Source organism: Mangifera indica, unplaced genomic scaffold (genome assembly GCF_011075055.1).
Source record: "Mangifera indica cultivar Alphonso unplaced genomic scaffold, CATAS_Mindica_2.1 Un_0003, whole genome shotgun sequence".
NCBI lineage: Eukaryota > Viridiplantae > Streptophyta > Magnoliopsida > Sapindales > Anacardiaceae > Mangifera > Mangifera indica.
Window position 1 is genome coordinate 566,430 of NW_025401095.1, and position 72,089 is coordinate 638,518.

Here is a 72,089-nt window from a genome sequence, read left to right on the forward strand (position 1 = left end):
CTTAATAAAAAAATTAAAGTATACATTTTAATAAATTCCAGAGCAAACGTTACAGAACACACAATAGTAACAACATCAATAAATTAACAAATAGATTATGATTTTATAAAAGCACAATAGTAATAAATTTTACAATAGAAAGAAATAACAACAATAAATGACAATATCAACAATGACAACAATAAATAACAACAATAGAGGACAAAATTTAAAAAGTTTGACTTGTAAAAATGTTCAATTATAGTGGTTTAAAGTTTTTTTTTGCAAGCGTATTGTGTCCATTTCTCTAAGCAAACTGCCTCAGAGTTCCATTATCTCATGAAAAATTTTCTACAAATAATGTATTTGAGATTGCGTCCACTACACAAATTAATATGGGATTATGTCCATGATATTTAATTGCAAAGAGATAAAAGTATTAATACTTCTATAAGGCTGTAAATACAAGTTTAAGTATACGAAACTCTCAATGAATAAAAGTGGAAGCTTAGTGAGAGTGATAGAGAAATCAGAATAATTTTTGTTTTTCTTTTCTGTTTTGTAGATTTTTCTAACCTTTTGCTCTCAATTCAAAACTAATTTATAAAACTAGTTGCATTCTATTGGATTGAGTTGCCATCGAGAATTGACTAAAAATTTCAGCAGAGAAAATAGACATTAACCAGAGTTGCAATAGTTTGCTCTAAATGCTTCAATGAAGAACTTTAAATATACTCAACACAAGCGACAGATTCGTGTCATGAGTGGCTTGCTTTATTTATATATTTAAAAAAAAATACATAAGCTTTAATGGGTATATCCCAGCTTAAGCACGGTTGAAGCACGAGTTTGATTTTAAGAAGCGCATAATCGAAGAGTTTTGAAAAACTGCATGATTGGAAATATTTTACATGTCACAATTTAATTGACTTTTGGGTCACGATTGGAAGGTTTTCAAAAACTACATGGAAGAGACAATTTTACACATGTCACACCTATTGGATTTTATGTCACGATTGAAATCATTTTCAGAGTGTCCCAACTGGGACATTTAATACAATTAGACACGTGGCAACAAGCTATAGATGGGTAGCTTCCTTAAACACATGGCAGCGAGGCATTACTTGGAGGCAACAAGTGGCAGCAATTTGTAAAAAGAGATGTCATGGCTAGGACAATTTTCAAGTTTTCCAATTAGGACATTTAATACATGTCGCTTAAAAATACTTAATGGTCATGGCTGAGACATATTTGTCATGGTTGGGAAATTAAATGAATGAGTTGAAAATATTTAATTTGGGTCATGGTTGTACATCTTTACTTAAGATGAATTTCATGGTTGTAACTTTGCTCTGTTCGAGTCAATTTATTTTCAAAATACTGAACGATTAACACACAGCTTGGTCACGGAAGAGATGAAACCAATATTTTTTTACTTCAGATTTATCTATAAATTTCACACTTTGTCCATCTTGTAATGCATTCATATATTCTTTGGACATGTTAGCAATTAAACTTACATTTTTATCATCAAAATATTAAGATTCAATATGTTTCATGGTGTTTACTTCTCTAATCAATCATCATTAGTATTGCGTGCATATTTTGATGCTGATTAGACAAGTGATCCTGTAGATAATTGTTCTGCAACTAGTTATTATTTCTTTCTAGGAGATTCATTTTATCTCTTAGCGTAGTAAGAAACAAACAGTAGTTTCTCGATTAGGTACAAAAGCAGAATATATAAACACTTGTAGACACTACTTTTGAACTTGTTTGGTTACGATGGTTATTACAGGACTTGAGGGTCTCTTAATCTAAAGTTGTAAACATCCATTGTGACAATTAAAGTGTCATTCAAATTACCCATAATAATGTTTTCCATAAACACACTAAGCACATTGAAATTAATTATCATTTTGTTCATCATCATCTTGTCAGCGGCACACTTCATCTCACTTTCTTACCTTCTATTGATCTTATAGTAGACGTCTTTACCAAGGTCTACTGTAATATCCCTCTCCAAATACATATCTTAACTCAGAATATAAATTTGAAGGGATATGCTAACTTAAATTTCCCTTAAAACAAACAACAAAATAATAAAAGCATGATATAACACTTAACTCATATAGTGTATAAAAAGGTGCAAACGCATTTGAATTAAACACCCATATTATAAATAATCCATAAAATCATCCACAAGTAACCAAGTGTCTGAAATCCAAATTACATAACCAACCGTGCATAAAATAATTTCAAATAATACATAAGTAAGGTTTACCAAAACACAATGACAAAATGCCTCTAGCCCTATACAACATCCCGAGCTTACCTATTGGCTCTCTTGTTACCCCATTGATCCACATATCTATCTGCAAAACTATAACAAGGAACACAATGAATGAAAATATTTAATAAATAGGTGATCTCTGGACATCTTGCACACAACATAAATTATAATCATAGGTGTTCCATTTCTAAATCATAATGTGATACTTCTTAGATGTTTTCTCAACATTCAAATGTCTATCCAAACTATTTCAATACCTAATGTTATATCTCCATTAGTAATGTCATCTCATATGACTAATATCAAATTATGTATATTGGTGTCTTGAACAGTTAATGAAAGTATACGATATCCTAGAATATAAAAATGTATCCAATACACTTGTTGGCTAGACTTTGGCTAAGGATACCTAAGGAGTAAGACCTCAAGCCTCTCCCATATTGCACAAGCATCCTAGATGTCAAGACATCCAATGTCAAGTGTGTGCATAAGAATCCTATATGCTAAGGTACTCTGTGCTAAGTGTATAGTAACTTACATAGGTATCAAAATCACACAAACTAACTGTAATGCTTTTACAATCACACTACATATAGCTCAGTGACTAAAACAAAGAGATACATCATTTTTAATATTTGACTCATATTTGTTTCAAGCATAACTTGTGTCATCGTCCATATGATTAGACACCCTCAAATCTCATTCTTTCTCGCCTTTATTAGGGCTTTTTCATTCTTATCCCCTTATTTAGCATACAACATATAGGTAAAATAGTTATTTTCCTTAACATATGAATAAACATCCATTGCCCTTCCTTCTCATTGAATTCACATTGCCTATGAACAGGTGTCACACCATTAGCTTGAACAGTTATTCACCTATACCCTAAACTAATGGTTGACTAATGGTGTTACTCCTTGAGCATGTTCTTTTGCCTTTATGTTACTTGTTTTTTCTGAATCACCATGAATAAACATTTTTCCTATACTGAACAATTGTTCATGGCCTCACTACCAATTAATGTTCCTAGGGTAAACGAAGTTAACTATCTTTAAATTAGGGGACAAACGGATGCCACTTTTACATAAAGATAACCATTCATCACTATCTACAAAAATTGGACCTATTGATTCTTACGTTTTCTGACCAAAATATGATGATCCATAAGGTTGTACACATACTATCACAATAATTATCAGTCGTAATTTTAAAACCACAAATCATGTATCACACAATTCATCCATTCATATAACATTAAGCTCATCAAATTTCTTGTAATCCAATCAACATAAATCAATCACAAAGTTTGCCTTCATGAGTATTTGCAAGTTATAACAATTGCACAACATGAATATACTCTCAATCCAAATGTTTCAAACTGTTAACATAGGTATAATTTCCAACAAAACCAACTAAACAATAAATATCATCGTACTTACCTCTTTTTTTATGATAGCTTAAAACCTTCATGTGGCTTGGCTTGAATCCAACATCGTGTTGCTCCAAAATGTCGCTCTCAAGTCACATTTTGTGCTAGAATTTGCAAAATATGTATATAAGCCAAACAACCACGACAAATCCTTTTATTTTTCTAGAATTAACATCATGAATGATCATTTACCTCTATGAATGGTCATTCCAGTCATTTTCCACTTAAATGCAAATCCCAAAATCACCACAAAATTGGTCCTTATTATCTAATTTCAAATTCAGAGAACTTATGAATAAGCACACATCCTACCATGAATGTTTTTTATCCTTCCACACTTTCCCATTTTCACGCAACCAATGCAAAATGATAAATTTTCCCTTTTAACACATGAACAGGTGTCTACCCCTATGACAAACGTCTATTCCATCCCTCAAACATTAAATACACAATTTAAACTCTTCCAAAGTCAAAAGCAAAACACAAAGACAAAAATACCATTAAGCGTATTTGTAGGTGTTACACCTATCCTCCTGGATGATTTCATAACTTGCATTATAAATGCAATCTAGTAAATTTTTTGCTTATTTGAGTTTGTGGGGGATGTTAAAATATATTTCAAATATATGATTTCCTATGTTTGAATATATTCTAAATATATGATTTTCTATATGGGAATATATGTTTTCCCGTTATACATTATTGTACATTTATTATGTTTATATATGTTTCCTTATATAGGATTTAAGACTTGTATAAATTTATATATTATTTAGACAATTGTATATACCGTAAATGCAAATTACTCATATCTTATTAGTTTTAATTTTAAAACACTGGTAAATATATAGCCTAATAAGTTAAGTTTTATAGCTATTACCGTAATCAATTTTGTTGAATGTAACATATATTTTATACTAAAAATATGGGTTATAACGATACAAGTATAAATTATTGAGTTTATTAAGTTTGTAATGGGAGAGCTCAATAAATTGTTATAAAATGAGGTTATATATGTCTCATTTCCCAATGAATGCACGATGAATCACCTCACTAAAAATATCATCATTTTGGGAGCACATGAGAAAGAAAGACTAGTTTTAGCAGTTTAACAATCGATTTGATTCAGATGGATTTGTTCATCAATTATATGATGCACAGAGTTTGTCCAATTCTCTTACCCTTTAATTTTTAGTATTTTATAATTTATATACAAATGAACTAATATTAGTTGTTGAATTCAGACTTGATCTATACATACATACATACATACATACATACATACATACATACATACATACATACATACATACATACATACATACATACATATATATATATATATATATATATATATATATATATATATATATATATATATATATATATATATATATATATATATATATATATATATATATATATATATATATATATATATATATTTATTTATTTGTAAGAATATGCATAATTTAAATCGATGAAACATTACCAAATATAATTTTGGATATTGAAAGTATAAATTTTTTATTTTACAAAATAATAATAATAATAATTTGTAATAAAAATACCCGAAGAATTTTCTACCCACTCTTTTTGAATTCATGAGCAAATTTTGACTCAAATTTTTATCCTTGGATTATCGCATGAAGCAATATATAATTAATCTGTGTGACGTGAAATTCATGCTAAGGATATAATCTGTGTAATCGATCACATTATATATATATATATATAATTTCATGTTAAATATATATACAAGTGAAGCAATGAAAAAGAAATTCATTTGAATTTGACAGTTGAAACTGAGAATCATGAGTGCCCAATTTTGGGCAATGCAAGACTGGTTGTGTTAGGAGCATAGAACAAACTAAATAAAATACTTTCTATATTAAGACTTTATATTGAAAATATTATTATTAGAGTAATAATATGTTTGTCTAATTTTTAATAACTAATTAAATACTTAAATGAAATGTCATCATATAATTGGATGATATTCAATCATACTATGATACATCATTTAAATGTTCAATTGTGTATAAATACACATAATTTTATTGTTATTATTATTAATGTTTTAAAAATCAGACTAGTGATCGAACCGATTGTCTCACTGATTCATGGTTTGACCAGTTCGACTAGTTTAACCAGGAAATCTATCGGTTTAATTTATTATCAAATTATAATGAATAAATTTTACTTAAAAATTTATAAAATAAAATATATTTACACCTATAGAGATTAGAACATATCTTTTTTAATGAGTAAAAAATATTCATTTGATTTCAATTAAAAAATTAAAATAAAAAAGTTTCAATCTCATGATACAGAAAAAAAACATAATTCTATAAATTATTGCTTATAGAACACATTTCAATGGATATGAGATTTTTTTTTCTTCTTTTTTATTTTATTTTTGAACTTATTTTTCCTTACAAACCTTTAAAAATTCATCCAATCTAATAAAAAAAATTAAATTACTCAAAAAAATTAAAATTTCAAAAAATACTTTAAATTTTGGTCAAACCCAATTTTAACCAATTCAATCCAATTTTGATTGAGTTTGATCGGTTCAATAAACAAACCATCTTTTTATATTAATTGGACCAGATTTAGAGTCGATTTTCAATTTAACCGATTGAACCAATTGATTCTATTTGGTTTTAAAATCATTGATTATTATCACCCATTTCATTGCCTTTCATAATTCATTCCAATGTCATGAATGTTGATCAGTCAATTATATATATTTTTTTTCTATAATTTGTCAAGCAGAAACCATGTTTCTCCATTAACATTGTTCAATTTGGTTAAAAGTATTAACAATTGGCTATTATATGGAGGAATCCACATATGGAAAATGAGATATAAATAAGGGACAAATTAAAAACTCAAAAGACATGTGGATGGGCATCCTTAATTAAAGTTGATAAGGATGGAGGCTTAAAGGAAGAGTTGAGAGAAATTTGGTGAAAATTTAGCTTCTGTATATTCAGTACTTTAGAAGTACTCAGAGACTTAACATTTTCCATTAATAACTAATGTAAAACTGAATGTCTTTGAGAAGAACAACTATGCAAGGAGAGGAGATGATATGCAAGGAGGACTTCATCATCTCACATCAACATCCCCAGTTAAGCTAAGTCTCGAGGAGAGACTTACGCCAGGAGGTATTCTTCTACATCTCATCACCATAAAAGGTGTATTATAAATATTAAAGAAAATAATTAATAAAAACTCAGATTTCTAAGCTGATACTATGATCATATCCTAACTTTATTCTATGATACATACATACATACATATATATATATATATATATATATATATATATATATATATATATATATATATATATATATATATATATATATATATATATATATATATTCTATGAAATATTTTAGGGACAATTTTTTGTATTGTATATTCATATGATTATATATTATTTATTTTTAATTTAAAATTATTTAATTATATAATGATATATTATTTAAATACTAAATTAGATACTCAAAATCAAGAGCACATACTTTAATTTTATGCATATCAACAAAAAGAGAAGGCGGAGGGAAATTGATTAAAGGGAGTAATGATAGAATGGTGAAAACATGAAAATGTGTAATGTGATTATATGAATTGTATTTATCATGTTGTGGGGATAGGTTCATGATCTACTTTTTTTTTTTTTTTTCCTTTTGGATAAACAACTGATTTGTCTGTTATCTTCATTCTAATATTGCACATGAGAAATAGAAATTACACATATGCATGCATGTTAAAACCAGATACATATGGTACCAATGGTTGAGATTCAAACTTGAGAGACTTTCCCATGGCTGAATTAACTTCATTTCATTTTGAACCTTTTGGAACGAGCCAAGAAGATATTCCGACTTAAATCATCTTTTAAAATGAAACGGTGCATTTTGTAAAGTTTAAAAATACATCATTTATTTTTCCCACTCATATCCATAGAAGCAAAGGGAATTGTATAGAGAGTAATGTTATATACACTCAGTTTTGACTATCTAATTGAATACTCGAATGATATGTTATCGTATAACTGAGTGATATTTTATTTTTAATTTAAAATCATGATAATCACATAATTAATGACATTATTTGAATACTCTATTGGATACTTAAAGACTTGATGCACATAATTTGATTGTTGTGTATAGGATGTTTGGTAGGTAATATCTTCCTACGGTGTTGAAAAATATAAAATTAAAAAACTTTGGTACCACTCGTAATAATAACAAGTATTACAAGAAACTAGAGTCATAATTGATAGCAAAGATATCAAGATCATTTCCCTCTCACAGGACCATAATATTCAGCTGGGATTCTTCCTCACTCTCTCATTCTATCTGCATATTTCATGTTTAGCTATACCTTTACACCTCTTATCATAACCAGAGAGAGATCAGGAAGATGTAAAATGGAAGCAAAGGGCACACAATTCTAGAGTGAGAAATGTAAATGGTGGGGTCTAAATTGCAAAAAAAATGAAAGTTTCTTTTTGTGCATGACAAAGCTGGGGTCATCGACCTTCTGATCTCCACCACCATCGCCACCAAAGAAAGTTAATTCATGCATATGGGTCCCTGAGATATTTCCTGGAAAGTGACTCCCACCTTCGCAAATTTTGCAAAATCACGCAATCTGATATGAGAACATGCGCCTCTGTGGACCCTGAATTTATATCATATAAACCTTAACTTTGTGTGCCAGACGGGAAAGGTTTTTTTTATTTTTCTTTCTCACAAAAGGAGAAAGAATTAAAGAGATTCATGATCGTTTATGTTTATATATATGTAGAAGGGGGAGACAAGAAAACACCAACTGAGTCTGCGTCACCATTGACTCCTCCCTAGAACTTCATCATAAGCCATTAATTATGTCCTCCCTTTCTTTTGCATAAAAGAATTAAAGAATAAAACGATTGGCTTTTATTTTCACATGGTTGACATTTCTCTTGTATATTTATTATAAAGTCTTTTATTTCCATCCCTTTATATCAAAAAGCTTTTACCTCTCTTGGATTCTTATGAATTACGATACAAAGTGGAAGTGGGAAAGTTACTTAAAAAGAATTGGTTGGTGGTGGTAGGCCTTTACCGCAAAACTTTGATTTTAGGGTTAGGGTTTGAATACTTTTATGTTAATGCATGAGGATTCAAATTTAATATAAGTTTACTTGTGGATTCAAACTAAGATGAGATCAAATATTCTCAGAGTCACATTCAGTTCGAATGAAAAATTTTTTAGTTTAAATTTAGTTCGAGTTCATCAAGTCAAGTATAATGGTGGCTTGAGTTCAACTCAAATAAAAAATAGTTTAACTGGAACCAACTCAAGTTTGATTAGATTCATGGCTCACATATGTATCAAATTTGTGACTTGGATTTATGACATATTGATTAAATGACTTTATGTTATCCAATTATAATGATGCAATTTTGCTAATGAGTTGCAAGATCGAATCACGAATCCAAACTACATATCCAAACCATAGATTCAAGCTATGTACTTGAATTGAATTCTTTCTAGTTTGAATTTGACTCAGTTTAATAAATGAGCCGATCTTTTTGGTTTGAACTTGGTTTGAATTCAAACTAAATATATCTAAGCTAAACCAAACCAAACCGAGTCAATTTTTAAGACCGAGTGAGTTAATTCGAATCTAACCCTAATATTATATATGTTATATTCCTTATCATAATGCACATATGTATGATTGATCGAATTCAGATATTGTAAATCTTAAAAATCAACTACATTGTTTTTTTAAAAGTATGTATTAAAAATAATACATAGAAATATATAATTAAAATAAAATAAAAATTCATTATTTAAAAGGAATAAACTTGACTAAATTAATGATATTTTTATGAGATGATAATCCTTCTTACTCCTGACAAAATCTAAATTAAATCATAAGTTTGCAAGAGATGAGACTCCATGATGACTCCACACAAATTATACTTGTATTCTAAGCATCCTAAATAAACTCTACAAATTGTAATTAGAGAGCTTTATTTTTTTTCAGTGGTTCTTTCCAGCTATATTTCAATTAAATATTTATATATTATTGAAAAATAATATTCGTGTTTATTTATTTCAATATAATTCCAGTTTATGTTTTTATTTAGGCAAAATGACTATTTCTCACTCAAGGTTTGTGAAACAACAAATTACCACCACATAAGTTCGAAACTTTTATTTAAATTCTTTATAAATTGATTAAAAGGAAAAAAATTTCAAACTAAATTATACTTTATCCTCAAAATTTAATTAAATATATATAATTGTTTACAATGAATGTCGCCAACTGACATCCAAAATCGCATCAATCGATGTGATTTAAACTTAAATTAAATTATATTGGTATAATTTCAATAAAAATAATTACATTAATTAGTGTGATTTTGATTAAAATCATATCAATCATTGTAATTTTTAATTAGAGAAAAAATAAATTATTTATTATTAGAGAGTAATTTGTTTGTTCAAGTCAAAATATAAGTGATATTAAACTTAAGATAATAATTAGATAAAATGACATAATTATTCTTTAAATGTTAAAACTAACTGTAGACTTTTATTAACAGGTGGGAAAATGGATTTTCCAACCTAAAGGGTGGGAATAACTATTTCATCAAACTTTGGGTGGGAATGAGATTTAGCCTTTTATTTACTTGTGTAAAATTAATTATTGCAAACACATAAAACCCTACATCCCCTAATCAAGAAATTAATTGCTTAATGATATTAAATGGCATGAAAACTTGTGAAAGGTGATGGCTAGAAAAAGAATTAGTGTATGAATCCATTCATTCCAATTAAAGTTGACTAATCTTAATCTCCCCAACTAATCACCTGCTTTATCATTAATCAATTAAAGTCAGCAAACCCCACTTACACTAATTAGTTTGTAATTAAATGTTGATTAATTCTCCTCATCTTCTTAATCTTCTCAAATTTATCTCTTGTCCCTTTCTTCTTCCTTTTAACTTTGTTATTATCATTGTCTTACATATAGGGCTAATTTGTTTTTAAGTATGTTTACCAATAAACTTTAGAGATCATAAAGCTTTAAAGATTTTTTCTTTTTCTCTTTTAATTCTCATGAAATTTGGGATTAGGGAGGCATCAATATTTGAACTAAAAAATCATGAAGATTAATTGAAAAAGTTATCATTCTTTAATTATAGCCTTAATTAGATTATAATCCTAATCATGTTTTCTTGGAGTTGTTGTAATGTTTGTTGTACAAATAGAATTGATGTTACTTGTATTGTGAGTGATCTAATCCTTTTACATCATTAATTCTCTTTACAACAAATTGTATGACAAACATCGTTTTAAAATTCAAATCAGATTGGTTGAAGATAAATTTGGTTCAAGTTATATTTAAGACTCATTTTACCCATCAGATCAAATTGTCTTAAAGTTAAATTAAGTAAATTGTGTTAGACTATGATTTAACTGATGGGTTAAATTAGTTTGATAATCATACTAATGTTGATAAATAACTAAAACCTGTTTTGAAATTAAATTAACTCAAATTGATCTGATTAATTTATCCAATCAGTTAACTCGTATGGAGGCCATTTGACTAGTTTAGAGATTTGATCTTGGTCTAAAAATATTAATACAAGATGAATCATTTTAATATTATAATATAATATCTAACAGCAGATAATTTGCATCACAAAATTTTGTGAAATACTTGGAGAAAGAAAAAAATAATAATAAAATGGACTGGGATAGGCCCAATATCCTCCAGTCGAAGCCATGGGCCCATATGAAAACCCGAATTATTTCGGGTCCGGGTTAACCCGCCCAACTTGAACACTAAAGCAAAAATTGCCACTTCCACTTTCTTTCTTCACGGACGTCGCAAACATGATGCCATCCGTATGCCCACACATGCATCACTACATCAATAACATGCAGCATACATGCACACATGTATGTTTACACATCATCCATGCATGTCATGTCCATATTGCCAAAAGAGGCCGTGGCAGAGAAATCGAGTCAAAACCCATCAGCATCAGTCAAAATAATAAAAGGAAAGAAAAAGGTACCCGGGTTGGCAGACGAAAATGCAGTCCCTCATTTATTCCTTTGTTTTGCTTCTTTCCCATTCTTTTTATTATTTTATTTTATCGTACCCAGATTTAAATCAAATTAAGATTAAATTTTTTTATGCAAAATTTAATTTGAATCAATATAATATAATTCAAAACAAAATAAAATTGTATTAGAATTGATATAAAAGTATCTCTAATTAATCCAAATATTTAGAGACATATTTGTTATATTAAAATTTGTTAGGAATAGATTAAAAAAATGTTGAAAGACAAACATTAACAGTAATTAAAATTTTTATATATTTTAAATAATTGTATCTTCACATAGGTATAATTATTTCGATTATTTTTTATTTTTATTTAACTTTTTTTACTATTCTAATAGTGAAAATAAGATTTGTTTATTAAGATTATTGATATATATTAAAGGTTTTTGTATGTAAATTTTTTAAACCATTTATAAATAAAATAAAATATTATATTATGTGTATTGTTGATCGTAGGTTAAAGTAATGTGGTGAATAAATTAAAATTGTAAAAATACTTAAGAAAATAAAAACAATAGATAATTTCATGTAATTTTTGATTGTATCAGATCAACCAGAACATATTTCTGGGTAGGTTAGAGTTAAAAATTTTCGATACGTATTTATTTTAGATCGAGTTAGAATTGAGGATCCATAACCTGAAACACAATCATGATTTAATAATACAACCTGTTAAATCTATATCTAAACATGAATGAGAGCATGAGTTGAAGACCCACCAATGATATACTTATTTAGTGTAATAATTATAGGTTAATGTCTCACTCATCCACTTGTAAGGGTTGTTTTTGTCCTTCCTCTAGTTTATGTTGGAAATCCCTATTCGTATTGACGGGATAACGACCTTATTTTAGAATTAAGTTATTATAAAATATAATGGAAATATATATATATATATATATATATATATATATTTATTTATTTATTTATTTATTTATTATATAATGTCTTGGAATGGTTTATCAATATTTTAAAAGAATAATATGTGTCATATAAATATTTTTTTATATACAAATTTATTTATAGAAATTGTGTTATATTATACACTCTTAATTTAAAAAATATATATTTAAATTTATAACTTATATATTTATTAATTACTTCTATATTTAAAATAACAAAATAAAATTTGTAAGGTGTAAATATAAAATTTGAAATTATTCACAATTTTTTGATATTTTTACTCACACTAAGTTGTGAACTTGTAAAATTAGGAATAAATTTGTTTATTACCCTTAGAAAAGGGTAATTTAATTAATTTCCCAAAATATGGAATAAAAGAAAGATAATTTTAGTATTTTATAAGATATTTAAGGTATTTTTGTTTAAATCTTTTAAAGTGTGGTTAATTTTTTTTAAACCCTAAAATTGAGGGTAAATTTTTTATTACCCAAAAAAAAAGGTAATTATTTTAATTTCCCTAAAATTAACTACCATAAATTATACATTAAAAGATAATTTATCAATTTTTAATGTCCTTTTATCATTTTTTTAAAGCAAAAGAGAGATATTAAATATAAAAGTGTAAATGAGTTAAACCGAATGATGTCTCAAATGTATATATCTAGAGCTCAAGCTTGGGGAGCCGATAAGATCTCAGCTCATGCACAAGCTCAATCTTTAGATATAAAAAATTGACTCGAGCTCTGTTCGAAAAATTATATTATACCCTATTAATTTTAAAAAAATACATTTAAACTTATAATTTATATATTTATCAATTACTTCTTTATTTAAAATAACAAAATAAAATTTGTAAGGTGTAAATATAAAATTTGAAATTATTAGAAGTTTACTGATATTTTTACTCACACTGAGTTATGAGCTTGTGAGCTCACCGAGCCATCCATTATCAAGCTCAAGCTCGATTCAAGAGTTAAACTTGAGTAGTTTGAACTCAAGTTTGGTTTGACTTTGGTTGATTCAAGTCTGACTCAAATGGTGTAAATATAAAACACATTTTGAATTGTACAACTCAAAAATTGTGACTAATTTTGTATTTAAAAAAACAATATCTTAACATTTTAAAAACAAAACCATGAAAATAAATATGTTCAAAGCATCGGCTTGTTGAATCGAAATAATATCTTTATAAAGTAAGAACAGTTTTAACTAACTAATTTTCAATTATAACATTATTACCCTATGGGATAAGAATGAAGAAAGCTCTAGACCTTCAACGCATGCACTTCCAAATGAATAATACTATATGTATATATTTCTTAGTATATAAATAAATATATAAATAATATATTACTATGTGATTAAATATTATTTTATCTTTTATTTAAAATTATTTAATCATATACGATGATATATATCATTTATATACCTAATTATATACTCAGTATATATATATATATATATATATATATATATATATATATATGGTTTTATTGAAAGAAAAAAACTTAGGAAATGAAATGTCTATATTATAAAGGCTATTCATGTGTAACTTGTTTTCTATTAAAATGTGACATTAAGTAGAATACCCAATATTTTTTATACTATAAACATTTTATATGACCATGTTACCAATTTGACTTATTTGTCTCTTAACGTTTTGACTTTGTAATTGTCGGTTGGCGTACGTTTTCTGCTTCTTTCACCGTCACAATCTCCAAAACAATTAAAGGGTATGATAGTCTACTCATAACAATTTTTTGTTTATATATATATATATATAAGTATTTTATCCTGCCGTATGAAATATCTTTTATATAATACTAAGTAAGAAATATATATATTTGCCCAAAGAGCTATGCCCCATCTAAGTTTTAGTGTATTTTTAAAGTTATATTTATGGTATTTGAAAATTTGAAAATTTAATTTATAGATAAATTGTTGTTAGAATTTCTTTGTTAGAAAAATAGAAAAATCGTTATTATATTAACAATATTAAAAATATATAACATTTTTTTAAAAAAAAATTTTAAGTTTTAAAAACTAACAACTTCATTTTTGTTTAAAATTTTCTAACTTTGAAAAGTAAAATTCCTCCCCTCCAAACCTAGAGTTTGTTTCTTCACCCCTCTGGTGCTGACAATCTCCCTTCTTCACCCTAAGTCGTTGCCAAATTTATCTCTTCACCTCTTTAACTGGATTCATTCTTCGACAGTGCAAGATCTTGTTAAATCCAAACAAATCATTGTCTAGATGATGATGCATCCGGACGATTCATCTGGAGTTGTCAACATGTCTAGATTTGACAAAACTAGCACTGTCAACAAGCAGATCCGACTATAGAGGTAAAGAGATAGAGTCGACAATGGTTTAGAGTGAAGAAGGGAGATAGTTGGCGTCAAAGATGGTGGTTGGGGGGGGGGGGAGAATGTGACTTTTTAAAGTTAGAAAACTTTAGATAGATGTGAAGTTGTTAGTTTTTAAAACTCATAGGAAAAATATAATAAATTTTATATTTTTTTTAATATTATTAGTAAAATAATAATTTTATCTTTATCTCTAACAAAAAATTATAACTACAGTTAGCTCATAGATGAGATTTTGGGTTTTAAAATCTCATAAATCTGACTTTAAGAATTGTCAAAACTGGGTGGGAAATAGTCATTTGGCCTATATATTTGAAAAATGATATATGTTTAAGAATTAACACAACTTTTTTTAGAAATGATAATTTGATAAGGATTTGTTTGAGAATTTTAAAATTTTATAGGTGTTTATAATATTTTTTTAGATATTATTACAATAATTAGAAATTTTATTATTTTTTAAAGGTAATTTTATAATATGATATGATACAAAAATTAAAATCTTGAATCTTGATACATAATATTATATACGATTGAACTAACATCTCTATAACAAAATAAGTGGTCGACGATAATGATAATATTTTTAAAGTTTAAAAGTATATTCAAATTCTTTTTATCAAATAAAATCATGACCTCAATATTTCGACCAAAAGATTGTTACCCACCCAAGGTTTGTGGACATGATGATTACCACTTATTAATTTTCAAAATGCCAAATTTTCATCTCCTATCTACTTCATCTATATCAATCAATGAATTCTATTAAATGAAAGGGTAGAAAGAATATTTTGATTAAATTTTTTTATTTTCTCTATTTATTTTTCCCCTTAATTTGTTATTTTCTCTTTTCGTAAGTTTAGGGGATAAAGTTACTTTTTGAAAAGTTTAAGGGTGTTAATGAAATTTTAGGGGGTTTTAGAAATTAGAAAAATTTTAGAGGTATTTTTAAAAATTTTAAAATTTTAATATACCCCTCAATAGTTTAAAAAAATGATAGTTACACTATAAAAAAAGTTTTAAAATTTTAATATACACTCAATAGTTTTAAGAATGATGGTTATACTCTTGAAAGAAACGACATATTAAAATTGATTAAAGTTTAGATATTTTTAGAAGTCTAATCTATGAATTTAAATTGACAAGAATATATTGATAATTTAATAATTCTATTAAGTGTTAATAATAATTTTATAATTTTAATAAAATAATTATTTAAAAAAATCAAATAGATTCACTAATAAATTTAGATGACATGTGAAAATTTGAATTTTTTAAATTTTAAGGGTAAAATTTGTTTAATTCATCAAACCTTTGGTGAAAAATAGTTATTTAATATTTTCTATAATGTTAAAATGATCATTTCATCAATTTAATACAAAATAATTACCATGATATGGTTGTGCAAAAAGGTATTTATTATTAAAAATTTCAACTTTGATTATATTTTAACAAAAAAAATACTAAAAAGCATTAACAAAATAAATTAAAAAACTTGAAGGGTTGAAAAGATATTTTTGCCACAAACAATTTTCAATTATAATTATTCTCTCAATCCGTGAATCTCCAGGAAATAACTTACCATGAATTCGAGTGAGGTTTGGGTAAGTTCAAGTCTAGATCGGTTTGAAATAATTGAGTTCAAATATAGATTTAAGTTTGATAAACATTTTTCAAATTAATTTAAATTTAATTTAGTTTAAAAGGAATTGAATTTGAATTTAAGAGTTTAAATTGAGCTCGATTTGTTATTATATAAAAAATACAAAAATAATATCATTTTGATATATAATAATTAAAATAATATTATTTTAATTTGTACAAAGCAAATCATAATTTCCAAACTGTGAGTTTAGTAGGTTAAACATCTTTTAAGCAATATTTTTAAAATCAGATAAATAATTGAATCAGTTGTTTTACTGATTTATAGTTTAATCGAGAATCTATCAGTTCAACTTATTATCACATTATAATAAATTTTTTAAAATAATATTAGATTAATCAATCGATTTCGCTTAAAATTTTATAAAAAATAAAATTGATCAGGATACTTATACTTATAATAATTAAAACAGAGTGACAATTATTCACTTAATTTTAATAAAAAAATTAGATGAAAAAATATCTCATCTCATGTTATAGAAAAAAATATATAATTCTGTAAGCTCACACTCATTCAAATCTATTTTAGGCCAGAGGACTATTTCCCACCTAAAGGTGGGTGTTTTTTTTTAAGTATCTATTTTAATTTTAAAAATCCTAAATACTCATTTATAAACAGATAAAATTAACAGGACTTTAATCTCTTAAATTTTTATTTATTTTTTCTCCCTAAACTTTAAAAACTAAAAATTTAGCCTTAACCTAAGTTTTAAAAAATGATAGTTTTCCCCTAGGGTTCGGTTTTTAGATCTTCAACATCAAATCCAACATCGTTGTTGATCGTCTATCCCTCCTGAAGCTTCCTCTCCCTCTGACGGTCTTTTTTCATCTATTTGGACGTCCGATCGACATCGAATGAGACTTGAAAGACAACAGAAGATGAAGACAAAGCTTTTCGTCTTTCAGAAAAAGATCGACATCGAACGGACGTCCAAATAGGTGGAGAGAGACTGTCGGAGGGAGAGAAAGTTTTGGAAGGGATAGACGGCCGATAATGTTGCTTGATTTAGTGTCAGAGATCTAAAAACCAAATCTTAAGAGAAAACTATCATTTTTTTAATTTTCAATTAGAGAAAAATTTTAGTTTTTAAAGTTTATGAGAGTAAAAAGAGATTATATTTTAGTTTATTTTTAATATTATAGATGAAATAATAATTTTATTTTTATTATTATTAATTTTAATTATTTATAGATGCGTATTTGTGATTTTCAATGTTAAAAGGAATTCTAGGAAAACAGTACTCCTTGGGTGGGAAATACTCCTTTGGCCTCTAATTTATCATTAACTTATACTCTGGCTGTTATACGTACCATGTGTATTTATCTTTTTGATAAATAATTTATTTTTTATTTTGGTTTCTCTGTAAGAAGAAGTAAAAGAATCTCGAGATTGGTGTCTAAGATAAAGACAAGTGGTCCCTTCTTTAAGCTCCTTGTTTCTTCAACTTTCGGCTCCATTTCACCACTCAGGGTTTAGTATTTGTTTACAGAGAGCTAGAAACTGATGAAGGAGAGAGTGGGCTCTCTTGGTGGAGAGAGCCTGCCTTTGAACAATACCACGAATTCTTACTCAAAAAACTGAAGAAGATCAAGAGCGTTTATTAAACCACTGTCTGTTTCGGTTTTAGGCAGAAAACTCCACTGGGTTTGTCTTTGTTTTTGGTTCTTTGAGTGAAAATTTGTTTCTTTTTCGAAGTTTTGCGTATGGCACATTCTATGCATCACCACAGCAACAACAAGGAGCAGCAAATGGATTCGAGTAAATATGTGAGATATACCCCTGAGCAAGTTGACGCTTTAGAGAGGGTGTACTCTGAATGCCCCAAACCTAGTTCTTTGAGAAGGCAACAGCTGATTCGGGAGTGTCCTATTCTTTCTAATATTGAGCCTAAGCAGATCAAAGTCTGGTTTCAAAACCGCAGGTGACTAACACTTATAAAAACTTATTTCTTTTGTAAAAGACAAAATTTGAGCCTCATTTTGTGACTGAATGTGGGTTTATGAGTGTTTTCTTTTGATGAAATGTAAACGTTTTATCTTGTTTTTGTTCTTGTGTTAGAAAAAATGAGGGTCAAAATGGATTCTTCTTTTCAAAAGTTTCTTTTCTTCTTTTTTTTTTCTTTCATTTTAAGAGTTTTTGGCTTTTGAAATTTGGGTTGGCCGTGTCACTTTTTGATAAATAATATTTTTTAAGAATTATTCCTTTTTCTTGTAAACTTTCTGAACGTGAACTCTTGGAAAATGAAAGTGGTACTGGATTTTCTTAACGTGCTTGTGATCTATTATGGGTCTGCTTAATGTCTCATTTAGAGGAGAGGAAGTTACTTTATTTTGGATTTTTTTCTTCTCTTTGTTTCGAGTCTTTGAAGCTTGAAATGCTTCTATCTAAAATGGTGTGGGGTTATATCATCTTCTTTGCTGCGTTTTTGTGCTTTGAGGTTTTCTTTGAAAAGGAAACTGGTTTATGTAATGTCCTATGAAAGTTTTGGTTTTTTATTATTCTCTGATTTTTTTTTTTTATTGTTTTATCGTTTGTATACTGTTTTGTTTCCTGTTTTCCCCATTTATATTTTTTATTTTATAGAACTTGTGGGAATATCTATTGCATAAATTAGATTTCTTTTCTTCCTTTGAACAGAGTCTTAATTGCTCAGGCCTTTTTCCATTTTGAGTATTCTTGAAAGTAAATGAAGATGACAGCTAGTTAATTGGCTTTTCACTTCAATGTTTACTTTACCTTACTGTTTTTTTTTAAAACCATTTTGCAGAAGGTGAAAACTGAAACTTCCATTTTGTAGCTTTTTTTAATGGGTTTATAAATATATCAAAAATTAACACTTTGTAATGGGGGTGGTTGTGAAATTAATTGAAGGACTATGACAGTTTCGTGTTGTCCTCAGTCCTTTCTTTTTCACATTTCTGAGCCTGCAGAAAGGAATTATGAAAAGAATCTTTGACAATAAATTTCATCTTTCTGGTAAACTGGTTCAGTCATCATTCTTCAGCTACCTTCGTAAATCGTTAAGAGTTGACTTCATTTTCGGGGAGATAATTTTCTTCTACCTTCTGTCAACCAATATTTATAATGTGTTTAAATCCGTTACATTCTTCTTACTATATTTTGATACTGTAAAAATCTTGGAAAATTTTTAAGAAGCTGTGTGCTTGAATGGTTTTGCTGGGCTGGAAGGTTTCGTAGATAAAAAATGGATGGGGGCCCTTTATTATGTTTAAATTGTATCTACTATTTGTCTAAGTAAATAAATAAATAAATAAAAATGCAGAGCTTCATCAAAACTTTTTATAAGTTTTGTGTATTGTTTTGTCAAGAAGATATGTTCTCAGTTTGAACGGCCCTTTAAAATCATTTTCCTATTTGTTTTTATCAAAAAAGATGTAGAGAAAAGCAGAGAAAGGAAGCTTCCCGTCTTCAGTCGGTAAACAGAAAGCTGAGTGCCATGAACAAGCTTTTGATGGAGGAGAATGACCGTCTGCAGAAGCAGGTGTCACATTTGGTTTACGAGAATGGCTACATGCGACAACAACTGCATAGTGTAAGCTTCCCCACTATTGCAGTTTACCCTGGTGCTATACCGCTATACCTGTCTCATTTTTTTCGTTTGCAGGAATTACCATGTCATAGCCTTTTGCTAATTTACATCTTGAAGTAATTCATAATTCCTCTAACACGTTCTTTTAATATATTAGTTGCATTTGACTTGAATATACTTTCTGCATTATCCGTCATGGATATTGAAGCACTTTACGATCACATAAAACCTACCTTATATTTGGTTTCCTTCTGATGTTTTCAATCACAAGTGTTTCCTATTCTGGTATTTTTAAATACTGGTCACACAGTATTGCATATTATATCTGAGTTGTTACTGTTAAAAGCAAGAATTTATAACTTAGTGAAGATACTTAAAGTTTATTTAATTTTTGTGGATTCAAAACAGGCATCTGCGACCACAGACAATAGCTGTGAGTCTGTGGTCATGAGTGGTCAGCACCAACAACAGCAAAACCCAACACCTCAGCATTCTGAGAGGGATGCTAATAACCCAGCTGGGTTAGTAATCAATGCCTCTTTAGACCAATTCAATCAAGATATTTAAATTTCTGCTTTGGCTAATAAACTTGTCAATATCTTTCCGCTTGTGTCAGTCTTCTTGCAATAGCACAGGAGACTCTGGCAGAGTTCCTTCCTAAGGCTACTGGAACTGCTGTCGACTGGGTCCAGATGATTGGGATGAAGGTAGATCTATAAAAATTTCGGTGTTGGTTTCTTTACCTTTAGTATTTTTGACATATATTAATTGTTGTGCTTATTTGTGTCTTTAGCATGAACTAACTTTTCTGTTGATGCTTTTGTAGCCTGGTCCGGATTCTATTGGAATCGTTGCTGTTTCTCGCAATTGTAGCGGAGTAGCAGCACGAGCTTGTGGTCTCGTGAGTTTAGATCCCACAAAGGTGCCTGTCTTCCTACATTTTATTTTTTATCTTCTTGAAGGCAAAAATTTATGGTGGTCTTTTTCTTGTTCATTGTTGTATATGGATTTTTTTCCAGATCACTGAAATACTGAAAGATCGTCCATCTTGGTTTCGTGATTGCCGATGCCTTGAAGTGTTGAGTGTAATACCTACTGGAAATGGAGGAACAATAGAGCTCATATACATGCAGGTTTGTTGTAATCACTAATAGAACCTTCATTGCAGCTCAAACTCTGGCAGACTTCTACCAGTTCTTTTTTTATTACTTGATTTTCTAAATTATATTTGTAGTGCCTGTTTATTTATTTTTGTTCTCATTACAGACTTATGCACCAACAACATTGGCAGCAGCACGGGACTTCTGGACGCTGAGATATACAACAAGTTTGGAAGATGGCAGTCTTGTCGTAAGCCCTTTGATGTTGTTTGTTTCCTTTTTCACTTGTTTGTGAATATGGACATCAGGATTGAGGAAACCTGTCAAATGAACTCAACAATGTATCTTGTAGTTTGTTGAATTTTGGGTTTTATCATTTAGGTGTGGCTGCTCTTGTTTTTGTTGAAGCTTGGAATAACATGAAAGAGCCTACACTCTTAAGATTGGTTTTATAATCTTATGAGAGAAGCCTTTTATACATGCATTTAACAACCCCTCTGCTGGTTGAGTTTGCTACTTTCTCTGTTGTTGTAGTAGTTGCAAAATTCTGCTACTATGTTTGCACATGGCTTTTATTTTGAGTGGAGTCATAAATTTCTAGATTTCTTACCTTTGCATGCAAATAACTCTTGATTGTTCACCTCTGTTTAAATGCTTGGAATTTATGTGGTTTTATGTTTTGTCTCTTAAAATGTTATTTGCAGGTATGTGAAAGGTCATTGACATCTTCCATGGGTGGCCCCGCAGGGCCTCCTGCATCAAGTTTTGTTAGAGGTGAAGTGCTTCCGAGTGGCTTTGTAGTCCGTCCTTGTGAGGGTGGTGGCTCCATTATTCACATTGTTGATCATGTTGATTTAGATGTATGTACAACATCTCATGAAATTTTTGTTGAACATTTTTTTAAAATTGTGTGTTTGTCTGTTTACGAAGTTGATTTCTCTAAATGCTTGATAATTTTACATTCATGGTTGTGTGTTAGGCTTGGAGCGTTCCTGAAGTTCTCAGGCCACTCTATGAGTCATCTAAAATCCTTGCTCAGAAAATGACCATGGCTGTAAGAACTGCTACAAGAGCATTATCAATATTGCCTTTTTGGTTTGTCCACATTTTATCTTTGAAATATTATTATGCAGGCCTTGCGACACATTCGACAAATTGCGCAAGAGACTAGCGGGGAAATTCAGTATGGTGGAGGTCGCCAGCCTGCTGTGCTAAGAACTTTTAGCCAGAGACTTTGCAGGTAGGCTCTCTCAAACTGGCATTGGGAAAAACCCTGGGGCAGCCTGGCCATCTCGGTCAGATGAATTCCGAGTCTGTGGACCAATTGGAATGCCAAAAAGTTTTGTTTTGCCTGCGTTTTTTGTGGGCCTGTGATTTGTTCTAAATTATATAAACCAGTATGGTCTATGATTGCTGTCTTTTCTTCAGTCTGTTTTCCTTGACTAATAGGTTTTGTAATGGATCTCAGGGGTTTCAATGATGCAATTAATGGATTTTCTGATGATGGATGGTCGCTTATGAATACAGACGGCGTGGAGGATGTGACTATTGCTATTAACTCATCCCCAAACAAATTTCCTGGGTCTCAATATAATTCATCTTTTTTTCCAAGTTTTGGAGGTGTGCTTTGTGCCAAGGCATCAATGCTGCTGCAGGTACTCACTTCTATCCGAACGGGTTTTGTGGGATCAAAATCTGCGGTTATATCTGCTTTCATTGCACTCTTACGCAGTCTTCATTTTTGCGATGTGCCACTAGATTAGCCAACATTAAATTTTCATACATGCATTTTTGGTTCATCCAAATTCAATTGTGGTGTATAATCTAAGTAATTTCCTGTGGTTATGCAGAATGTTCCCCCTGCTTTGCTTGTTCGTTTTCTGAGGGAGCACCGCTCAGAGTGGGCTGACTATGGTGTTGATGCATACTCTGCTGCATGCCTCAAAGCTAGTCCCTACGTAGTTCCTTGTGCTAGGCCTGGTGGCTTTCCTAGTAGCCAAGTCATTTTACCTCTGGCCCATACTGTGGAGCACGAGGAGGTGAAAACTAAAAACCCTTTATCTGCTTGAAATTTATTTCCTTTCTTATGATGTCCTTTTGAGAATTATTTTTTTATGTAACATTTTCTTGGTTCTAACAGTTTTTAGAGGTTGTTCGGCTAGAGGGTCATGCATTCTTGCCTGAAGATGTAGCTTTGGCAAGGGATATGTACCTGTTACAGGTTAGTTTACTTTAGGGTCATAAATAGTACTGGCAATGGAGTCAGTACTATTTGTGGGTATTCTTATGACTAGTGATTTATCTGGAATTTTGTTGTGCAGCTTTGCAGTGGGGTTGATGAAAATGCCATTAGTGGCTGTGCTCAGCTTGTTTTTGCACCTATTGATGAATCTTTTGCCGATGATGCTCCTTTGCTACCGTCTGGTTTTCGTGTCATACCATTAGAGTCTAAAACTGCCAAGGTAATATCTCTTAAACGGACTCTCGTAAAGTTTGGATATCCATGAAAGAAAGGCTTCTACGTATTCTTGGCTTTTGTGTTATTATTATTATATTGCACAATAGCCATTTCGATATCCTGTGGTTTAAATGAAGGAAGTTCTTTTGAGCAGACGGGAAAAATGTGACTTTCTTCGCAGAACAGTACTTTTGTTTATGTTTATATGTCATCATGCAAGTTATTTTGATATCTTTTGCATATTAACCATTTTCTTAAAATTGTTTTTTTGTATTTACAGGATGGACCTGCTGCAACTCGGACCTTGGATCTGGCCTCTACACTTGAGGTAGGATCTGGTGGTACCCGTCCTGCTGGTGAAGCTGAGCTGAGCAATTACACCTCTAGGTCAGTCTTGACAATTGCATTCCAATTCACTTTTGAAAATCACATGCGGGACAGCGTGGCTGCCATGGCCCGCCAATATGTCCGTAGTGTTGTGGGATCCGTCCAGAGGGTTGCCATGGCCATTGCACCCTCCAGGCTTAGCTCACAGGTGGGGGCAAAACCACTTCCTGGTTCTCCTGAGGCTCTTACTTTGGCTCGATGGATATGTTGCAGTTACAGGTTAGACTCCAATCTCTTTGATCTTGTCATTATTGGGCCGAAAGAAAATTTTCATTTCAGAAATAATTGTTAAGTGTTGCTTGTTTCAGGATTCACACCGGGGGAGAGCTTTTTCGAGTCGACACCCAAGCTGGTGATGCTTTGTTGAAGCAACTTTGGCACCACTCTGATGCAATAATGTGCTGCTCCTTGAAAACAAATGTAATTTCTTCAACTAGCTGTTTGATCAGAGCACCGCAAAGGGAACTCTTTGAAGTTCCAGTCATGCTATCTCAGAGTAAACTAAACATAATCAGCAAATATATATTGCAGGCTTCTCCTGTTTTTACCTTCGCAAACCAGGCTGGGCTTGACATGCTCGAAACCACCCTCGTGGCCCTTCAGGACATAATGCTTGATAAAATTCTTGACGAGGCTGGGAGAAAAGTTCTCTGCTCTGAGTTTGCCAAGATCATGCAGCAGGTAATTTTACATTCTTCAGTAAATACTAAATGGGGTTAAAATTTTAGATACTGTTTGGGAGCCAGCTAACGAGTTTTGCATGTTATTACAGGGATTCGCATATCTGCCAGGAGGAATATGTGCATCGAGCATGGGCAGGCCAGCATCATATGAGCAGGCGGTTGCATGGAAAGTTCTTGATGATGACAACTCTAGTCATTGCTTGGCCTTCATGTTCATAAACTGGTCTTTCGTGTGATGAAGAAAAACAGGTGTCTGAAAGACATAATTTAGGTATCTATATATTATGTATTTGTTCCTGGGAGAAGCATAGTTTACTATCATATTATGACATATATATGCAGTCACTGCAGGATTTCATGATGTGAATATTTGTAATGTATGGCTACTACCTGTTTCATGTTTGATTGGTGTTATCTCATTATTGTTATTTGCTTGGTTTGTGCTTGATTTAGAGATGACAATCTGGCTTGTTAAACTTGATCCCCGATATATCCTTTCTTGATTAGGGAGGAGATTTTTCAATAGAAACAATGATGGTAATGAAGATAACTAAAATTCTCATAATTAGAGATGAGAATAAATATATTTCTAATTCGTCTCTTTTTTTAAAACTCTTTTTCACTCTCTTAGAAGTTTTAAATATTGAAATGTTTTTAAAAATTTTGAATTATTATAAATATATTTTAATATATAATAAATATTTTATTATTTTTTAAATGAAACAAGGGAGAGGAGAGAAGAATTTTTCTTGTAGGGATTAAAAGAAAAAATGGAAAGAAAATTTTTTTTGCGAGGAGATGAGGATTTCCTATTATCCTTGTAATAGAATGAAGATTTGAAAAGGTTTTTCTTATAAGAAGACAAAGATTAGGGTATGCGGTTTCTCGCTACCCAGGTGCCATTTCTAGCTTGATTCGTTGGTATAAAAGTAGAGTTTGAGTTTGCTAAATTGGTGAGTTTGTCTCAAACTCGATTGAAAAAATTACAGTTAAATCTCTAAACTTTTATAACACTATATTTAAATCCTGTAATTTATATATTATTAGTTATTCTTTTATATACAAGGTTAGATGATAAGATTTTCAAGTCGCAAGTTTAGATTTAATATTTTTAGGGGATTATTGATATTTTAGTTAAATTGAGTTAAATTTGTGTGCTCATTGGGTTGATTAAGTTTGAGTTCGTTTCAACAATAATTGATTTGTGATTGGCTCACTACGAGTGAGGCCCACCGATAGCTTGTCGTGCAGGTTGACTAGTTTGTAGTCCTAATAAAATTTTGAGTTTGTAGTAGTTATTCAAATTGAGTTTGAGTTGAATGAAGACCCAATTTCCAACAAAAGACCTCCATAGCTTGAATCCCCAGTTAAGAATAGGCACCTTGGCAAACCTTGGAAAGACTTCATCTGTTTCACTAATTTTGCTCTTAGACATACCTTGCTTACCTAGTTTCACTCTGGAAGTCCTCTATTTGGTTCCCTCTCTTTGGTATTAGACCCATGTTTTTATTTTTGAGTAGATCTTCATTCCCAATTTTGGTATTTGGATTAGCTTGTTTTGTCAGAATTTAGTATTAAACAAATATGTTTAGTTTTACTCCTCAGCCACAAACTAAAACTCATATAGTACCTATTACATCTACATCTTCTCTTACCTACCATTTCTCTTATAAAATGGACAGTTTATACGAGATAAAATATATGGATAATAAGTCTAGACTTCAATTTCTATTACATCGATCTATCCTCTTCTTAAAAGTTGCCCATAGTATTATTTTCTAAAGAGTTTTCATGGAACGCGTAATTCTATAGTTCTATCTGGAAATACAGATAGTCCTACAAGATTTTTTATATGTTTTTCTTTCAGGGAGGCTATTAATGTTTTCAAAGTGACTAACTCGAGATAAGGGATATTGAATTCAACTATCTCTCTTGTTAGCCTAGTCTTTAAAAACAATTGCATTCGAAGAATAGATCTTCTAGTGAGTTCTTCTTGTTCGTAGTAAATCCTATCTACTTCAAGCTTAGCTAGTCTTATTGCTAGCTTTCGCATTAATTGACTAAACTTTTCTAAGCCTAAGCCTGTCGCAACGGCTGCACAACATTGAGTCTCCAAGTCCTCCCATAATGCTCTACTAGCTTTTGTCAGCTTTAAGTGATCAGGGATCTCAACTTAAACCGATATCATAATTACTTGAAACTTTTAACCCCTTTTAAAAGAACCATAAACACCATCATTCACCCATTAGCCTTGAAAACTAAGGAGTACATCCAAAGTGTCTCATTTAGTAGCTACTAGCTTCCAACAACTACTTTAGAGCAATATGTCACTTTGACATATCCTACCCATTTCACTCAAGAATGGATCGCCAAATGATACACTCATCTTCACTTTGATGCTATCCGATTTGCCCTTACTTTTCATGGAAGAAAAAGGTTGCCTACTACATCAAGGATTACTCTCCTTGGCACCCATTTTCCAAATTTTGAACATGCTAATCTTGACACTATTCAAACCACACTCAATGTTGGAACAATAATGATGACTCTATTCCCAAACTTTTGCATGTCACTACAGGATCCACAACTGTGTAGTGCACTCAAATTCTAGATCCAAGTCACAGGTGTCGACCTTGAACTCAATAGAGAATTTACTTAGAAAACATTGGAATAGAGAGATGGAAATTGGGATAGGGATGGATAGGATTACTTCTCTTAGAAGGAGAGACTCCTTATATATTAACAAACTTTCTAATACAAGAGGATTGAGTTGATAGCTTGTATAGACAGTAAAACAAAGAGCACATAGATCATACAACAAAAGCAAACCAATAATACATAAAGTAGTAATATGAGCACATGAGTTTTTACATAGCGCAAGCAAAAGCAAACAGTAAAGATTCTTCCTTATTTTGTCAAAGAGATACTGGAGATGATGCGTTGGAATCTCCATCATACGTTGATTCTAACTCTAAATATATGACTTCAATTTTTGATTGATCAATCAATTCAAGGGCCTTCTCTATGTTGAATGGTTCTTGGGAATTGGGATATTGAGAGAAAAAGTCATAGATAACTGAATTTTGAGATAAGGTGGTATCTTGGGTGCATTAGAAAGGCTAAGAATTTGTCTGTGCAACATGGTAAGTTGTCTGTCCTGAGTCTTGAGTTGGTTGTATTCCTTGGTTGTGAGATTCCGATGTGTTTAGAGATAAGCTTTGAGTCAGGTGTCTATTTTCTTTGGTATGGAAAACTCTAGGTCATGAATGAGAATGTTGGGCATTGATTTTTTCAAAGAACTTGTTTTTAGCTTAAATGATTTGTTGAGTGTAGGGATTTGGATATTGTTTTCATAGGGCATCTTCAATTGGAGTGGGCCAAATTGAAGTCGGAATAATTGCATTTGCTTTAGATATCCTTTTTTCAAAGTTGCAATATTTTTAAAAATAAAATGTCCTAAGTTTTTGAAGACTGTATGAAATATGTGCATATTTTTTAACACTTGTATCAAATAAGAGTTTTTTATGATATTTGAGACTTTCTTGATGAAAAACATGATAGAAAATTGTGAATTTGGATCTCTTAAATAGTGTTCTTTGAATTATTGAAAACCGTTCATGTGGTTTGCTACTTGCCCCGTTTGGTTGGTGGGAAAAATTGGACAAGAAAATTATGCAATATTAGTGAAAGTTAATTGCCAGATTTCCTGCGTCATTTGGAGGTTGTTTTCGAGTGGGGCTCTCAATGCCTTTCATTTTTATTGCGTCGCCAAATTAAATATTATATAAATATTCCTTCAATGATTCCGTAGAAAAATGTACATAATAAACCAATAAATAAATATGATTTCCAAATAATTTAATTTAAAACTGTTTATTCCAAATTAAAAAATAAAATCTGACTAAAAATTCTTCCAAAAATAGAAAACAAAAGAGAGAAGAACCGGTTCATCATCGCCTGTCATCAATCAATCCACGACATCAACCGTACCATCATGTCCCAAGTATTTATTTTCTAATAAAGAGATTTTTCCAAATTAAAAATATTTTTATAACAATAAAAATTATATAAAATAATAATAAAATTAATTTATATTATATTTGCCAAATTTTGAATTAAAATTAAATAGTATTGGATCTCATGGTTGCTTCTTATCATTAATGCCCACATTATATACGCAGTGAGCTACTCTACTGACCAGAATTAAAACTTTAGTCCCTCTAATTTAATTTATAACAAATGTTTTCCAAGTTTTAGAAATAATAAAAAATTTTATATTGTTGATATATATCATTATAAATTATAAATATTTATTAAAATCTATTTAATTTAAGGCCAAATGACTATTTTCCACTAAAGGTTTAGTGCAAACCTAACTTTCCACTCATTAATTACCAAAAATCTCAATACCTACTATTTCACTGATATTATCAAAGGTAAAATTGTTAGTTAATAAAAATATTTAAAAAACTATAAATTCGTCACATCCCCCCTCCCCCCCCCCCCCCCCCCCCAAATTTAAAAACTGACAATTTATCCCGTCTTCCTCCACTAAGGTTTGAAAAATCAATATTTCTCTCCTAGGGTTTTCTAGCAAATTGCTGGTAGCCAAAAAAGACAACGATCTCCCTTCCTCTCACTCGCGGTCCATTTTCGATCATCATTGGTCATCCTTTCTCATCGATTAGCACATGACAAGATTGAAATCTGAGTCTCTTTGTCATGTCATCATGCGACGAAGAGATTTCGGTCTCTTTATCGTTTTGTCATGCGATGAAGAGATCTAAATTTCTTCATCCCACGACGATGTGATGAAGAAACCAAGATCTCTTTGTAGCACAACAAAGAGACCCAGATCTCGGTCTTGTCATATGTTAGTCGATGAGGGAGAAGATGGTCGAAAATGGAGTGTCATTGAGAGAAAAGTCAGGAGGGAGAGGGAACATCATCATCGCCATTGTCTTCAGTCACTGGTATCTACTGAAAAAACCTTATGGGAGAATGTAAGTTTTTCAAACTTTATGTGGTGGGGGTTTTGTTAGTTTTTAAACTTGAGGGATGGAAATGTGATAAATTTTTAGTTTAAAAATATGTGTTAAATGACAATTTTACCCTTAACATTAACAGTGAAATTTAATAGAATGATGAGTATTTAAATTTTTCATAGTTAACGCATGAGAAGTTGGGTTTGCACGAACTTAGGTGTAAAGTTGGATTCAAACTGAGCCCGTTCGAGCTCAGACTCTATTCGAAAGAGCCTGAAACGAGTCAGCCCTATGCAAACTCGCTTGAGCTCAAGCTACTTGCCAAATTTACCAATTAAAATTTTTTGATACAAAACGATGTCATTTTGATCAATATGTATCAAAACGATGTTGTTTTAATAACAAAATAGTTAAAAACTTGAGTTCGAAACTAGCCAAACTGAATTCAAATCGAGTTTGAGCTTAGCTTCCACGAGCTCAAGCTTAAACTTGAGCTCTACGATATACAAACCGAGCCAAACTTGAACTCTACTCAGCTCGAGTCCTACCCTATTTCGGTGGGATATAGTCATTTGGCCTTAATTTAAAATATAAGAATTGTTGTGAAACTTTACTTTAGTCAAATGTACGAGAATAATACGAAGAAGTGATTAATTATAGTATCAACAACTAGACATATCACTTATACGCATGTCAATTCGGAATGTAGGTAGTTGACGCTATATCCATAAATAACAACAACAATAGGTTAAGAGAAATTGATGGTTCAATTGTTACTCACGATCTCTTCAATATACCATTCTATTCTCCTAGATTATTTTCCATCTCTTTCTTCTATCATTACAAGATAATATGATTAACTACTGTTATTTAAATGTCTAGATTCAAAATATTAAGATTTACGCATATCCGCTTATGTAATTAGTCAATTATGTTTTTCTCTAATCCTATAAATATATTATTATAAATAAACTTACGGATATCAATTCATAATTAGGTTTTTTCGTTCGAGATATATTTGTTCATTTTAAAAATTTATCTTTTATTACTAGTATTTTGTTGTTTGATTTATCAAAGAATAACATATTTAAATAATATTTTATTATAAAGGTAACATGACAAATAATATTAAAAAATTAATAAAGTAATATTAATTTTATTATAATTTTACTCTCAATTATTAAAATTTTAAAATAAAACTATTATTTTTAATTAAAATAATAAATCCAACTATCAAATTTAGTTTATTTCATTATTTGAAACATTGTTAAATAAAAAAAAATGTAATTAACTAATCTTATTATTTGACAATATGAATATATTATTAATATATAAAATAGTTGATAAAATATTATCTATAAAAAATATTTTAGTAATCTATATTTTATTCTTAATATTATTATGTATATTTTAAAATAATTATATGTATATTTTAAAAATATTATTAAAGGAATTTTTAATCTTACTCTGCTCAAATTATCTTGACGAATTATTTTTATAAAATATAATAATAATTTAATTTAATAATCATTTAAATATTTATTATTGTTATAATTATTTTTTATTTTAATAAAAAATTGTCTAAATTAAATACAATATTATAATTTTTGTTCCTCAATTATTTTTTTTATTATTCAAGGGAATATTAAGATATAAAATGAATTTATAAAAAGAAGTAGACAGATGTGATAACAAAAGAGGACCACACCACAGAGACTGAGGACGGTATCGTTATTTGTGTCGGTACCGATCTGACAGAGGGCCCCACTAGAATCTCCTAAAGCAGAGGACGCCACTCTTTTTGACAAGAAGATTAAAATTATTTATTTATTTTATTCAAAATTCAGCGGTGGGCCCACGATGATGCCCACTCTCATCTTTACTTTCCACACCCCGGCCCTGCATTATTTTAGTCGCTTAGGGCTGCGTCTGCGTCTGCGTCTGCGTCTGCGTCTGCCGCTGCCTCAGCTGATGCTGACTCTGTCTACCGATGTGACGTTGGTTTACAGTTCTGTCTCTTTTCCCACTGCATCCAGCGCTGTCATAATAAAAAAATTTCGTTATTATTTAATTTATATAATATGAAATTAAATTTTAACTCTTTCAACGACAAAGAGATAGGGTAGCTCCTAGCCTCCTAGATAGCTTATGCAAAAATTCAAAGGGCATTTTTGGGATGGTAAAAAAGTAAATAACATTCCAGAAATCCCCAAGAACTTTCTGGCCAAGCAAAATAGTTAATATAGTAGCATCACCATGCATGATGATTAATGATGGTAATATACATACATAATACCCATCTAAAAAGGATACGGCTACGGCTACGGCTACAAACGGCGGTAGGGATATTATGAATAAGCGTAGAATGGGCTTAGGGCTTATCCTTTTCAGCGTTTGAAATTCGAGGCGTTTAAACGGTGAGGGCGATAGCCACTGTATTTTCGAAACTCGTGCTCTTTACTCTTTCTGCATAATTCTGACACGTGTACTGTAACTCTTTCGTGTCATAATTATAAACTTTTAAATTTTAATTATATTATTAAAGAATTTTCTCAGAGGCCCCTATGGTTTGGTGCAATCACCTAAATATCTTTAAGGTTTTAAGACACTGCCTATATTATTTTGGAAGCCTTACAGTTGTATAGTTTTTTGGATTATTGTCAAGTGTTAAATCCAAAAAACGCCTCGAATTAAAAGCCCTTAATACCCTTTATCTTGTTGGTCTAGCTCTAGGAGGAAAATGATGATGGTTCTGTTCTGCATATATGATTCATGATTTTTTATTTTGACTAAGGTGGCGGGGTTGTTTGAATTTTATAGGATTGGGATGCTTCATAGTTTTTTCTTCTTCGGTTAGGTTAGGTATCATATCAATCAATGCACATGACGCAAAGGGAACTCCCACAATCACTTATACTAACTTATATTAAAGTTTGACACCACATGATCAAGAGGATCCGTGGCGCAATGGTAGCGCGTCTGACTCCAGATCAGAAGGTTGCGTGTTCGATTCACGTCGGGTTCAAATCCTACCTTTTTAACTTTGACCCGACAGATGGTCTAAAATCTCTTTTTGAACTCCATTTTTACTGCTAAATTTGTAAAGATTTACCGACGTATAACACCTACGATATTAGAGGGTAAATATCTTATATTTTTCGCTCTTAAGTTTTCGGTAAGAGTAATATTGTATACACTAATTAACAATGTGCATAAATATATTATTATATAATTTATTATTATTTTATTTTTAATTAAAAATTATTTAATCTTACGATAACAAATTGACATTCGTAATCATTTGTTACTGTACACATCATAAGATCACACAACATTACTTTATATCTAGTTATTTTGGCACAAATGGTAATGGAGAAAAAAATATTTTATAGTAAAGCCAACCACCATTGGCTAACACAAGATTTGATTCGGGCTAGTTCAAACAAAACCCAATTTGAGATTGTTTTAGATTTAAAAAAATTAATTAATGATCGATTTGAAATCAATGAGTTGAATTAATTGATATTCAAATTCGATTTAAAAATAATTTAATTTTAAATTTGCTCTTAAGACTTAAATTCAAATATTTGGATTGACTCAAAGTCAATTTATTTATAATTTTTAATGATAAATACACATAATATCACGATAATTTTAATTATTTTGACACAAGTGATTTTATATGCTTAAATCTTGCTTACATTAAAAAAGGAATAAAAAATATGTTATAGCAAAGCTAGCCACCACCAGCTAGGATATTTTACAGCAGAGCCAGCCAACACCGGCTAATGCAAGATTTGATCACGACTGAGTTTGAATAAAATCTAATTTGAGATTATTTTAAATTTAAAAGAATTAATTTAAAACCGGCAAGTTATTAAACAATGCAAAATTTTTTGGGATCTTGTTTGAATAAAGTCCAATTTTAGATTATTTTAAATCTAACACCGACTAATGCAAAATTTGATTCAGACTTAATTTGAATAAAATCTAATTTAAGAATATTTTAAATTCAAAAAAGATTAATTCCAAATGGATGAATTATTAAACAATGCAAAATTAGACTCGGATTTAGTTCCAATAAAATTCAATTTTAAATTGTTTTGAATTTAAAAAAATTAATTCAAAATTAATTTAAAAAGAAGTTCTTCTTGTTAAAGCAGACAAATTAATATCGGCCCCGATGAAGCCCAATAAGGGTCCAATAAGAAGCCCACTGAAACTATTTTAGCCATACTCCAGCTTGTTCGCTTCATCGTCTCTCCGTCGGGGTGGCAATGGAGGAATTGGAGAAGCAATCCATAGAAGAAGCTTCGGAAGAGGTGTCTCGCGAATTCAAAACCCTTATCAAAACCGAAGATTTGGATTCTCTCAAGCAATTGCAGTATCTCATGTAACATTTTTCTCTCCCTTTCGATTCTTTTCAAAAATTGTTCAATTTAATCAAGACCCTAATTTATTTCTTTAGCCTTTTCATTAAATTTCTCTTTGTATCAAATTGTAGATTGGGAAGGTTACAGGACAGTAACGCTGTTCTTTCTCATTTTAATGAGTATTCAGAACACTGCTTTGCTGAGGTTTCTGGTGATTTTTCAAGAAATGCTCGTCTCTTAAAGTCCATGAAAGGAGATCTTGATTACATATTTCAGAAGCTAAGGTATCATACAATCCGTTGTTTTTTTTTTTTTTTTTTTGGGTTTTGAAGATTAGTAATTTGACTGGGTTCTTGGAAGTTGGAATTAGTTGTTTGCCTTTTGTTTTAATTTTCAACTAATAGCATAGCATTTGGTAATTTGAAGTGTGCAGTAAGATATTAGTTTAAGGTTTGGATTTGATGCAATCACATCCGGAGATGCTACTGTTTTCATTTTAGTAAACTGCAAAAATGCTATACATACAATCACACAGAGGTAAAAACAAATTGATCTGTTATGATATAATTGAGTGATTATAAATTAGAGATACAGTAAACAAATAAATTACCCAATCTTATAATAACTTGTAAATTTGTTTCTACTCGTTAGTAACTAATACTATTTCTACATGTAGTATCTTTATAGATTATATATCTTTACAGGGTATTTCTATGCACCTGTTTATTGCATTTTGCATGCTGGTACCAGTTGAATGAGAAGTAAACTGTTCTAAACTAGGCAGTTGCTCTGTAGTGGCTGTTTTTTTATGGACCTGGGGCAGGAAGAATTACTCTATATAATTCTTATTCGAGAGAAATTGTTGCTTTGTGCTACAGACTTCTAAAAGATGTGCTTACAAAATTTCGCAAGTGGTCTTTGGGAAATGGTACATTGAAAAGAACTTATATTGATAATACTAAGTTAGGTATTCCGCAAAAACAGCTGTGAGCTGGTTTTAAATCAACCAGCCTGTAAATTTTGGAAAACTGTAAAAAATTCTTTAGCTAGGTTATTCCAAGGTTTGAGACAGGTTTTTAGATTAAAAACTAAGAACATGTGTATGCAACTTGAAGTTTCTGGTATTGACATCTGATTATACGTCTGTTCTATTAATTGTTCTGTGATTGAGTATCTTATTTCATTTTGACGTAGGCTTTGATAAATTTCATTGATTTACTTTCAACCGAGTGTCTTAATCTGGCCATTTGTTTTTGTACTTCCTTTAACTTGTTTCGTGCTCGTAAAAGTTTAGTGCTAATATTCCGCCCAACATGAATATATTAATCTATTCCAGCATTTTCTATAGACCCCAATGGACTACAATGTTTGTATACTGATATTTGCTTCAATGAAGAATGTTACCGTTAATTATGATGTTAAAATTGCTTACCTTTCTTCCTGCATCTTTCTATTAGAATTTTGACTTTAGATAAATTGTATTTTCTGATAAGGATCACTCATAAGTCAGGCTTTGATGCAGATTGGTGTTAAATCTAATTTATGTTTCATTTCTTTTTCCTTTTCAACACTCAGGGGCATGAAGGCAAAAATCTTGGCTACCTATCCAGATGCTTTTCCTGATGAATCAACAAGAGAAGCACTCGACCAAAGACCAGACCTTGAATTGCCTCAATAGATAATCTACTTCTTGTCTCAAACATGTAAGAATATTATGTCATTCTTGGAAGAGAAAGTATGGAAGATTCAACCGCATCACCAACTTTGCCAAATACATTCCCTCGTTTCCATGACATAGAATATGATATATGCATTTTGAGAATAGGAGTTTGGTGACTTACAATGATCTTATTTCTATTTTTAAGGATACTTCACGTAGGAATAATGATGGAGATATGGTCAAGCTGGCGCTTTTATATTGTTTGCACACGGTGTTACTAGGTCTAGACTTGTGCAGTGTTATAAAGGTCAAGATACTGTAGCTACTCGACTGCCCATTTGTTTACCAAATACCCATGGGGTATAAAGGTGTGGAATGTGACTGTTGATTCACTAAGAGTTAGAACGAGGTTGTTACCAACAAGAGCCGAAAACAATTGCTCCATAGTTACTCAAAGGTACAATTTAATGGGTTTCTCTTTAGTATTCTAGAGAACTTGCCTATTTATATCACCAGTTAGCTAAAATAATTGTTAAACCAATATATTAACGATTTCATAACTTTAACTATTGTTTTGCATGTATGGATATATGAGACCTTGGATAAAATCAGGAGTTTGCTTGAGCTAAAGGATATATACAGGATCACTTGTATGGTGAAATTTAAGAACAAAAACAATCTCATATGGGAAAATGCTCAACACATTTTCCCCAACGGCAATTCATTGGTATTAATAAAAAGTGAAAAAATAAAATGATAAATATTTATAATTTTTAATAGCAGAAAATTTAACTGAAATATTAGAATGTTATTATTTTTTTGAATTAGTTGAATATTCAAGATATATACATGTCCTGTGATTTAGTAGAAAGAGTAGTCTTCGCTTCTCCTTTTGTATAACTTCCGTAGTGAAAAGACCAAAAAACAAAATTTCAGTAAAAAACTCTCTTATCATCTTCACATAGGGCACCATTTGTCAATCACTTTGTACGAAGAAGTCTCCTCTATAGATTTGTTCATACAATAAAATTCAACGGTATTAGAGAAAAATTTTCTCAAAATTCATCAATGAAAATAAATACAAAAATTGGTATAAATATGAAAAGAAGAAAGAAAGACAAAATGGCATAATGAAATCATCAAACTCTCTGATTTGGTATGAAGAAAACTAGTATAAATGTGAAAAGAAGAAAGACTAAATGCCAATTTAGAGACAAATTAATGAAATGTAATATCTTATGAATCCTCACGTCTTAACAAGTTTTATTTTCTTCAACATTCCAACATTCCTCTATCATGCATGCGGTGACCCATCTAATTAGGTCATACTCCTATTGGATACCCATGTGTTTATTTGGTTTTTAACCCAAAGGTTTGACTTTGTGCAACTCTATCCATCATGCGCAAATGAGTTTTCGATCAACAATTGCTAAACTTTTACAATTCTGATACTATGTTTATTTTGAGAAGGTATCTCTATTATCATTGAATTTTATTGAATGAATTAAGATATGAGACATTTTTATACAAAGTGAGTGAGAAAAGTGCATTGAAGACCCCTTGAGAAAGGTGGGGTAACCTTTACTTATTCTACATTTCAATTGTTATTGATTGAATTTATACAAGTGGAAATGAGAAAACGAATCCCTTAATTTAGGGAAAATGTTTGACTTAGCAGTTGGTAGTTGCATAAGCCATCTACACCCTATTCACCTAAGACAACTAATCAATTCACGGATTCCACAATTGTTGACTTTTATATCCAACTAGTGATAAATATTTTCTATTATCAATTTGAATTGTTATGGATTTTTTATGCTCTCTCTAATTAGATATTTATTTTTGTGAAAATTAAAGAAGACAGATAAATGTTAGATATGTTTTATGGGGTTCCCAAATCCTAGTTTTATTTTCTCTTGATGAGATATTTATTTAGGGGAGCGTGAAAAATCAACTATAATCTAAATTAAGAGTAGAAAATATTCATTCACTAATTGGATATAAAAGTCAACAATTGTAGAAAGTTTAGGTTAACTAATTGTGTTATCATTCACCATTTGGATATAAAAGTCAACAAATGTTTAGGTCCTTATGAGTACATGTCTTTTGAATTATTCATGACTCCAAAATAAAGATATATGATAGATTCTAATTATAAAAATTTTAGACATTCACGTTATTAGTCAAGTTACCCATATTTTATGCTTGAAATATCAAGATTAATTAAATCAACATGATCTAAATCATCAATAAATTTAATTTTTTTGTACGCTTAATGTAGATCTACCCAATGTTTGTGTATATTACAAGTACACAACCAATGACATTTATAATCACACCTATTATTTTGTGGTTTACTTTGCATTATTTTTTATTTTGCTACAGTCTTAGTCCACTTCTGGTGATATGACTAAAATTTTTTATTATAACCATCTTCGAATTGAAAATTATTTTATTCATAACCTTACTCACACCCATGATAACTATTTCTATTAGTTGCATTCATTTCAAGAAACGATGTAGTGCTTGTGGGGTGAGTTTAATGGTTTTTCATTAATGAGAAAATATAATATTAATTCAAAATTTTTTTTTCGATATTGCTATTACAGGAGTGTATAATATAATAAAAAAAAAGAAAGATGGAAAATGTTTTCTCTCCCACATTATCTCAATCAAAGAAAGATTCTGAACATCATAAATTGTACTAAATAAACAGAGCCATTGGGAACATTATAAAATCTGATATTCACATTTATTTTTCAAATTTCTCCACAAATTCAATGGATCTATCATTATATTCATATATTCAACTTGCAATCCTTCAAAGATGTGACATTGGTAAAATAGTGACCTTAGATTTATTATTCTGGGATATTTTATTTAATCACTTTCTCAAGACTCATAAATTATAGATGGAAAATTGTGTAAAAAACTCATTTAATATTATCCATCCAATTTTAGAAATTTCAGGTTTAAATATTATCATATGTATAAAAATTCTGGTTTTGTAGATAATATATATAAATTAATCTTTGAAACTTTAGGTTCATCTATTATCTCATATTTATAAAATAGTTGGTTTTGTAGAGGAGATATTGAGATTAATTTTTGAAACTTCAGGTTCAGATATTATCCTATATTTACAAAACGTCTAGTTTTGTAATTAGTATTCAAAATATTAAAGTATTTAAAATTTTAATTATGATTATATTTTGGACTTCAAGTCTATATTTTTCATAATTTATGCAAATTTCAAGTTACAAATGTGATATAGTTAATATAAAGCAAAAAAATATTTTGATGAAATTTGATACTTTAAGCCCGTATATATATAAATATATATTTTTATGATTTTACAAACTTTAGATTATAAATTAGATATAATTATTATAATATAAATAATCATTCAAATAATATTCAAGACTTCTAATCCAAATTCATGATTTTTGTAAACTTCGAGTTATAAATGATATTTAAGATTTCGAATCTCAATTGATGATTTTGCAAACTTTAAATAACAAATGATATTCAGGATTTTGGGTTTAGATTTATGATTTTATAAACTTCGAATTATAAATAAGATACAATTATAATTCATATTAATATAAATCATAAATAAAAAATTAAATAAAATAATAACAATAATTAAATCATACGTAGTTTATATTCGATAAACAGGATAATATCAGAATTGAGATATCTATATTTATATCATATAAATATGATAATTACATAATTAGTATGAAGATATATCTGAACAAATTGTATTGATAATGTATTATAAATTTTAAATAATTAAAAAAAGAATGAAAAGAAAGATGAAGGAAATATGCAAGGCCAAAGACGGAGACATTTGAGATTAATTTTTAAATAATCAATATATGCATCTCAATTACAATGTTGGGGGGGTGGGGTGGGGGCGGCGCGCGGCGTGCATGGTGTTGGGGTTTTGTGGCGGGGTTGGTTTGGCGGTGACAAATTTTCCTCCTAGGCACCAAATGTAGGCCACTGTGCATTAAATGCATTTACACACACTTTTCAAAATCTCTTTCAGGTGGTGGAAAAATCCACCATTTATTTAACAGCAATTAGATTTGATATAAAGAAAGCTTAATTATTACATGGTTAGAAATACGCCACTTGACCTAAATAAAATAATAACAATTTGATAGTGTTTTTACATATAAGAATGTGAATTCACATAATTCTTTGGTTTCTTCGCGTCTGCTTCTAAAATGTTGCTCAGGATCAGGACTGTTTGGATCGTCTTGTATTAAAATTGTTTTCTGTTTTGTAAAGTACAGTATGTGAATACTTTTTTTACTGTGTGTGCTTAAAAGAAGTAAGGATAGGTGATTTTGGTTTTATTGCTTCTACTATAGAATCTGAACTCTCTAGTAACAATATAGTTCTTCTCTGTCAAGTTAGGGTTTTATTGCTTGCAAAGTTGTCGCCAAAAAACTTCCAGTTTGTGTCATAGCAGTCCTAAGGAAAGTATTCTTCTTAGACGTGTTCAACAAATACTATGTTGATGAGAATTCTGCCATACTGACGTTTATCAACAACTCTGATACCATGAAACAATAAGTAAATGAAAACACTTTTGAGGAACACATTTTTTAACTGAATAACCTAAAAAATCAATCAAACAAAACAAAGCTTCTGCTTTTATACAAATTCAAGTGCACATGACAATCCCAATCACAAACGATCCGAGACACACATTTTTCACCCAAGAAACACACAATTATAGAATGATGACCATTATATCTAGAATGTTTTAGAAAAAAGGCAGAAAAGAAAAACAAACAAGAGAGGATAGAGTTCTAGAATGAGTTTGATTGAATTACAATCAAATGAGAGCCTTATTTGTTGTTTAACATGCACATTATTTCAAAATGAGTCTTCAACTCTTCATCTTTGAAAGACATAGTATCACTAAAAGACTTTTGATAGTTTTACATTATAATAAGATTATGATAGTTAATTTTGAATACTGATAGTTTTCCCATCTCTTTTGCATAAGTATGGCAATGACATGATGAGGGAAAAAAAAACAAATTCCCAGTAAGAAACTCTTTTATTATCTTCACGTAGAGCACTCTTCGTCAATAACTTTCTACAAAATGGTCTCTTACATATCTTTATTCATAAAATAAAATTTACTAGTATTAGAGAAAACCTTTCTCAAAATTCATCAAGGATAATAAATACAAAAACTAGTTTATAAATATGAAAAGAAGAAAGAAACACAAAATGACATAATATGTTCTATCGAGTTCTCTGATTTGATATAAAGAAGAGTAATATAAATGTGAAAAGAAGCAAGAACGACTAAATGTCAATATAGGGAAAAATTAAATAAATATAATATCTTATAAATTCAAGGTTTATTATAATATTCGAGAAACTTCATCTTGTGAATATTCAAGATGTCTACAGCCTGTGATTTAGTAGAAAGCATCATCTAATGTACATGTAGAGCCATTTCATGCTATAAATTCAAGGTGTAAGAAGAGTGCCAGTAAGAGGTATTGAGAAAGAAAACAAGATGGGTTCTTGTGAAGTTAAGGTCCCACACAGCTTAGATGCCATTCTTAACATTGCTGACGACCGGTCGCTGATTGGCAAACGCCTTGAAGACCTGATTCATGACCTTCACGCTGGAGTTTCCCTCAAGGGAAATAAAGAGCTAAAATCCCTGTATGATCATCTTCTTTCCTTGTTAATATTAATAATTTAGTAGCAATCAACTTAATATTACATCAATACTGCATGCAGAAGTATTGGGTTCACATGATTACTAGTGCCAACGCATTCGAGTTGTATGCAAGGGATCTCTTAATCGAGCATGCAGATGTTAAATATCATTGGAGTTGGAAAACAGAAGACAATATGTATGTGTGTGTATCTATATATAATAGATTTACATATTGTTTTGCTATACTTGAAAAGAAGGTTACCGATTTTAAGTTCTCTTTTGGCAGTGAGATAGCTGAACTGGTGCAAGTACATTGGCTTGATGTGAAAACGAATTTCCCAGCACAAATGCTAACTCCAAGGACTTCTTACGAAGTTTTATTTGTGTTAAGGAGGAACGAGAAAGCTAAAGAACTTACAAATTCGAACCTGAAGCTCGTCCTCCCCAATCAAAACGCCTCTGAAGTCACAGTAGATTTGAGTACGCTACCAACTAACGAATGGAAAGAAATCCAAGTTGGTGGCTTTGAATCTTCTTGTGGCATGTCCGGGGACATGGAAATCTCTTTGTATGAACACAACAGCCAGATAAAGAAGGTAGGACTTGTGGTCAACAAAATCATTATTCGCCCGGTAATGAATTGGAAGAAGCTTAGTGGCGAGAATGACTGGGAGGGTCTCCTGAATCCTCTCAACGTTGATCTCAACAAGAATATAACTTTCTATGGTGACAGTGTTCACGCTATTTATGACTCCATCAGTAAAGATGCCACCAGTCAGGGTTATGCATATCCCAAATACGGAGAACTTATTTTCTCAAGTTGGTCTAGACAAACAAAGCAAGATATACCAAGTGAAAAAGTATATCTATGCAAACATAAATGTTGGTTTCCCGTGGGATTTAGTTCGCCAGGACGGATCCACCTGGATTGGTTACGTTGCTGTGGCCACAGATGAAGGAAAGAAAGTGCTAGGAAGGAGAGACGTTTTGGTTTGCTGGAGAGGAACCTCCAGTGACGGGGAGTGGTTTAAAAATTTACAGATCATGAGTCCGATCTATCCTCAACTCATATTCCCGTTTGTCAGACATCCTAAGGTGCACCAGGGATTTTACTCCGTCTACACTGAGCCAAACCCAGCATCGAATAAAGAAGAAAGAAATGCTAGAGATCAGGTATAAATTTTGGTTCATATTTATTCCAGCTAAGCAGGATTCTAAAATTGTAATTTTTCATTTTCTATACTTGCAGGTTTTGCAAGAAGTTCGTTCTTGGGTAAACGAATACAAAGATGAAGAAGTTAGCATAACAGTGACAGGACACAGTTTGGGGGCAGCTCTTGCTACATTGAATGCAACTGATATAGTTTCCAATGGATATAATATGCCCAATCCCAATCCAGGCAACAAGGAGTTCTTGGTCACAGCATTTGTGTTTGGGAGCCCCAAGTGTGGAGACGAAGAATTCAAAAATGAATTCGACAGGCTTACAAGAAACAATTGGAAGCTCCGTCTCTTACGTATTACAAATGATGATGATGCAATTACTCGCCTTCCAAAATTTACTCCTGTTAAATTCGTTGAAGTGGGAAACGAGATAACGATTAGCACCACCAATGCAAGTGAAGATGAGGGTAACAAGGTCTCCACTGCTCATAGTTTGAAGAATTATATCAAAGAACTCTGCGTACTGCAATCTCCTCTCTGTGCGTAAATATATGTTATATATAATATAAAACTAAATAATAATACAGAGAATCCATCTCTGTTACTGTTATGGAAATAAGTTCCTTCCCTTCTGTATACAGTTAGTGGAGGAGTCAGCTTGAGGTTTCTCTTGCTTGTTAGTATGTTAATGTGTTGTGGTTCGTTGGTACTAGGTCATTGATCGGTGCCATTTCTACTTTGCACGTCCATAACTAGCACTTGTATGTCGTGTTATATTAATAAACCTATCTACTATCAAAATTATTAGTCTCTTGCATATACCATGGTTTTAATGTTCTACAATACATTATGTACATATTATAATATGATATGATATATATTTTATAATGTAATTTGATACAAATCGAAAACGATACATATTTTATAATATATCAAATTAGTATGATATAGTAAATATATTATACAATACAAAACGTATTATATGATATAATATATATTAATAATACGGATTGATATACATTTTTAAAGAAATTGTGACATGGTAGGAGTGTATTTGAAAATTTTTAAATTTTTAACTGTTTTTATAATATTTTCTAAGATTTTTTATTTTACTAATATTTTATTATTTTATTTTTAAAAATTTGTATTTTATTATGTGGTATAATACACGATATAAAAAATTAAATTTTTAATACTCAATATGATACGTCATTAGACTATGATAAAAAATATACCTAACTAAGGTTGATTAAAGATAGAAGTGAAAAAAATTAATCCTAGCATAAATTCTTCTAATATATATTAAAAAAAACATATTTACAAAAATATATATATCTAAATATTTAAAATTAAATATATATAATATTACTCATATGTAAAAGAATCCCGATAACAAATATATTTCCATGAAATTTAAATTATGACAGAGAAGAAGGTGAAGATACACTATATAAATAGTACTAGTAAGGTAATTCTATTATGTTTGGGTACACGCGACTGCAAATGAGAGTTTGAAAAGTGATAGGTATTTGGGGTGACTATATAAATGCATATAATCTAATTCAAATTATAAAATTAAATTAAATTATTTAAAAATTATTGTTTAATTTAGTTTGATTTGAGTTAAAAAATTTTAAATCATTTTTTAATTTACGTTGTGATTTTAAATGATTTTTAAACTGAATCAAATCATAAACTATATTTTGTAAAATATATATATAATTATATTTAATAAATAATTAAGTCTATAACTTATTTTTTATATTTTATATTGCAACAAATTTCTTGTTTTCTTGGCTTTGAGTATTGGTAGGGGTAGTGATTATCATCATCAACACCATCATTCAAGTAAAGCCAAGAAAACAAGAAATTTGTCGCAATTAGATTACTATTGCTTTTTCGAATAATCCATTCGATAATAATTTAAATATTTACTTTGTGAATTCCTTCTCTGTATCAAGAAAATATCTCGGAGACTCTAATTTTATTCGATCAATAGGAAGAGTTTAAAAATACCTTGCTTCTTGATGATCAAACAAGTTCATAATTTTATAGATTCACTCTTTTTATAATTTTTATCACTCTTACAAATATTAGCTAAGTCTCATCTATTTATAAAAGAGAAAGACCTCCAGATTTCAAACATCCTTGAATTTGTCGACAACATATTCTAAAACAGTAAAAGTATTTAATAATTGTACTTGGTTGTTTCCAACCAACGTAAACCAACAACCACACATCCTGAGCATTAGGGTTTAAGTCTTTCATATGTCACTCACATTTTACATATTTTATAATAGTAAAATCCAAGTAGCGCTTCATTAATTGTTGATCTTCAGAGTGTCGATAATATCTCCTCCGTTGATCTTCTGACCATGCTTTCCACTTGTTTTCTATAGATTTATTACACGTTGCATTTACACGTGTTGCTCTTTTTTTTTATCTTGGGTTGACCAAATCTCCCTTCTTCTTGGGCTCATTCTAATGAGTCCATAAAGTCTCCAAAGGTTCTTTCTTCCTCAGCTTGGGCTTTTTTAGTTTGGGCATCCATTTGAGCTTCAGCGTTTTGAGTAATAATAAGGTGAAGTACATCTTTTGTATTTTCAGTCAAAGCCTGGTTTGAGATGTTATGGGGTTTAAACACTTCGGCCATATTTCGTATTTGTGCTCGATTTTCCTTCAACAGAGAGTTTGAAACTCTTGTGTATCTTTTTGATAAGACGACTATTATTCCTATATCAATGTGAATTACTTTATCTTTCCTCAAGAGTTCTTCTAATCTGAATTGGACCATTAGACCATCCTATCATGATAGTGTACATGCTTAAATTTGATAGATAAGATTTTGAGTTTAAGTCCAATAACGAAAATTTTTAATAAAATTGATCCTTTACTGAGTTTACAACAAATAAGTGAGCAAGAATAATGCATGTATGGCATGAATATGACTGGGTATATTCCTTGTAAACAACGTATTATATTACTTTATTCTTATATATAAAGATGTATTGGTTGACTATCTTTTCACATCATCGGACGTCTTCAATATTCACTTATATAATTAAGTTAAAGCTCACAAGAACCGAATGGTGACAAGTGAAACACTGAGAGTTACAGCAGCAGCTATGTTAGGAAGAAATGGCCTTTTTAAAGATAAAGTTCAGAATAGGCCACCTCTTACTCAAGACTTGACTGGTATAAGTTGACCCCTTTTTTTTTTAAATTCTGAATTAAAAATTTGCAAATAAAGATGCATGACAGTGACCCTTCTGGATTGTATCTAACTGGATATTCTATATGATATATCATTGAATGATTAAGTAATTATAAATTAAAAAGTAATACGTATTGAAGTCTAATTTCATCATAAATACGTAGTTTTATAGATTAATCTTGCTTACCGGGTTTAGCAGGAAATGGCCTACCGATGAAGGAACGGTTAACATTGCACCAGAAACTGAGTTACATGAAATTAAGGATGAGCTTCTGTCATTTCCATCTCATGAACATATTCATGGTAGTATATGCTTTAAAAGATGCATAAGAAAATTAACATGATCTATTAATTGGGATGATTATCTAATTATACATTTGATTGTCTAAAAATACAGAAATGAGTAACAACAAAAAGAAACATAAATTATTTCTTTTAGTTGGGAAGAAACTATATCATTATTCATTCAATGCTATGACAATATCAAAAGGTGGATGTAGGTATTATAAAATCAAATTGAATCTTTTGAAAATTATAGTTTATTTTTATTTGATTTATAAAATAGTTCGGTATAAGTTAATAAATATTAGAAAAAATAACCTACAGTTTGGGTTGCTTTTGGAACCAAATTGTAATATATATATATATGCACCAAAAATTTTTTTAATAAACAATTAGATACACAAGTTGTCTTTTATATTTATTTTATTATTTTCTTAATATTTTTATTATATTTGTATTTCAAATTTATTTTATATGTTTATTTCATATTCTAAATAAGTATAATTCAACTATTATTTTAGCAATACTATATCTACATATTTTGAATATATAAAATAGTATACAGATGATATATTATTATGTAATTAATTCAAAATGTAATCTAAACTAGATAAAACGGTATGTATTTTTTAGTTTGGTTTGGTTTAAATTTTTTTCAAATAATTTTTTTCAGTTTGATTTGAAAAAATTCTTAAATTATATCAAACCGAAGCATGCACATTCCTAATTGGATGAGTATTCTTGATTTCAAATGTAAGAATCATCCTAATTAACAAATTACTTAAATATTATATGGATTTTAATAGTAAGTATTTTTCTTATATTGCATGGGTCAGGTTGTTAATGATTTACAATTTGAACTTTAATCCTCGGAGATTTGCCTTGATATTTTTTGTTTTCTCTTATTCCATTTCCTTCTTAAAGCACTCTTCCATAGCTTTATTTTCAGAAATTCATATTTTATTAACAATCCCTTGTAAAGTTTCATTAGTATTTCAGCATGGTTATTTCATAAAACTGGTTTCTATGAATTAATTTTATATATAGAACCTGTTCTTAATTGTTTAACCTGCACAGATCATCAAAGGATGAATGAAAACTTAAAAAAAATTGTATAGAGCTGCATTGAGGAATGAATGGTGCACGGCTTTTCGGGATATTTTTGGAAGAGATGGAGAAAAGTTTTAGAATATTCAACTTCTATAATATCAAACAACGACAACACAGCTTTACATATTGCAGCAGCTGCAGGTTCCTCAACGTTTGTTTGAAAAATGGTAAAATATATGATGAAAGAGCATTTGGCTATTAAAAATTGTCAAGGAAATACTGCTTTTTTTCTTGCGAGTGCATCCGGAAAGGTGGAATCTGCCAAGGTGATGTTGAAGAAGAAGGAAGAGCTAGCATATATTCGTGGAGAATATGAGAAGTTGTTACCAATTCACATTGCAGCTCAACGAGGCCACAGACATATGGTGAATTATCTTTATGATGTCACTAAAGATAGATTAACAGAAGAGGATTGCACTGAATTGCTTCCCTTTTTGATCAGTAAAGCTGATTTGTTTGGTAAGTAAAGGGTTTGGTCATAATTCATTTACCTTTCATATATATCCTAGCCTGTTTTTGAGCTCCATTGAGAGGCTTATTATTTGTTTGAGCAATGTTATATCCAATTTCATATTCCAATAATGTATTATCATGTAACTGTATATGAATTTGTTATTAATTTAAATCACATAATTAAATAATGATACATTATATATATATTTAATTAAATAATTTAAACTGGTATACTTAATTTTATTGTTCTGTTTCCTACGTTAATACCAACCAATCCAGAAAAGTTCATCTATAATATTGAAAATCACATGTTCGAACAACTACGACCTTATACTTGCTCCAATAGTTTATTTTTTCTCCCTGTTTCTCTTCTTTTTTGTTTTTTTCTCTCCCTCCTTGCTTCTAATTCTTCTGTGAGCTCCCCCTCCCCCCAGTCGCCACGAAATTGGGGCTTTACAAAGTCCGAGTGGGAATAACTGATTTTTTTTCTCTATTTGAAATGTTAAAAAAAATTATGCGCTCCTAGTTTGAATATCAAATCAGGTGATTTATAATTTAGAAAAAAAATCTAATTATATAATGATATATCATTTGAATGATTAATTATGTACTAAAAAATATATGCATATAAAATTGTTGTTTGAAATACTATTCTAAACGCTTTTTTTATGTTGAAATATTGTATAAGAAATTGATTTTGATTTGTCAAAAACAATCTCAATACAATGATAATGGGGTTATCGATTTGTCAAATTGATAGTGGTTATTGTTTCCTAGATGTTGCACTGGTTTTGCTAAGGGAACACCCAAGGTTAGCCACTGTTAATTTCTCTGATCTGTGGGAGAAGAAGACAACATCGCATGTCTTGGCTGCAACACCTCTGATTATTCCTGACATTGCAAATCAAAATCATGCAGGAATTTTGAAGACATGCTTCAACAAGTGTTAAGTCTCTCTAGCTAATCTTTAACACATTCTGATTGGTCATGTACTCCTACTGCTATGCTTAATTTGTACTGAGAGTCTGAAACATCTATTAATTGCAGGCATGAAACTTGGACTTTCCAACAGGCCCCATGAAAAGCTGCCTCCACAAGCACTTCAGCTACTTGATATCCTTTTGCAGAAAGTAAATTATCGTGACGTCTGGATGGATGAAGTCCACTAGAACAAGAAAATATTGAATTTTTAAGCAAAATTATTTGTGATTATCCTGAGTTGATATGCAAAGTTGGAGATACAGATAGATGTGGCCTAATATTTTGCAATTCTGTTTTAAAACGTCAGAGGGAGATATTCAAACTGTTCGTAAAGAATTTATGCCCTGTTGGAAATAATTCAAGTGTGGTCTTTTACTATTGCTATATTTCTGGTTTGTGGATGTTAGTTCCTAGAATTAAGGTTGAATAAGTCTAAGTAATGGGTTGTCCACTAAGTGTCTGTTAGAAAAATTTGGAGTCATAGCTTTATAGTGTAACAACTAAATGGAGAGAGTCTCTATTTAAATGCTCACTTACATGTTTAAAATGTAATCTTTCTTTAATTTTAAATTTATTAAAGTTTCTTCCTCCCAGACTTGTTCAGTTTTTTTTAATGTGTATTGTAAGTTAATTCTCTAATTTTCTACAAGTATGGTATCAGAGCAGGTTGTTAGAGGGTTGTGAGTGTTTTTTGAGTTGTGTCTCCAGACTACTTATGGCTTCTACTAGTGTTGTGTTAAACTCATCTTAGAATGTTCCTGTCTTTATTGGTCTTAATTATCAGTCCTGACGTATCAAGATGAGAACCTTGTTTATGTCTTATGATTTGTGGGAATTGGTAGAAAATGGTTTTGAAGATCTTGCAGATGCAGAAAGATTAACTGTAGCTCAACGCACGGAGTTGAGAGAAAAGCGAAAGAAAGATGCCAAAGCATTATCCCTAATTCAGCAAGCACTAGATGAAGCAATTTTTCCATTAGTTATGGTTGCCACTACATCGAAGGAAGCATGGGACCTCCTTGAAGGAGAATATCAAGGCACTAACAAAGCTATTACAGAGAAGCTACAAACCATGCGCCGAGAGTTCGAAAATTTGTCAATGAAGCAAGGAGAATCAATTCAAGCATTCTTTTCAAGAGTACACTCGATCGTGAACCAAATTAGATCCTTTGGTGAAAAATTAATAGAGCAGAAGGTTGTTGAGAGAGTTTTGCGAAGCCTTCCCACAAAATTTGACTATGTTGTTGCCACAATTGAAGAATCAAAGGACCTCACTAAGTATTCTCTTCAAGAGTTAATGGGGTCACTTCAAGCGCATGAACAACAGATGAACATAACATCGAAAAGTACTATTCAACAAGCATTTCAATCGAAGCTTGACTTGAAAAAAAAATTTGATGATTCGAATCAAGGCAACTCTAGTTGTGGACATGACAGATCCTTTCATGGAAGAGGAAGAGGCAGGGGAAGAAGTTATGGCCAGCAAAGAAACACTAATTACAGAGGTAACAACTCTAATTTTGTCCCTTGCTCATATTGTGGAAGATCAAATCATGAAGAACAAAAATTGTTGGTATAAGGAGAAATATATTCAAAACAAAAATATTCCATAGTGTCATTATTGTAAGCAATATGGCCACATTCAGAAAAATTGTCTTAGAAAAACTGTTCAGCAAGAAAACGCACAAGAAGAAAGGGATATTCATGAAGAAAATTTATTTGTTGCTTGCTTATTTACTCATCGTGAAAATTTTGATGATGTTTGGTATCTTGATAGCGGATGTAGTAATCATATGAGTGGCAGCAAATCACTCTTCCTGGAGCTTGATGAGTCTGTGAAAACACAAGTAAAGATGGGAAATAATACTCGTGTGCAGGTATGTGGAAAGGGTACAATCTCTGTAAGGACAAAGTTTGGTGAAAAATATTTGCATAATGTAATGTATGTTCTTGGGTTAGCACAAAATTTAATTAGTGTTGGTCAATTGATGAAGAAAGGGTATTATGTGGTGTTCGATGATGTTGAGTGTATGATTTATGAAAAAGGAGAACATGAAGTTAATTTACACTATCAAGATGACAGAGGATAATATGTTTCCACTTGTGTTTTCGGAAATTTCTATAAATGCCTTTAATGTAGTTAGTGATGATTCCTTGCTTTGGCATCAAAGATTTGGTCAACTTAATTTCAGCGGACTAAATTTGTTGTGTAAAAAGAATATGGTGGATGGGCTTCCAATGGTTAGTATTGAAAAACAATCATGTGAAGTTTGCATTTTTGGTAAGCATCATCGAGATAAGTTCCCTCAAGGTGGATCATGGAGAGCCTCAAAACCTTTAATGTTGGTGCATGCTGATGTTTGCAGACCAATGCAAACACCCTCCCTGAGTGGAAGTAAGTACTTTGTGATTCTTATTGATGATTTTTCGCGGATGACTTGGGTGTATTTTTTGAAGGAGAAATCAGAAGTTTTTGAATGTTTCAAGCAATTCAAAGCTATAGTTGAGAAGCATGGTGGCTACCAAATTTTGACACTTCACACCAATCGTGGTGGTGAATTTGCTTCCATAGAATTTAATAATTTTTGGAGCAATATTGGCGTCAAAAGGCAACTTACAGCAAGTTATACTCCTCAACAAAATGGAGTCGCTGAGTGGAAAAATAGAACAATAGTTGAAGCTGCCAGGAGCATGTTAAAAGATAAAAATCTTCCAAAGAAATTCTGGGTTAAAGCTATTGGAGCTACTGTCTATCTTCTCAATAGATTTCCAACTAGAGCTGTTGAAGGGATGACTCCGTATGAAGCTTGGCATGGTTGTAAACCCAATGTAAGTCATTTAAAGACATTCGGGTGTATTGCTTATGTATGTGTACCTGTTGAATTGAGAAGGAAACTAGACGACAAAAATACTAAATGTATTTTTGTAGGCTATAGTAAGGAAACTAAAGGCTACAGACTTTATGATCCTGGTTTTAAAAAATTAATTATCAATCATGATGTCATTTTTAAGGAAGATAAAGCTTGGCTTTGGGAAGATGCTAAATTACAGCCTAATATTCTGGTGGAGATTGTAGATGCTGAACCAAATAGCCCAAATGAATCTTTGTCATCTCCAAATTCAACACCACGAAGAGTAAGAAGACTTGCTGAAATTTATGAATCTTGTTAACATGCTTGTGTTGTGCAAGAACCTTGTTGCTTCATGGATGCAGTAAAGAAAGAAGAATGACGAGTTGCAATGACTGAAGAGATTAAAGCAATTGAGAAGAACAACACATGGACTTTAGTGGATTTACCAAAAGGAAATGAAGCGATTGGGCTGAAATGGGTTTATAAATCTAAGCTCAACTCAGATGGTTCTTTGCAAAAGAATAAATCACGACTTGTGGCTAAAGGGTATGCATAAATTCCAAGTATCGATTTCACCGAAACTTATGCTCCAGTTACACATTTTGATACAATTAGAACTATGTTAGCAATGACAGCTCATAATGGATGGATGATTTATCAATTGGACATAAAATCTACATTTCTTAATGGTGAATTGTTGGAAGATGTGTATGTTAAGCAACCTAAAGGTTTCATAGCGAAAGGGCAAGAACAAAAGGTGTATAAATTGCATAAGGTGCTCTACGGACTTAAACAAGCACCAAGGGCTTGGTATAGCAAGATTAATTCCTATTTTGCTAAGAATAATTTTCAAAAGAGTGCTAATGAACCTACGCTTTATGTTAAAACTCATGGTAATGATTTCTTGGTTGTATGTTTATATGTTGATGATATGGTGTATACCGGGAGCTCTTCTCATATGATAGAAATATTTAAAAGATCCATGATGCAAACTTTTGAGATGTCAGACTTAGGTTCTTTACACTACTTTTTAGGAATTGAAGTGGTGTAGGATTCACATGGAATTTTCATTTGTCAAAGAAGATATGTTGTTGATTTATTGAAGAAAATAGGAATGGAGAATTGCAAGGCTGTCAAAACTCCATTGAATGCGAATGAGAAGTTGTCCTTAAGTGATGAAGCTGAAAAAGTTGAAGAAAAACACTTTAGAAGCATTGTGGGGAGTCTCTTGTATATTTCACATACAAGCCTAATATTGTTTATAGTGTTAATCTAATTTCTAGATTTTTGCACAGCCCAAGCAAGAATCATTTGGGAGCAGCCAAAAGAATCCTACGCTATGTTCAAGGAACTTCTAATTTTAGCATCAGGTATTTAAGAGGCAAATCCAACAAACTTATTGCTTTTACTGATAGTGATTGGGCTTCTTGTTCAGATGATAGAAAAAGCACAACAGGGTATGTTCTTAGCCTTGGTTCAGGAGCCATTTCATGGTACTCAAAAAAGCAAAACAATATAGCCCTTTCAAGTACTGAACCAGAGTATGCAGCTACAACAACTACAACATGTCAAGTTGTTTGGATAAGGAGAATCTTGGAAGACTTGAAACTAAAGCAAAATGAAGCAAATGTGATATTTTGTGACAACAGATCTGCTATTGCACTATCCAAAAATCTAGTTCAGCAGGGAAGGACAAAACATGTTGAGACAAAGCATCATTTCATTCGAGAATTGGTTGCAAATAATATTGTGGAGCTGCAGTACATCAACATTGAAGAATAACCAGCAGATATTTTCACAAAAGCTATAACTGAAGCCAAATTTATCAAGTTTCATTCAATGATGGGTGTTGAAACCCTTCCTTGAATTAAAAGGGGGAAATGTTGGAAATAATTCAAGTGTGGTCTTTTACTGTTACTATATTTCCGGTTTGTGGATGTTAGTTCCTAGAATTAAGGTTGAATAAGTCTAAGTAGCGGGTTGTCCACTAAGTGTCTGTTAGAAAAATTAGGAGTCATGGCTTTGTGGTATAACAACTAAGTAGAGAGAGTTTCTATTTAAATGCTCACTTCCGTGTTTAAAATATAATCTTTCTTTAATTTTAAATTTATTAAAGTTTCTTCCTCCCAGACTTGTTCAGTTTTTTTTAATGTGTATTGTGAGTTAATTGTCTAAGTTTTTACATGCCCTTCATTCAAGAAATACATACTTCACTACAAAGATTTTGATGACAACAATATCCTGCATTTTGCTGCAAAGTTAGCTCCATCTGATAAGCTGGATGTTGTTTCAGGAGCAGCTCTTCGGTTCCATCATGACTTGAGATGGTTTAAGGTAATCTTACACTATTATTTTGTCTTTTCACTGTGGTTAAAACACTTTATTTTCTGTTGACAGGGTTTATGTACAACATTAAATATAGGAAGTATGTAACGTTGTGAATCCATCTAAAGCTCAAGATAAAAATAAAGTAGGAAAAACTTCTAAAGATTTATTTAATGAAGAGCACAAACAGTTAAAGGAAAAGGGGGAGGGATGGATATAGGACACTGCAAATTCATGCATGATTGTGGGAACCTTTATTGCCACTGTGGTTGTTGCTGCAGCTTTCACAGTAGCAGGCGGCATCAGAGAGGACTCAGGAACAACCCATTTTGCTCATAAGTGTCGTTCAAAATTTTTGTCATATCAGATGCAATATCTCTAGAGACATTCATCTACTCTATTTTAACCTTCTTATCTATTCTCACTTCTAGCTATGCCAAAAAAGATTTTCTTTGGAAGTTGCCTAAGAAGTTGATGGTTGGACCCTCAACACCACTGTTATCCATAGCAAGAATGATGGCAGTTTTCTGCACAACCATTTTCATTGTCTGCAAAGTTGAAAAGGTTTGGGTTCGTATTCTTCTTAGTGTGATTTCTTCTTTACCCGTGATTGAGTTTTCCAAGCAAGAGTGGCCACTGTTGTATGATGTATTGTGTTTAACCCTTAAAAGAAATTCCCTTTTCGATAAAGAAGGGAAAGCATAAGAAGGGTAATAAGGTCAGGGAAAAGAAGATAACGATAGACACTGGAGTCATCTAAAGTTCATAAAAATAAAACTATAGAAATATAATTTTAAGTATTCAATATTTAAATAATATATTATTATATAATTTTGAATAAAAAATAAAATAAAAATATAATCACATATTATTTAAACATCCAATTAAATATAAATATTTTATTAATTTATTTATATAAATGGATGGTTTTGACATGACATCAAAACATCTGCATGTGTCATTTTGGTCCATTTTACAATAAAAATAGATTGATATAAGAATAGTGAAATATTAAAAATCAAAATTCTGTAAAAGAAGCAAAGTTGTGATTTTCTGGAGGGCATAAAGAATCAGAACAACTGGGGAAAAAACTAGAGGTAAACAAAACCGGTTAACTAGTTTTGTAAATCGAACCGAATTTTTGATTTTATACAAATTACGAACCAAAATTGAACCGTTTTATACATTAACTGATTTATAACCGAACCGAAATTATTGGATAATCAATCCAAATTTTTGGTTACCCAATTTTGAACCGAATTTTAACAATTAATTTTTCAATTAAGTTTTTAATATGAATTGTTCTCTTTTCTAATTTTAGTTTTCACTAAACACTAAAGTTAAGTAAATTTTAAATGATACCATGTTTAATATAAATACATACAAATATTATTCAATTGAGTATTAAATTAATTTACAAAATAAGTACAAATTAGGAAATTGAAGAAGTGCAGATCAGTAACATATTTTTTTTGAACTTTATGTCAATATCTTCAACCATTTCTTTTTTTCTATTGTTAAAGAATCTTTAGAAATTGCATAGGGAAAGTTTTTACCATTTGGTGCTCCTAAATAATAAATTTAAATACCAGATTGATAATAAGAATAAATTAATAATCACTTTCTATATAGCCTTTTTGGAGGAGCTCCTATATTTCTAATTTTTTTCGAAGGTGTGTTGTATTTTTACCTCGGCTTTCTTTTAACATTATGATATATATACCCTTATTATTAGTCTCACATCACATATAAGGTTTGTAAGGGTTCATTTAAGTATAGAATCCATGTGCAGTTTATGTAGCAAATAGTAAAACTAAGTACTGTTGTTTTATGTTGATATACATTCGCAAGTCCAAAATACAAATACTGATAATTTTAATGTTTGAAATTATTTACTGCAATGAATCTCTAGGAAAATATATTTAAAAAAAACTTAAAAAAAAAGACATATATTATCAACTCCACTCATATGGTTAATATAAGCAGAGTATCACCCAAAATCATATGACATATAGACAATAGAAAAGACAATAACCTAAGAAAACCAATTTTTCATGCTTTTGATAAGAACTTCACAATTGGATACTCACTTATAAGAAATGTGGTGGTTTGTGGTGGGGTTTCAATATCTTTTTGTAAGCCCAAAATCAATAATAAAAATCCGCTGCAAGAATAGAGAAGAGAAAAAAATATGGCAGTGAAGATTGTTGCAAGCAAGAATGGAGAAGAGAAAATAAAAAAGAAGAGAAAAGAGGATGAGACGCGTTGATCTTTGGTTGCTTGCTTCTTAGACAGCTCTGCAACTACAACAATTCTGCACGCTAGCTGGTTGGGTGGCTAGAGATATACAAAGAAGGAAAAAGAGCAGTCAAGGACGAAAGTAAAGGAAAAGATAAAAACTTTTTTTTTTTTTTATAAATAAACCTTTGACTTTTTATGTTAATAAAAAAGATAAGTTTCAATTTTTAGGATAAATTTTTTATTATTTTTTAAATTTGAAAATCGAATCGGTTATCGATTAATCGATTTTTCAATTTGAGTAAACCAAAAACCAAATCAAATTTTCGGTTTTTTTAATATTTTGACCCGATAACCAAACTAGTTTTATGGGTAACCTATTTTTCTGTTTGAATACCGGTTTAGTTACTATTTCGATTCGGTTATTAAAAATTTTTGAACACCCCTAGAAAAAACCTCGATAAATACTAGGAATACTTGATTTGTGTGGCTATTTTGTTAGATTTAAAGTGGTCTATTTATTGGACATTACAATTTATATTAATTTTTATAGTCGCTCTTTTAAAGAGTTAAAGATGGGTATTAAATTAATTCTTTGTAATTCTCTTTTAAAAGTTAATATAATCATTTTTTTTTTTGTAACTTCCTTTTGAAAATTATTATGTTAAAATTTTATAACTCTCTTTTGAGAGTTAATGACTATCATGTTTCCTTTTGTAACTCTTTTGTGAGTTAATGATACTCATTAAACTAATAATATGATTTTTAGTGGGTTAGTGAGCATTTTTTTGTAAGTAAGACCAATTAAATTATAATTTTTTAATGTTTTTGTTGGTCAATTTGAAAATAGATTAATTTATATTTAATATGAGAGTTAGAACTTAAACACATGAATTGACTTAAACCTGGTTCGTTTTATAAATTCGAGTTCAAATAATATGAATTGAATTCAACTCTACCATTGGTTTGTGAAAAGCCCAATTTCCCTAATGTATGATTCTAGAAGCATATATTATGACGCCTATATTTTTCAAGATTTCATACCTTAGTAGCAGCGATATATCCTTAAAAGAAGGTATTTTAAAATACCTCTAGTTTTTAGGAGGATTATTATTGCCATTATTATCATTACCAGCCCTTGAACCCTTATAGACGTGGTCTATACCACTTTCCACCGAGGAAAGCCCAAGAGCCAGTGACAATTGTGGCGCACTAAATTATTTATGCTTACAAAAGCAAATGAATGATACAAGCCTTTGGGCCTGAAATTCACTGTTAAAAGCTCAAAGAATTTGATATGTATAATTGATAAGAGCATGCAACTGGCCAGACACTGCCAAAATTGACCTAATTTGTCATATGGCATAGGTTGTGCCATATCAACAATTGCCAAAATGCATATTCTAACCGCGAATTTGCAAGACTTGGGGCATGACCAATTACATGATTGGTCATACTTTTATGGGTTTTTGATGGGTCAGCTTATCAAAAGTATATATAAAATTTAAAATTTAATTATTTTTAATTTTTTTCTAATCCTATTGTGACAAACATCAACCTTTCTGGTGGAGGCCTTTGCAAACTTCGCAAATTTGTAGAGCATGCCAAGTTTGGGCCGTGTTGGCCCTGACACTAGTTTTCACGTAAAGGTTAAAATTGTAATTACAATAAAATAAAATAGATCTTATATTATATTTTATACCTATGATTAACAATATTATGCTTATCTTTTTTCTTTAAAAATGGCATTCTCAACCGAAATCCTTTAATAAATAATCATTTTCACTCCATGCATCTATCAAAACTTCATTGAACAAAAAAATAAAAAATAAAAATTACATAGAATATTCTCCAAAAAAACATTAAAAAAAAATTATTCATACTCAAACTTTCAAATCAAGAATTACTATTGAGAAAAACAAGAAATGGAAAAGAGAAATATATATATATATATATATATATATATATATATATATATATATATATATATATATATAAAATAATTTAAGAAAATTATAATATGAAACTCAAAGATCATGGTTATATTTTTTTTCGTAAGTAATCACAATTCAAAGAGAAAGAAAAAGAGACATGTATATTCAAGAATTTAAGAAAATTGTTATCTGAAATTCAAAGATAATTGTTGAAAACAAATTTCCCTTCCTTTTTCTATTGTTGTATTACGCACCCATTGAATTTATGCCTCTTATTAAGCTCTTTAAACGTCTGGTAACTCTTCGATTCTAAAAGTACAAAACTTGAATTAGTTGGATTTTGATCTGAAGTTGTATTGAAATTCTCAAGTTGATAGTCGCATAAGTCATGTAGAATGACTAAAAATTGAGTTTATATATTGGGATAATTTAGCCAAACTCGAATTTAATTGTCATATGAGTATAGAAATCAAGGTATGGACCCCTTAATTTTTGGGTACAGATTACCATCCAATATTTTAAGAGGTGAGGTTTCTTTTAGTTTGAAAATGGTAATTTAACCACCATTAAATTAATAAATATTTCCCACTTCTTAACTTTTTTTGTTTTGACAGTTTTAACCTTATTAAAATCAACTTTAAAATATGAGTATTATTATTTGTATAAACAGTGGTACTAATAGTTACAAATAAATTAACATATTAAGTATAAATACTAATGTGTCATTATATAATTAAGTGTTACTTTATCTTTAATCTAAAATCTTTTAATCACAATATGTTCATCGCGCTTTGCATTAACATGGTGATTCTTCACTTCTCCTTTTGCATAACTTCTGTAGTCATGAGAGAAACAAAGGCCAAAAGACTTATTCCCACAGAAGGTTTAGTGAAACCCCAAACTTCTATCTATTAATTTTCAAAAATTCAAATACTTATTTTTCTGTTAAAATTTACTGTTAGGGTTAAGAGTGTAAATGTCATTTAGTTAAAAATATTTAAAAAAACTAAAAATTTATCATATTCTTCATAATTTAAAAATCTATCAATTTTTCTCATCTACATTTTGAAAAGTGACATTTTCTCCTGAGGTTTTGAAACTATCACTAGAGACGACAAACTTTGCCTTCTTCGATCATGTTTTCTCCCTTTCCTGACTTCTCTCTCTCTCAGTCTAAAACCCTAAACCTTTGATGATCATCTGAAACAAATACGAACGTCTTCATCTCTAACGAAGATGATTCGTTATCTTCACCTGATACGAAGACCAATCATCTTCATCTTTTAGATGAAGACAATTTGTTCTCTTTGTTAGGGCATCTTCATCGAATACAACTGTTAAAGGTTTAGGGTTTTAGACTAGAAGGGGGAGAGAAGTCGGAAGCATGAGAAAATGTGGTCGGAGACAACGAAGTTCATCGTCTTCATTGATGGTTTCAAAACCCTATAGGGGAAATAGTCACTTTTCAAACTTTTGGTAAGAAAAAGTTGTTAGATTTTTAAACTGAGGCGAGAGGAGAATGTGATAAATTTTTAGTTTTTTAATATTTTAACTAAATAACATTAATAATGAATTTTAACAGAATAATGAGTATTTAGTTTTTAAAAGTTAACGAATAGGAGTTTGGGGTTTCACCAAACCTTTGGTGGAAACAAATTACAAATTCCTAGTAATAATATTTTTTATCATCTTCATACAAGACACTCTTTGTCAATCACTTTGTATGGAAAAGTCTCCTATCTTTGTTCATGCAACAAAATTCAATGGTATAAGAGAAAACTTTTCCCAAAATTCATTAATTAATGGTAGTAAATGAAAAAAACTACTATGAATGTAAAGACAAAGTGACATAATGAGATCAATCAAGAAGCTCTCTGATTTAATATAAAAAAAACTAGTATAAATTTTATCATGTGATTAGATGATTTTAAATTAAGGATAAAATAATAACTTAAATAATCATATATTATCTGGATACTCAATTAAATACTTAAAATTGGATGTATAAAATATCATCTTTTGCATTAACATGGTTAGTCTTCACATCTCTTTTTGCATAACTTTGGCAGTGATGAGAGCAAAAAAAAGACAAATCAAATTCCTAGTAAGAAAATCTTTTATCATCTTCAGATAGGGCACTCTTTGTCAATCATTATGTACGAAGACATCTCCTATCTTTGTTTACACAATAAAATTCAACAATATCAGAGAAAAACCTTTCTCATAATTCATTAATGATAATAAATATAGATTCTAATATAAATGTGAAAAGAAGAAAAAAGATAAAATGACATAATCAGATAAATTCAACAAGCTCCTTGATTTGATATAAAGAAGACTAACATAAATGTCCTCATGTGATCGGGCTATTTTACATTAAAGATAAAATAACACTCAATTACATGATAATATATTATCTAGATATTCGATTCAGTACACAAAATTTGGTGTACATAATGTTGGTCTTTGCATTGACATGATTAGACTTCACTTCTCCTCTTACATAGCTTCTGCAATGACGGGAGAAAAAATCCAAATTCATAGAAAAAACTCTTTTATCATCTTCACACAAGTACTCTTTGTCAATTACTTTGTACAAAGAAGTCTTTTATCTTTGTTCATACAATAAAATTCAATGGTATTAAGGAAAACTTTTCTAAAAATTCATTAATGATAATAAATAATAAAACAAGTATGAACATGAAAAGAAGAAAGGAAGAGAAAATGACATAATGAGATCAATCAAGCAAGCTCTCCGATTTGATATAAATAGAACTAGTATAAATGTTACCATGTAACTAGGTAATTTTAAATTAAAGATAAAATTACACTCAATTATATAATAATATATTATTTAAATACCAGATTGAGTACTCAAAATTGAATACACACAACATTGCTCTTTGCATTAACATGGTTAGTCTTCACTTCTCCTTTTGCATAACTTCTCTAGTGTTGAGAGATTAAAAAAATAATAATAAAGAAGACTCCTAGGAAGAAAATCTTTCTCAAAATAAGATTCAATCGAATTTGAGAAAAAAACTTTCTCGAAATTCATCAGTGATAATAAATATAAAAACTAATATAAATGTTAAAAGAAGGGAAAAAAAAAGACAAAATAACATAATAAAATGAATCAAGCTAGCTTTTCGATTTGATATAAAGAAGATTAGTATAAATGTCATAATGTGATTGAGAGATTTTATATTAAAGATAAAATAACACCTAATCGCATGATTATATGTTATGTAGATTGATGGTTGTCAAATACACTAGAAATTAATTACTCTATTTTTAACTTTATACAAGACAGTAGTTAGGGCAAATAGAGTTCAATCCCACAGAGAAGTGTAATCAATTTTAATCATATTGTTAACTTATAAATTGACTAAGATCAGAGTTTTGAAACAAGGGAAGAGGGGATTTGAATTCCAAATTGATCTAATAAAAACTTTAAACACTAAAATTAAATTAAAATGAAATCAATATATTGAATTTTAGCTCTTTGTTCAATCTCGCCCTCACAACTCATAGATTAAATCAATAACAACATTATTTCACCTTCCTCTAAAATTATCAATCCTAGGCAATAATAAACTCTATTACCTGACCTCTTCATTCATTTTCTAATGAACAAACTCTCATTAGAATCTAACCATTAAACAATCTAAAACAAGATCTTTAGATTTAATAAAATAGTAGCAATAACAACTAGGGAATTAGATTGATTTAAGCAACAATCTCGCAAGTTCGAATGTTTAATTTAAATCATATTATTCATCGCAATGAAAAGAAAGCTTGTCCACAATCTTATATCACTATTTGCCACCTAATGATTCAAAAAAAAAAAATCAATTACGTAACCCTTTTCCTAATTCTAATAATTGATGTTGATATAACTGATTCAACGGGCTTTATTCAAATCAAACAAACCAAACACCAAATATCATTAAAATAGAATAACATGAATTAATTTCTTAAGAATACTGGAGAAATAATGTTACTAAATTGACTGCATCATCAACTTGTGTTTTGGGTTTGAAATCCCCTCGAGCTAAAGAGAAAAACTTAACCAGACATGCTAACCCTTAGAAAAAAAAAAACTTGTCTCTCCTCCCTCTTTTTCAGGACATGAAAGCCTAAAAAAATAACCTCTCCTCTCCTGCACAACTCAACTTCCTAATTTGTAGGCATTCAAATCTCTTCTTTTTTAGGGTGACAGATTTTCTACTAGAATTTATGAGCGAATTTTGGATATGATAGAAACTGAATTTGAGTTTAGGCTCTTCATGAAAGTAGTAGCCCTAGATGTGAACTTTTCAATGCATTTTGAATCATCCCAATCGGACTTTTACAACTCAAGTTATGGTCCAATTACTGAACCATGCCCAAACAGTGATAGGATCGGATCTTCTAAATCTGATCCAAAGTTTGACAACCCAAATAAACTTGGATTTGAACGTGTAAGCCCAATTGGGAAAGCTCAGGAGATCTATTTCAAATGTCAAAAAGGCCTTTTTCTTATTCCGAAACTCTTAAGGATATCAAAACCTCCATTGAACCTCTAAAGGTCGAATCTGCCAAAGTCTAAAAACTGCATATTATGTTCCACTTTCAATCCGATGCCTTCAGTCCACTCCTAGTTCTCAAAATAAATTAATTAGCTCATTTAATCACAAAATATACCACAAAACTAAATATAAAGGAATAAAAAAAATTAAATATTTAACACCTATTATAAATATCCAATTGAATACTCAAAATTAGATGTACTTACCATTGCTCTGTGCATTAACACAGTTACTCTTTACTTCTCTTTTTGCGTAACTTCTGCAATGATGAGATTAAAAGAAAAAAAGCCAATTCCTAATAAGAAAATTTTTTGCTATCTTCACACAGGTCACTCGTTGCCAATCACTTTGTACAATTTATCCAATCAAATTCAACAGTATTATAGAAAACCTTTCTAAACATTCATTAAAGGATATTAATTAAAATAGTATCAATTTTTTTGCCTAAATTTTTTTAAGCAAATTTATAGTGATTTTACTTTTTAAAACAAATTTAATTTTGTTTTCAGTTTTACCCCTTTTGACTAATTATGTCATTCTTTCGGTTATTACATCAAAATATTTTTTACGATAACCTATGAGCATTTTATGTTTGTTAGGTTCTGATTTGAATATTCAAAAACTTATTCGAAATAATCAATTTTTGTTCTAATACAGATCAGAACGAAAAGATTAATATAAGTGCAAAAAAAGGTATGTATGGGTGCGTGAGGGTGCGCACGGGTGCATATGGGTGCATAAAGGTACGTATGGGTTAGCAGGATGCATATTGGTGCGTATGGATGTGTAAAGGTGCGTAAGAGTGTGTATGAGTGCGTAAGGTGGATATGAATGCATAGGATATGTAAAAATACGTATAAATACATAAGATATAAATGCATAGGATATATAAAAATACGTATAAATATATAAGAATGCGTATAAGTGCATGCACCTGTACACACTACTTAGAATATGAACAAACATAGAATGCTCATAGGTTTGATGTAATTAGTCAAGAGAGGTATTATTGAAAATTAAATTAAATTTGCTTAAAAAAATAAATCACTGTAAGTTTGTTTAAAAAGATTTAAACAAAAAATTTTAACAAAAAATTTTATATCTATTTTAATTAATATCTCATTCATTAATTACAATAAATAAATAAATAACTAGTATGAATGTGAAAAGAAGAAAGAAAGGCAAAATGATATAATGAGATCAATCAAACCAGCTCTCCAAATTGATATAAAGAGGACTAATATAAATGTTATTATATGATTAAGTGATTTTAAATTAAAGATAAAATTATATTTAATCACATAATGATATATTATCTAGATATTCAGTTAAGTACTTAAAATTAATTGCATATAATATTATTTTTTGTGTCAACATGGTTAGTCTTCACTCCTTTTGCATAACTTTTGCAGTGATGAGAGAAAAAAAAAAACTCCTCTTAAGAAAATCTTTTATCATCTCCACACAAGACAACCTTTGTCAATCACTTTGTACGCAGACATATCCCATCTTTGTCAATCATTTGTTTGTATATAATGAGATCAATCAAACAAGCTCTTCGATTTGATATAAAAAATATTAGTATACATATCATCATATAATTGAATAAATTTATATTAAAATAAAATAATACTTAATCATTTAATAATATATTATTTAAATATCCAATTTAGTACGATTTTGAATTAAGAAAAAATTTATATGATTTTAAATTTCAAGTAAAATAATACCTAATATTATAATAAAACAATATCTAAATATTTAATTTAGTACTCAAAATTTAATATACATAATATTACTCTTTACGTAGATATAGTTAGTTTTCCCTTCTCCTTTTTCATAGCTTCTACGATAACGAAAAAATAAAAAAATAAAAAATTCCCTTATCTATGTTCACACAGGACATTTTTTGTCAATCACTTTTTACAAAGACTTCTCTTATCTTTGTTCATACAATAAAATTCAAAATTTTAGAGAAAATACTTTTTCAATATTCATCTATGATAATAATTACAGCAACTAATGTAAATGTGAAAAGAAAAAAACAGAAAAAATGACAAAATAAGATCAATCATTACAAACTCTTCGAATTGATATAAAGAAAGCTAATATAAATATTATTATATAATTAAGTAATTTATATTAAATATAAATTAATATTTAATTAAATAATGATATATTATTTTAATATTTAATTTAATATACAAAACTAAATACACCTAACGTCGTTCTTTGCATTGACGCAATTAATCGTCACTTCTCTTTTTGCGTAACTTCTACAATGACGAGAGAAAACAAATAGCATGCAGTGAGAGTCTGTCCTCGTAAAAGAGTTGAACGAAAAAAAATACAAGATGACTAATTGAAGGACCTTAGTGGTGACAAGAGTTGGGAGGGTCAGTTGCAACCTTTGAAACAAAATCTTTGCAAAACTTTGATTCATTATGGTAGAAGAGTTCAAGCTATCTATGAAAGCCTTGATGATGGCAATCCCAAACATGAGAAAGATGAGCTCTTTTCTCAGGTTAGTCGAGGAGGACTCTACACCGTGAACAACAATTTCTATGCCACTTCAAAAATTGATTTCCTTCCTAAGGTAGGAGGTGCATGGAGCGGACGAGCTTGGATTGGGTACATGGTTGTGGCTCCTGATGAGGGCAAGAAAGAAATAGGAAGAAGAGACATTTTGATTTGCTGGAAAGGAACTATTACGGCTGCAGAATAGATAAAAGTTTCTAGTTCAATCAACCCTCAGCTTCTCCCATTTTGGGATAAAACTGCTTTGGAAATCCTTGCATACACAAGGATTTCTCTCCATATACATGTCAGCCAAAGATCAGGTAACAATAATAACCAATGATAAAAGAAAGCTGAAATAATATTAATAATAAAAATAAGACCAAATGACTATTCCACCCAAGGTTTACTGAAATGACATATTTCCACCTTATATTTGAAAAACCAAAATTTCCATCCATTTGCTAAAATTGTTATAAAAATATTGAAAAGACAAAAAAAAAAAAAAAAAACCCTCTAGTTAAATCACACTGTGCCCCCAAAAGTTCATTAAATAATTTATCTCTAATTTATATTAATTTTGATTAAATATAAAAAATTACTAATATAACTATAAATAGAAGTGCTAATAACATATAATCATATATTCGAGATAAATTATAATTTTTTAAAATTTTAAGGGTAATAATTAAATTTTTAGGGATATTTAGTAATTCTCAAAAAAGTTTATGGTGTTTTTTAAATTTTGAAATTTTAATTTGTCATTTAATAGTTTCAAAAATTATAATTACACTATTTCAATGAATAGAATACAACAAACTAGGTCGTAAATGTCATATCAAAATGATTAAAAATATAATTAAATATTTTAAAAACAGATGGGTGAAAATTAATTTCCAAAATAAGATAGGGGAAATATCATTCGTCTCTAGTAAATTTTGAAAAATAAAACTTACACTCTACATTGGATAAAATAACATAAATACTCTTTAACCATTACAACCAATAATTTGTTTAGTAGACAAGCGAAAAATTGGTTTTTTCAAACAAAAAATATGAGAATTTATCATTTCAATAAAACTTAGATAGGAATAGTCATTTTGCTTTTTTTTTTTATATGTGCTATATACCTAATACAATGATCATTATATTTTGTTACAATGTATAAATGTAGGTCTTGGATGCAATAAGGGAGTTGATGAATCAATACAAAAGTGAGGAAATCAGTATAACAGTAAGTGGACACTGTCTAGGAGCTTCACTGGCCATAATGAACTCAACTGACATAGTTGCTAATGGATATAATAAACCCCAATACATGGTCACAGTCTTCGCCTTTTCAAGTCCCAAGGTTGGAAACTCAGACTTCGTCACGAGATTCAACAAACTCAACCATCTTCATCTCTTGCATATCAGACATTTTATTGATCCTGTTCCTAAGCTTCCACCAGGTTCTAGTTACTCAGAAATGAGAGTTCTTCTATCCATCACCAAGACTGATTTCTCAGTCTTGGACCTTCTGCGAGGCGGCCATATCATCCTTTCCATCATAGAAATGTTATTCAGGTTTCATCATTTGAAGAATTTACTCACGACAGTAGAAAAACAGCAAGAAAAAGTTTTGCTCGCTTCAACAGCTGCTACCCCTACAATTTCGGCGGTTGTGGGAACTACCATTACAAATCTTGATAAGCTCAATGAGTCAAATTTGGTTGTGGGCACTGTCATTGCAGATCTTGATGAGCTCGATAAGTCAAATTGGTTGTTGAAGAATTGGAGAATGACTGTTACAAATTGTATCTGCGAACTCCTCGAACTCAAACTGCCTAATAATCTTGCAAAAATATTAGTTATATATTACTAAATAAGGCTTTCATCACTGAAAATATATACAAAGTGGAACTGTAGAAGTTGGCTTAGGGTTTTCTAAATGGAGTTTTAGTGTTGTTGGTTTTCCTTGTTGTGTGTGTCCTTTTATATATATATTTCAATGAAAATGCCTACTATTATTGTCAATATGTTATTAAAAAAGTTATATTAGTATGTCTTTCCAAAGATATTGTTTCCTGTTTTCAAAAAATTGTACGTTTTGATGGGATTTCAGATCAGGACTGGCAACTTCACCCTAAAAAAATACATTACGATTTTAATTATTTACCATAATGTCAAACTATGATAGTACTTGAACAAAAGGATGGGGAGAAACCGAACAAATGGAGGAGACGGGGAGAAAATTATTCTCACAAATAAGGTATGATGATTCCTCTTAATCCTTGTAGCAAAGATGGAATGGAGGCGGGGATGTGTCCCATCTCGTGGTAATGGGGATTAGAATCATAGAAACAATTAGGGCACTACTGTTCAATTTGTTAAGTCCAAAAAAGCAAGTGGAATTTAAAGTGAGAAAAACTAAATTTATAGGGATGACGTAAAATTACTAAATATTTTAGGCCAAATGACTTTTTCCAACGTAAGCTTTAATGAAATGAATGATACTCACTCGTTAAGTTTGAAAAGATCATTATCTTCATCCGTTTATTAAATTTGTTAAGTAGTTAATTAAAGGTCACATAATTGTTTTCCAACCAAAGTCAACAAAATGACATATTCTCGTCTTTAAATTTAAATGAAAAAAAAAAGCATTTCCTGACTCATTTTGAGATGAAATCTCTTTTTTTATGGTCAACTATATAAAAAATAACTATCCCCCCTAATAACTGAACATAACACAACAAATTAAGAAAATAAAAGTTATATTATAAACTATTGGAATTATAAAATATTTTTAAAATATATAGAGTGAACATGATAATTTTTAAAACAAAATAGGATCAAAATATTCACTTGCCTCTAATAAGTTTTAAGAAATACATTTACACTCTTATAATATTGTTCACACTTAAGTCTAGTGATGATGCTATTGTAATATTTCAAACCTTGTGGATAAAATGATAGCTAATTATAACCTTATTATAATATTTGGACAAAATGATATACTTTTTAATTCTAAAAACAAATAATTGTCTGACATACGGTTGTAAAAATGAGTTTTTCACAGTTATAGAGTGAGAATACATCATTACAGTAAACCTTGGGTGGAAAATAGTCATTTGGCCTTAAATTTTATGCACCAATTATTGGTATAAATATTGTATCACTATATAAATAAATGTTTTTAATTAAAAATAAAATAACATCTAATAATTCTCTTTATAAGTATATATATTACTTTTTAAATTAAGAATTTCTTAATTCAAATTTTATGTTAAAGAATCTTGGTAGGATAGAAGATTATTTGGAAAAAAAAAAAAGGAATGTGTGCCTTCAATGATTTCACTTCGAAAAGGTATTATATATATATATATATATATATATATATATATATATATATATATATATATATATATATATAGGGCTGGACTCGAGCCGAGCCAGCTCGAGCTTGAGCTCAGCTCGAGCCCAAAACGAGTCAAGATCTACTTAGCTCAATCGAGCTCGAGTTAGCTCGGTAGATTTTTTTAAAATTTTTTATACAAAACGACGTCGTTTTGATCAATATATATTAAAAACGATGTCGTTTTGGTAATGAAAAATGAGCTGAACCGAGCCGAACCGAACTTGAGCCGCCCATATATGAACCGAACCGAGCTCGACTCGGCTCGAATCCAGCCCCCTATATATATATATATATATATATATATATATATATATATATATATATATATATATATATATATATATAATTTGAATTAATTTACAATAAAAATTGATGACTCTATGATTACAATAAACTATTAAAGTTTCATAAATAATTATAAAAATCATTCAAATACAAAAAAAAAATTATCATATTTTCTCTATTTTCCTTTTTAATATTACTATAATTATAGTTCTTTATCCTAAATATGTGGCAATTAGACAACAAATAATATGTATAATTTTTTTATTAAAATAATGACATATTATTATATGATTTGATGTTATTTTATTTTAATTTAAAATTACTCAATTACATCGGATATATCATTATTTATGTATAAAATTGTGTACACATAATACTTCTTATCAATCAGATAGAATTATCCTACAATTGGATAACACTCAATCATATAATAAAAAATCAATTGAATATATTTACATTGCTCTTTATAAATAAGTATTAATGAATCAATTTTCACATCATATGGGATATAAGATCTCAATATTCAAATTATCAAACTGGAATAATTTGTATGTATTTAAAATTATAATCGACAGAATTTAGATAAGAATAAATAGAGGAATTAGCTAGTTGAGCACTGCTTTGGTGCATCATTCGACCTTCAAGCATCGGGTGTTTACAAATAGGTAAGTGGAGAATGGCACCAGATTCTATAACTCATTTTAACCACCAAATTCAAGCATCTTTATCATATCAACTTGAAATTATTCTTGTACCAATATAATGACTTCTAAATAATGTTATCCATACCCAATTATAAACAAATAATTAATTGGTACTAAGATGATATATTATTATATAATTAAAAATTAATTTATTTTAATTTAAAATTATTTAATCATATTATAATAATTTATTTCAGTGTTCAAAAGTAATTGTATATTTTATGTGAGGAATTATTCACTGTATAAATAGTGTTTATTTTTAACTATAATAAAAAATAGAATAATATTATATCTATAAATAAATTATACAAAATTATTTATAATATATTTTGATAATATGATTTTTAAGTGATACAATAAATAATTGCATTATCTAATTACAAATTATCATTTATAAATTTGTATTTATTTTTATTAATGACTTTCGAAATGCGATACCCAACAATGCAAAGATTCTTTCATTTACAGATAAAAAAATTAAAAACAAAAAATGTTACGAACTTGAGTTAAGATTAATTGGAACCGAGTTTAAACAAAGGTTAACTCGACCACAAGTCAAATTTAAACAAGTCACACCCAATTCAAGTTGACCGAATTGACAACCCGAACTAAATGAATTTTCTATAAATAGCATGCACTAGGGGACAGCCTTCACAGGACAGGATAGCGGATGGCTAACTGGAAGGAGCTTAGTGGCGAGAAGAATTGGGAGGGTCTCTTGAAACCTCATCTCGACAAAGATCTCGGCAAAACAATAATCCATTATGGCAAAAGAGTTCAGGCTATTTATGATACCATTGACAATAACAGATTTTCTTCAACTTATGGGCATCCCAAATATAAAGAAGAAGAGTTCTTCTCTAAGGTTGGCCTGGGATTGTACACTATGAAGGCATATTTATGGGCAAATTCCAGGGACGTAGATTTCAATAACAAGGGCGGAGATGTTTGGATCGGTTACGTGGCTGTGGCCACAGATGAAGGAAAAGAAAAGTTGGGAAGAAGAGACATTATGATTTGCTGGAGAGGAACTTTGACGCTGGCTGAGTGGATCAATAATTTGCAGGTCGACCAAACCTCAGCCTCGCCAATTTTAGGGCCATGCCAGGAGAATCCTAGTGTGCACAAGGGTTTTCTCTCCATCTACAACTATAAGTTAGCCAGAGAGCAGGTAATTCTTTACACACAAATAACGGCTACCGATGCACTAACATGGGGTATAAGTAATTATGATTTCTTTAATAATTCAGTGAGAATTTACAGAAAGTAATACAAATGCGTTATAACTTCGATAGACTTTATTAGCGTGGGCTTCAAAGTTTATTCAACTTTCGATAGTTTTGATAACCTATTATGCAGTGGTTATGTCCCTTTCCGAAACAGTTCTATCAATTAAAAATTATCGTCCAATAGAGGTTTTAGGGGAGAAAGACTTTTCACTCTAATACAACTAAATTTTGAGAACCATATGATTTAGACTATATGACATTCAAAATATTCCTAAAACTTTAAAATGTTGCCAATTCAAGATTTTATATCTTATACGTAGATCTTGTAAGATTAGGATTGAATAATTTATTCAATTCATGTATATTAAATCTCATGGCTTTTTTAACACTTCGATCCAAACTTTGGCTTTCTTGCTGATAAATAACATAATCTACAAGTTTATAGTTGAACCTGATTGTTGGTATATGTGTAGGTTCTTGAAGTTGTCAGAGTACTGGTGGATCAATACAAACATGAAGAAATCAGTATTACAGTATCAGGGCACAGCTTGGGGTCAGCAGTTGCCACATTGAACGCAGCCGACATAGTTGCCCATGAATACAACAAACCCACAGGGTCAAGCACCGCAGCAATGGTGACAACCTTTGCCTTTGCAAGTCCCAAAGTTGGCAACTCAGGCTTCAAGACCGTCTTCAATAAACTCAAGAATCTTCATCTCCTGCACATTAAACATGTTCGCGACCCTGTTCCTCCACTTCCTCATGGCGATAATTACTCGCAGTTAGGAACTGTGTTAAGTCTCGACACTACTGATTCAAATTCACCATTGGAGTGTCATAGTTTGAAGCATATACTTAAGGTAATTGAAGCAACACAAGTAAAGCTGAACTAAAAATGGTGACGGGAAGCTGGATGTGTTAAGAATGTAATACTAAATAAGGTAGGTTTGTGTTAGCAGGAAGCACAAACCGTAGTAAGACACTGTCCATCTCTGTGACGAGAGGAAATTGCTTCCCTTGTGTAATGACGCAGTCCATCTCTGTGATGATAATAAGTACTTCCCTTGTGTGTAAGTAGTTCCCTCGTGTGATGATAATAAGTTACTTCACTAGGTTTTAACCTGTCATTAATAGATTTGGATTCAAAT

At 30.2% G+C, this 72,089-nt stretch overlaps 5 protein-coding genes and 1 non-coding gene across 8 annotated transcripts; all 6 read left to right on the top strand.

Annotated features, from left to right (window-relative positions):
- The first annotated feature begins 18,241 nt into the window (after positions 1 to 18,241).
- Positions 18,242 to 25,368, top strand: LOC123205281 (homeobox-leucine zipper protein ATHB-14-like). The gene is made up of 18 exons (XM_044622205.1): positions 18,242 to 18,709; positions 20,182 to 20,341; positions 20,747 to 20,859; positions 20,955 to 21,045; positions 21,165 to 21,260; positions 21,358 to 21,471; positions 21,605 to 21,688; positions 22,143 to 22,298; positions 22,418 to 22,492; positions 22,572 to 22,678; positions 22,907 to 23,093; positions 23,289 to 23,477; positions 23,579 to 23,659; positions 23,760 to 23,900; positions 24,177 to 24,502; positions 24,592 to 24,703; positions 24,815 to 24,964; positions 25,056 to 25,368. Exons 1-18 carry the CDS (start codon positions 18,492 to 18,494, stop codon positions 25,200 to 25,202), a joined length of 2,547 nt encoding a protein of 848 aa, XP_044478140.1. The 5' UTR covers positions 18,242 to 18,491; the 3' UTR covers positions 25,203 to 25,368.
- Positions 25,369 to 32,904: 7,536 nt separating this feature from the next.
- On the top strand, positions 32,905 to 32,976 carry TRNAW-CCA. The gene has a single exon. It is a non-coding gene; the product is annotated as a tRNA-Trp (tRNA).
- A 1,207-nt stretch (positions 32,977 to 34,183) lies between these two features.
- LOC123205273 (kxDL motif-containing protein 1-like) lies at positions 34,184 to 36,474 on the top strand. 3 transcript variants are annotated; one of them, XM_044622192.1, is made up of 4 exons: positions 34,184 to 34,344; positions 34,456 to 34,608; positions 35,900 to 36,027; positions 36,190 to 36,474. In XM_044622192.1, the coding sequence occupies exons 1-3, from the start codon at positions 34,229 to 34,231 to the stop codon at positions 36,000 to 36,002; spliced, it is 372 nt and encodes a 123-aa protein (XP_044478127.1). In that variant the 5' UTR covers positions 34,184 to 34,228; the 3' UTR covers positions 36,003 to 36,027; positions 36,190 to 36,474. The 3 variants fall into 3 exon arrangements, with proteins under 3 accessions (XP_044478127.1, XP_044478129.1, XP_044478128.1); XM_044622194.1 differs by having other exon boundaries at positions 36,204 to 36,474; XM_044622193.1 differs by having other exon boundaries at positions 35,900 to 36,474.
- A 5,058-nt stretch (positions 36,475 to 41,532) lies between these two features.
- LOC123205347 (phospholipase A1-II 1-like) lies at positions 41,533 to 43,541 on the top strand. The gene is made up of 4 exons (XM_044622297.1): positions 41,533 to 41,881; positions 41,972 to 42,504; positions 42,590 to 42,858; positions 42,935 to 43,541. Exons 1-4 carry the CDS (start codon positions 41,760 to 41,762, stop codon positions 43,394 to 43,396), a joined length of 1,386 nt encoding a protein of 461 aa, XP_044478232.1. The 5' UTR covers positions 41,533 to 41,759; the 3' UTR covers positions 43,397 to 43,541.
- Positions 43,542 to 65,631: 22,090 nt separating this feature from the next.
- On the top strand, positions 65,632 to 67,190 carry LOC123205348. The gene is made up of 2 exons (XM_044622298.1): positions 65,632 to 65,649; positions 66,501 to 67,190. The coding sequence occupies exons 1-2, from the start codon at positions 65,632 to 65,634 to the stop codon at positions 67,188 to 67,190; spliced, it is 708 nt and encodes a 235-aa protein (XP_044478233.1).
- Positions 67,191 to 70,347: 3,157 nt separating this feature from the next.
- On the top strand, positions 70,348 to 72,015 carry LOC123205287 (phospholipase A1-II 6-like). The gene is made up of 2 exons (XM_044622213.1): positions 70,348 to 70,883; positions 71,415 to 72,015. The coding sequence occupies exons 1-2, from the start codon at positions 70,383 to 70,385 to the stop codon at positions 71,832 to 71,834; spliced, it is 921 nt and encodes a 306-aa protein (XP_044478148.1). The 5' UTR covers positions 70,348 to 70,382; the 3' UTR covers positions 71,835 to 72,015.
- Positions 72,016 to 72,089: the final 74 nt, after the last annotated feature.

Coding starts and splice junctions, on each gene's coding strand:
- LOC123205281 (XM_044622205.1), top strand. CDS start 18,492: ATGGCACATTCTATGCATCACCACAGCAACAACAAGGAGCAGCAAATG. Junction 23,478..23,578: donor ATACTGTGGAGCACGAGGAG/GTGAAAACTAAA, acceptor TGGTTCTAACAG/TTTTTAGAGGTTGTTCGGCT. Junction 24,503..24,591: donor TGGATATGTTGCAGTTACAG/GTTAGACTCCAA, acceptor TGCTTGTTTCAG/GATTCACACCGGGGGAGAGC.
- LOC123205273 (XM_044622193.1), top strand. CDS start 34,229: ATGGAGGAATTGGAGAAGCAATCCATAGAAGAAGCTTCGGAAGAGGTG. Junction 34,345..34,455: donor AAGCAATTGCAGTATCTCAT/GTAACATTTTTC, acceptor ATCAAATTGTAG/ATTGGGAAGGTTACAGGACA. Junction 34,609..35,899: donor TACATATTTCAGAAGCTAAG/GTATCATACAAT, acceptor TTCAACACTCAG/GGGCATGAAGGCAAAAATCT.
- LOC123205347 (XM_044622297.1), top strand. CDS start 41,760: ATGCAGAAGTATTGGGTTCACATGATTACTAGTGCCAACGCATTCGAG. Junction 41,882..41,971: donor TGGAAAACAGAAGACAATAT/GTATGTGTGTGT, acceptor CTCTTTTGGCAG/TGAGATAGCTGAACTGGTGC. Junction 42,859..42,934: donor AAAGAAATGCTAGAGATCAG/GTATAAATTTTG, acceptor CTATACTTGCAG/GTTTTGCAAGAAGTTCGTTC.
- LOC123205287 (XM_044622213.1), top strand. CDS start 70,383: ATGGCTAACTGGAAGGAGCTTAGTGGCGAGAAGAATTGGGAGGGTCTC. Junction 70,884..71,414: donor ATAAGTTAGCCAGAGAGCAG/GTAATTCTTTAC, acceptor GTATATGTGTAG/GTTCTTGAAGTTGTCAGAGT.